Source organism: Vitis riparia, chromosome 8, assembly GCF_004353265.1.
Source record: "Vitis riparia cultivar Riparia Gloire de Montpellier isolate 1030 chromosome 8, EGFV_Vit.rip_1.0, whole genome shotgun sequence".
Classification (NCBI taxonomy): Eukaryota; Viridiplantae; Streptophyta; class Magnoliopsida; order Vitales; family Vitaceae; genus Vitis; species Vitis riparia.
The window spans coordinates 13206917-13268728 of NC_048438.1; the positions used below are offsets into that span (position 1 = coordinate 13206917).

Below are 61812 nucleotides of genomic sequence, written 5' to 3' on the forward strand. Positions count from 1 at the left end.
AAAACGATTTTAATTGAGTATAAATATTGAATTTTGGGAAATATATTCATAATTATGATTGTCTTAGAGCTCTTTTTAAAAACCTATGTGATAGCTAAAAAGAAGCCTTTATGGCAATATCTATTTTGCAACACACATGTTGAATTTCTTTTGATTTTTGGTTTTATTTTTGTTTTCTCTCTTTTTTGGGGATCTTGAGTCAAAAGTTGACTTTGAAGTCAATATTATAGGGAAAACTGTGTTTTGGCCCGCCCATTTGGGCGTAATAGCTTTTTCAGAACCCAAGTTTGCATAACCCAAAATATGTCCACTGTTGCCCAAAAAATTATCTTTTTCATGCACTATCTACTGTTTTATAATTTCATTTCCAAAATTACCCCTCCACATCCATGTCAGCAGCCATCTCCCTCTCCATGTCACCACGGGAAGTTGTGCTTTAAAAAAAAAACACAAAAATCTTAAACAAGTTAGCAAAACCCACGCAACACCCGACTCTGAAATTTGGGGAAACCAGGTTAGGGCAAAAGGAGAGAAAGTCACAGATAGTCCTTAGCTTCTTTCTCTTCTCTCTCTTTTCTCTCTGTTGTGTGAATTTCTCAGTGAAAAATTGAAAGCTTGTAAGTTGTAATCGATTCACGCGTGTCTCCATACTACTGATCCGCAAATTTCTTCAGATAAAGCCCACGCAACACCCGACTCTGAAATTTGGGGAACCCAGGTTAGGGCAAAAGGAGAGAAAGTCACAGAGAGTTCTTAGCTTCGCTCTCTTCTCTCTCTTTTCTCTCTGTTGTGTGAATTTCTCAATGAAAAATCGAAAGCTTGTAAGCTGTAATCGATTCACGCGTGTCGCCGTACTACTGATCTGCAAATTTCTTCAGATAAAGCGATTTCATCTCCAGGTTCTCGCCTTCATTTAGAGATTTCCACTCTGTTATGAGCTCTCTTACACTATTCAAGTTAGATTCGCTTTCTAGTCCTTCTTTTAGCTTCTGTTTGGTTGCTCAGAAAACTGAGGTAAATGAGGAAAATATGAGGCGAAACTTATATGATTTTTTTTTTGTATTGTTGTTGGTTTCTTTGCAATGAAAGAGAGCAAATGTTTAGGCGCAGCTGTAAATCTCGAGCTTTGTTCTTTATTCCCGTTTTTTTTCTTCCGGCGACCACACGAACGAACGATAAATATGTACATTTTTGTGTATTCTTTACTTGGTCTTTCCTGATTACTATTTTTGTTTGGTAATTTTTTTCATTGATTTCATGCATCTGGAACTATTCAGTGCACGTAATTTAGGTTTCTGGCCTAATTTTTGGGATTTAGGTTCTCTTGAGATTGACAATTAATTATTGTTTTTATTTTTAATTGCAATTTAGCACCCGAGGAAAGCTGAATTTCTGAACTTCTGTTGTGTGATTAGATGCTTAGTTTGTGACATGACTGATTTTCTCGAATACCTATGTAATTTCTGCTCTGTGGGATGGTTGATTTTGTTTGACCTTGATTAAATTTTTAAACTCTTTTTTCGCTATTGGATTCGGTTCTTGAGGTAAGATAAAGTTGTGGGTATGTTTTTATTTTATTTGTTTTTGTGTTCTTTTAATAAAAGCTTGCTGTTTTTATGTTGGGTGTTTGTTTATTAATGTTTTTTTAGCACTTTGTGTGGATTGATTGATTGTAATCCTAATTTTCTGTGCTTCTTCTTATTTTTTTTGTTTTTTTTTTTTCTGGGTTTTTTGGTTTAATTCGTTCAAGGGTTTTGTTTAAAGGTGGTGAGGAGCAGATTATATAAGCCTATAAACATGTATTCAAAGCTGGTTGGATTGAGGAAAGCTGAACTTCTGAACTTCTGCTGTGTGATTAGATGCTTAGTTTGTGACATGACTGATTTTCTCGAATATCTGTGTAACTTCTGCTCTGTGGGATGGTTGATTTTGTTTGACCTTGATTGAATTTTTAACCTCTTTTTAGTTAAATGTTAATGGAAACTGATGCAAACCCTAATGAGTAGGTGTGGCAATATGAGCTCTTGGGAATTAGGACATGTTTGGGAGACAAAGTTGGAGAATTCAAGAACAGATGCCAGAGGCAGTATAAGCTATTTGAACCAAAACCCACCTCTCCTGCCACCTAGAGAGCTGTTTTTTATTTTTTATTTTTAAATTAAGTTTATAATTTGTTTTTCCTTTTTTTAATGCATAGAGCTTCACATCAAACAGCAAATAAGGTTTTCTTACTTTGTGCCAAATGGAGGGTCCTTAGCTTCTCTCTCTTCTCTCTCTTTTCTCTCTGTTGTGTGAAGTTCTCAGTGAAAAATCGAAAGCTTGGGTTCTTATCCATCTTAATTTTTATTAAATGAAAACCGTGGGTTGGGTTCAATCACTGCTACCATTGGACTATGATACTCTTCGATAAGATATATTTATTTTAAATTTGTTAAGGTTCATCATTACAAAAATACAATTTTAATTATTTAATTTGAAATTATATGCTGTAATTTTATTCAGATTTGTTTATATTAACTACAAGATTATTTCTTGCTGGTTCTTGCTTCTCAAAAGTTGTCTTAAATGCTTATTATGTTGCCACTTGTCATAACCCTTGATACTTGGTTCAAGTAGCAAAGTGTTGGGGTGGGATGCTGGTAGGTTTCCAATTTCATTTTCAGGGGAGGAAAAAATTGTTACCTATATAAAATGTTTATTTGTTGTGATACTTATTTACAAACTTAAGTGACTTTAACTTCAGTGGTGTTGCAGGGAGTATTCTGGCTATAAGCTGCTGTGGTGGTAGCCTTTTCATTTACCCCAAGTTTTCTTCACGCTCTCTGTATCAACGTTTCATGGAGGTCAGTTATTTAGCCAGGATCGTATGGCTGGAAATAACTGCCACAACTGCAGTCTAATTACATACCATAATCATCAGTTATCCGTGAATAAAAATTTTCAAATCATTTGACATGGATTAGAACTTAAGAAATGTTATAAAACATTTGGTCTTCATCTGGAGAGGTTAAGTCATGTTGATCACCATCCTTAACTTAAATCCTATTAAGCAAGAATACATTTTCTTATAATTCCCGTTTAGAAAGTAGCTTTGCTGACTGATTGAGAGTTTCTACTTTTGATTTCTGAGATAAAGCACCCAAAATTTGTTAAATGATGTGATTATGTGAAGACTTGTGGAGATTTGAGATTCAAAAAGCCGCTTTTGACTGGACATATTATCCTAGTCCAGCCAAATCATGTCTTTTTATTGAGAATTTTGGGATGTTCTAATATCGTACATCATTTTAAGTTTCATATAGTATGATGTGCTATGGTGTTTGCTTGGCTTATAAGCATAATTAATGATGGATGCTGTAAAACATATTAGCACTTTGAAGTTCTTTTTAACCTTCAATTCTGTTTTCTCTTTCAACTTTTGGTTTTTATTTAAATCTAACCTTGAATGAAAGGTCTGTTGCATTTGCTCAATGAATAAGTCTCATGGCCCTTTATTTGTAGGAAATAACAGGAGATGATCTTCAAATAGAAGCATTGCCAGTTGGATCTATTGCTTCCGACTCCGCCGTAACTGCACTGTTATACTGGCAAGGAAAGCTTTTTGTTGGCTGTGCTGATAGAATTATCAAGGTAGGCTATACTTTTTACTCCGGCTTTTTTAATGACAGACTGACTATCCATAGACTTCAATCTAGAAAACATCTTGTTACAATTACAGGTTTGAAGACCCCATTACTTGTTGAAATCTAAAAAATAGTCTACCTGTGCTAAGAATTTGCTTATAGAAAACTAACTTCAAGCATTCTGAGCAGAAATTGGATCATTTTAGTTCTGGAATATACGATGTTCAATGTACCATCTCAAGAAGTCTTTCTATTATTGAATCTTTGTTTAATTTCACCAGGTGTATTCTGGGCAGTGATGGAAGCATCACTTAAGAAGATGTCAACCAAACTTAATACGTTGGCAAAGCTGCCAAGGGTGATGGGTCCATTGCTGAGATGAAAACGGGGGAAGGAAAAACCTTGGTTTCCACATTAGCAGCCTCTCTCAATGCCCTCACTGGTGAGGGTGTTCATGGTATGTGTTCTGTCCTAACTTGTTTGAAACGTGGTTGTTGCTTTTATGTGTGCAAATGAATGAAACGATCATGCATAGTTTTTCTTCAATGGCATCGAAATGGTGCTAGTAGAATGATTCAAATGTAAGCAAGGCAATTGAATTGCTTGTATTGATTTGTGTAAAACATCCATGAGTACAAGAATCATGATAGGCGTCTCAATAATTATATTTTCTGGGATCTCCTGCTGGGCTTCAGTTGGTTAGTTGGAATATGTCTCCTCACAGAAAGTTAATGTTAAAATTTGTCTTATTTAAAGAGTGATAGGACTAGGGGTGGCATTAAAACTGGTTTTGGAGGCTTCTTTGTCACAAATGTGCAATGGGGAATCTCTCTTTGGAAAATAGGCACATGACAACTATGGATTCAAATGTTAGCAACTATAACAATAAACATACTTAACTTTACGAAAAATAAATGGATAGATGTTAGATTAGTGCCCATTGGTCCATCTGTGCACTAGTTAAGTGGCCCATCAATCCATTTTGTATGAACAAATTTCACAGCTTGCAAATCAAAAGGAAAGACAAAGAGCGAATAAAATAAATTTGTATTGATTCAAAATAAATGATTGGTACAAGTCCAATGTATATTCTGTACAAAATGAGGCATGAACCTTGATGGTTCTATTAAACTCAGCTCTATGAAAGTGGGATTAGCATTGATAATCAACAACTTGGAATAAACATCTTGTTCTATCTGCCTGTCTGATAAAAAATGAATTTGTTTGTTTTAGAATTAGCTCTGATCATACTTCAACACTTTCTCCCTAACCTGTGTTCATGGAGTTATGCAAGACTGGCTATGCTCTTGACATTCAATGGGTTTGAAAACTAGGGAAAATAAATTACATTGAGAGTTGAGATTAATTGAATTTTTATTTTTGGATTCATTATATTTGCATATACCTGCAATCTCAAATTTAGGACAGCATAAACCAGCAGATTTGTTGGATGGAAAGAACTTGAAAGCAAATGTCATTTCCCATGTATGATATTAATATGAACAAGTTAGGGAAATGTTTTATGATGTGTGCACTGTCCTAGGATCTAGACCTGTGAGTAATGTAATATTTGCATGTTTGTGAGCTTACTCTACTGGACGTTTGTATTATTTTAGCCTCAAATTTTATTTTCATGAGAGGATTACAAATAGAAACTAACAATGCATACCAACCCTTTGTTTGATGCACGATTGTTTTATAAATTAAATTATGGTATTCTTGTGTAAATGCTTAAACTGGTGTTGGGCAAGGTTGGAAATCAGTGTTGGTGGAACTGTTTTTTTTTTTTTTTTTTTTGATAAGTAAGCACAGAATATATTGATAAGAGTGTTGGTGGAACTATTAGTAAGAGAAGGAAGTGTTTTGTAATACCGTATGAAGTTTGATAAATCAAACACTATGCGTAGACCTTTGTTGTATAAAGAATTGTGAATAGAAAGCTATGCACTGTGCATTGCCTCTTGTGTAACTTTTCTTAATGGAAACCTATGCAAAGAACCACCGATTGTATGTATTTGTTCCCATATACAGTATGTGCCAAGTGGGTAGCGGGTGCTATGATAAACCATATTCCATTCCAGTTTGCATGCTTGTAATATGTTCTATGTGTTTGTCTTAAAGTGTCAAACAGAAATTGGTGATATGTATTTTTTGCAAAGTGTTAAACATAAATTGGTGTCGTTAATGACTATATTTATTTGAAGTGTTTGAGTTTTCTTAGTTTATTTTCTTCTGCATGTACTTGAGTCAATTTCTGTTTTTCTTTTTCAGGATGATATGCCAAAGCCTGGTCAAGCCCCTCGTCCTGCTGGAGGAGCTCCTGTTCGCACCTGATAAAAAGAAGTTGATTTCCTCTGCCATTCTGCTTTCAAACAGTTACCTGAAATTTTCAGAACTTTTGAGGCCATTTGTTTTTGTTTTTCTTGGTTTGGGCGATTTTGATTATGATGGAAGGTTTAACTTTTGCTGTTTAATGCTTTTGAGTATTAATGTAGTATCAGGAAAATGAAAATTGAGACACGAGAATGAATTTCATTTTTTTAACTATCTTTGAATCAAATCCTATAATTTTGCGTTGAAATTTGCTCCCCTATGGGACCTCAGTCATTGGGTTCTGGCAGCTTAGGTGAAACCCTGAATTCAAATACAATGCCTGCATTTCTACTAAAAGGGTATTTATTACCTTAGAGCTTCATTGGATTAGCAGTGTAAACTCTATTATCATTTTCCCCTCATTTCTTTCAATATGGCGTTGATGCCCTTTGAACCTAAAGAGTGGTGATTAACTTCCTCAAAATTCATAGCTCTGTTGGGAAATTTTCTTCTTTTTGCTTAATAGGGTGTAGATTGGAAGATGGAGGATGATTATTTCCCTAGCAGCATTTCAAAGTTAGGTTCAGTGTTTTTTTGGTACTTTGCCGGATGGCCCAAGCAGCCAGTAGCAGATACTCAAATTTTATGCTTGGGTTTTACTTGAATGCTCATACATTAGCTGTCATATTCAAGGTCCATTTGGTTTTAATGCATCTGGATCACGCAGCTGAGCAGAGGAAAGAGGAAATGAATCTGTTACTGGTTTGATATTTTTGGGGCTTAGGTGCTTACGAGCTGTACGGTGTAAGCAAAATCCTCGTTAAAAGTCTAACTTAAGACAACTGGCTCCAAATAGCATATGACCCGGCGTTGCAAGTGGCTGTAGCCTATTTCAACATCATCTGGATCAGGCAACAACAAAAAAAAAATACCTGACTCTGTTTCTTGGCTAATGACAATTGAAAAGCCTCTAAAAGAGAACACTAGGAGGATACCTTGTTCAGGGCCCTCATCATGGTCCTGAGGGGAGGAGAGTTTATTTTTGCACGGCTTGCTACCTAGGAACATAAGAGGAAAATCAATTCACAACCAAATCAATAATCTAAAACACAAAATGATGTTATTTGCAAGTAAACCTCATCCAATTTGATGTATCCAAATGGTAATTTAGGGTCACTCTCATCGATCATCTGCTTCAGAAGTTTTCCCAGATGAGTTTCAGTGTCATTGCCAGTTCATCCCCATTGTTCAGCTAAATTTAGCATTTCTGTAAGGTAGGAAGCACTATGGCAGAGATGATCAAATACAGTGGTTTTGCTTTTAAGTTGCTTAGATTAGTTTTGCATCAAGATTGTCCAAATTAGATTGATTTGAAGTAAATAACAATTGACAGTTGAGACCTAAGTAGAAGTCAACTGATTGATAATGTCAAAATCATATCAAAACCTCCAAAGCAACAAGTTTAAACAGACCTGAGCTGCAAGAGTATGGACAAAAGTCCAAGTAGCCCTTCCAAGCTCTACTTTAGTCACAGGATTAGCTGATTTTCCCTGAACAAAGAATTAATGAAAAAATGTAGCAAGAAAGCCAAGTCTTACATAATACCATATGATAGAATAAATTCACCAAGTAGATGCAAATATGAATAGATATCGGTATTACAACACAAATCAGCCACTAAGAATCCTATATTTGGTATGTGTAGATGGTTTCACTGAATCATCAATTTTTACATGGCAAGTTCAATGTAGCATGATAGAAGTACCAAACCGAGAGAGATGCCATAAAATGGGGAAAACCCACTTGAACCAACAAGCCAGTCACAAAAAACCAAACATTGGACAAGGTAGTAGCTAAGGACCCTTAAGGTAGAACCTAAGGGATATTAAGGTAATACCTAAGGGCTCTTAAGGTAGTACCTAAGCTACAGTCCCAAAAAACCAAAGGTAAACCACTTGAACACATATGAGAACCACATAATGGCATGGTATAAGGGTCACAAATGAAGACCCGAGGCTTGAGAGAGGTTGAGTTGAAGTTTTGGTAAGGTAGTACTTAGGGGCCCTTAAGGTAGTACCTGAAGGCCACTTAGGTAGTACCTAAAGGCCAGTAAGGTAGTACGTAAGGAACAGTAGCAAAAAACAATTGGTGGACGACTTGAGGACTCAAGAGAAGCATATAATGGCATGGTCTAAGGGTGACAAAGGAAGACCCGAGGCTTGGGAGAGGTTGAGTTGAAGTTTAGTTAAGGTAGTACCTAGGGGCCCTTAAGGTAGTACCTAAAGGCCATTAAGGTAGTACCTAAGGAACAGTAGCAAAAAACCATTGGTGGACCACTTGAGGACTCAAGAGATGCATATAAAGGCATGGTCTAAGGGTGACAAAGGAAGACCCGAGGCTTGGGAGAGGTTGAGTTGAAGTTTAGTTAAGGTAGTACCTAGGGGCCCTTAAGGTAGTACCTAAAGGCCATTAAGGTAGTACCTAAGGAACAGTAGCAAAAAACCATTGGTGGACCACTTGAGGACTCAAGAGATGCATATAAAGGCATGGTCTAAGGGTGACAAAGGAAGACCCGAGGCTTGGGAGAGGTTGAGTTGAAGTTTAGCTACGGTAGTACCTAGGGTCCCTTAAGGTAGTACCTGAAGGCCACTAAGGTAGTACCTAAAGGCCATTAAGGTAGTACCTAAGGAACAGTAGCAAAAAACCATTGGTGGACCACTTGAGGACTGAAGAGAAGCATATAATGGCATGGTCTAAGGGTCACAAAGGAAGACCCGAGGCTTGGGAGAGGTTGAGTTGAAGTTTTGGTAAGGTAGTACCTAGGGGCCCTTAAGGTAGTACCTGAAGGCCACTAAGGTAGTACCTAAAGGCCATTAAGGTAGTACCTAAGGAACATTCGCAAAAAACCATTGGTGGACTACTTGAGGAATGAAGAGAAGCATATAATGGCATGGTCTAAGGGTCACAAAGGAAGACCCGAGGCTTGGGAGAGGTTGAGTTGAAGTTTTGGTAAGGTAGTACCTAGGGGCCCTTAAGGTAGTACCTAGGGTCCCTTAAGGTAGTACCTGAAGGCCACTAAGGTAGTACCTAAAGGCCATTAAGGTAGTACCTAAGGAACAGTAGCAAAAAACCATTGGTGGACCACTTGAGGAGTCAAAAGAAGCATATAATAGCATGGTCTAAGGGTGACAAAGGAAGACCCGAAGCTTGGGAGAGGTTGAGTTGAAGTTTAGCTACGGTAGTACCTAGGGTCCCTTAAGGTAGTACCTGAAGGCCACTAAGGTAGTACTTAAAGGCCATTAAGGTAGTACCTAAGCAATAGTAGCAAAAAACCATTGGTGGACCACTTGAGGACTCAAGAGATGCATATAAAGGCATGGTCTAAGGGTGGCAAAGGAAGACCCGAGGATTGGGAGAGGTTGAGTTGAAGTTTAACTAAGGTAGTACCTAGGGTCCCTTAAGGTAGTACCTGAAGGCCACTAAGGTAGTACCTAAAGGCCATTAAGGTAGTACCTAAGGAACAGTAGAAAAAAACCATTGGTGGACCACTTGAGGAGTCAAAAGAAGCATATAATGGCATGGTCTAAGGGTGACAAAGGAAGACCCGAGGCTTGGGAGAGGTTGAGTTGAAGTTTAGCTAAAGTAGTACCTAGGGGCCCTTAAGGTAGTACCTGAAGGCCACTAAGGTAGTACCTAAAGGCCATTAAGGTAGTACCTAAGGAACAGTAGCAAAAAACCATTGGTGGACCACTTGAGGAGTCAAAAGAAGCATATAATGGCATGGTCTAAGGGTGACAAAGGAAGACCCGAGGCTTGGGAGAGGTTGAGTTGAAGTTTAGCTAAGGTAGTACTTAGGGGCCCTTAAGGTAGTACCTGAAGGCCATTAAGGTAATACCTAAGGAATAGTAGCAAAAAACCATTGGTGGACCACTTGAGGAGTCAAAAGAAGCATATAATGGCATGGTCCAAGGGTGACAAAGGAAGACCCGAGGCTTGGGAAAGGTTGAGTTTAAGTTTAGCTAAGGTAGTACCTAAGGTCCCTTAAGGTAGTACCTGAAAGCCACTAAGGTAGTACCTAAAGGCCATTAAGGTAGTACCTAAGGAACAATAGCAAAAAACCATTGGCGGACCACTTGAGGAGTCAAAAGAAGCATATAATGACATGGTCTAAGGGTGACAAAGGAAGACTCGAAGCTTGGGAGAGGTTGAGTTGAAGTTTAGCTACGGTAGTACCTAGGGTGCCTTAAGGTAGTACCTGAAGGCCACTAAGGTAGTACCTAAAGGCCATTACGGTAGTACGTAAGGAACAGTAGCAAAAAACAATTGGTGGACCATTTGAGGACTCAAGAGAAGCATATAATGGCATGGTCTAAGGGTGACAAAGGAAGACCCGAGGCTTGGGAGAGGTTGAGTTGAAGTTTAGCTAAGGTAGTACCTAGGGTCCCTTAAGGTAGTACCTGAAGGCCACTAAGGTAGTACTTGAAGGCCATTAAGGTAGTACCTAGGCAACAGTAGCAAAAAACCATTGGTGGACCACTTGAGAACTCAAGAGAAGCATATAATGGCATGGTATAAGGGTCACAAATGAAGACCCGAGGCTTGGGAGAGGTTGAGTTGAAGTTTAGCTAAGGTGGTACCAAGGGTCCTTGAAGGTAGTACCTAAAGGCCACTAAGGTAGTACCTAAAGGCCACTAAGGTAGTACCTTAAGGCCACTAAGGTAGTACCTAAGGTACAGTCCATAAAAAGCACTTGTGGACCACTTGAGCACTGGAGAGAAGCACATAAAGGGATGGTGTAAGGATAGGAGAGGAAGATCCGAGGCTTTGGAGAGGTTGAGTTGAGGTTTAGCTAAGGTAGTACCTAGGGACCCTTAAGGTAGTACCTAAAGGCCACTAAGGTAGTACCTGAAGGCCACTAAGGTAGTACCTAAGGTACAGTCCCTAAAAAACGAGACTACTTCCCAAAATTACCTTCTAAAATATTATTATTGAGCCTTAACTTGAGGTGGGTCATTGGATGAATGGTTCTATAAGTGAGAAGTGCTGACTAAAATCATCAAATCAATATCGACCCCATATGTAAAAGAGAGCTTTTTTTTTTATCTACTTTCCCAAAAATACACTGAAATGTGTAATTTCAATGGTTTTCTGTTGGTTTGATTTGGGGATGAAGTGTTGAATGTAAATGGTTTTCTGCTGGTACCATTATTATTAATTTTTCCTCAGAAAAGGTGAAGAAGAAGAAAGGATTACTCCTTGAAGGTGGAAATTCGTACCAGCAGAAATGGTCTTCTTCTTCACCTTTTTTGAGGAAAAATTATAGGATTACTCCTTGAAGGTGGAAACCCACTGAACGGAGACCTTTTCTGAGGAAAAATTACAGGATTACTCCTTGAAGGTGGAAACCCACTGAACGGAGACCCACATAGCTCATATTGTGTTTCCTCTGATCGGCTTCTTCTCGGTTCAGATTTGAGTGCTTATTACATGGAATATTTTGGAGACCAGTGGCTGCTTACATGGAACCGTGGTGGCTGCTGACAAGGAAAACAAAAGGGCTATTTTGGAATAGCTTTTTGAAACAGTATTTAGTGCATAAAGCCCATATTCCACTTTCCATGGGTTTCATTCCCATATAACCTTCAAATGGGCCTCCCGAAACACAATTCACCCAATATTATATACTTATATCTATCATAAGCCAGCTACTTACCGACCCAATAGTTGATATTTTTAAAAGTCTTTAATAATCTAAATTTAAAGACTGAATTATAGAAATATTTTTAATTTAAAATATTTCTTGTTCAATTATAAATCGCCATGTTTTGATTTGCAGTAGCGTGACAGAACTGCCAAATGAACCAAGTTTGCAGAAACAACCACTTTCCTTGACCTTTTGTAGAGTGGAACTGTGGAACATCTTTTAATGGCACATTTTTATTAGTTTTTTTCTTGACTTTGTTGGTGTACTAAGGATGAAAACTCGGAAATATTTATAATTAAAAAAAAAGAGAAGAAAAATCATCTTGGGGGTTATCAAAATGAATTGTAAAAACCATGAATTCAAAGGACCTAAGTGATTTTAAAATACATTTATATAATTAAAAGATTTTCCTATTTATATAATATCATAAGTTTTTTCCTTTTATCCCATGTGGGATATTAGAGGGATTTTTTTAATGATATTTTTATTTTTATTTTCTAAAAACCACATTTATATAGTCATAATTTCTTAACAATTATGATTTTTTTTTTTTCAAATCTTAAGTATTATACATAAAAATGTTTTAACCAAAATCATGACTTTGACTTGAACATTTTCTTTCTATTTTATCCAGGCTGTGTATGAAATTTTATTGAACAACTAGTGCTTATTTTGTAAAGACTTTTTCTTTTTTTTTAATGCTAATTTGGTTTTAGAAAAGTATGTATAAGGAAAGGATAAATAAATACCCCCCCCCCCCCCCCCCCCCCCAAAAAAAAAAAAAATCATCTTTTCATATTTAAGTTAATAATAAAAAATGGAAACAAATAAAATATAATTAAAATTTTATATATTTTAAAATTATTTAAAAAAATGAAATAGAGATATAAAGAATAATGTAAAAATAATTTATTAATTTTAAATCTATTTAAAAAAAAAATTCATTTTAACTTTTATTTTCTTTTCATTATATTTTTCCTTAGATATTCTAAGAACTAGAGTTAAAATTATTATTATTATTTTCTATCTTCTTGATATACAGCTGTAAATTTCATTTAGTTAAATTATCATACTTTCTAATGTCAAATATTAAAAAGAGAAAAAAGGAAAATAATTTAACAAGATTTGGTAAAGAAACAAAGGAAATGCGATAGCCTTTTTGTGAATATATCATGATTTAGGATTTTCAATATCGTTGTATAAGTCGGTGCAAATGCAATTAAATGCTATGTTTATGGAATCTTTTCTCTTCAAGTAAGTCGGTGCTAACAAGTGTGGAAGGTCACTCTCAATGTCATTGTCTCGTACAGTTGAATAACATATCCTTCTGTTTTTCCTGCTCTACTAAGCAAACTCGTGGATATTTTAACCACATGAACACCCCGCCTGTGTCTTTCCCTACCTTACAAAGAGAGATGGGATATATATTGAGGTACGTTCTCTTGCCAACTTTAAATGCAGCCTGTCACCAAACTTCATGCTCACTTCCCATCTCACCCCTCTCAATAAAACCCCCACTCCCCTCCATACTCATCCAAGCCAACTCTTCTCCACTCCTTTCTCAGAGCAACAAGTTTGGCCACTCGATAGGAAAAGAGCCTAGAAAAATATGATGAAGCAGCTTCTCTCCCCATTTCTGCTTCTGCTATTTTTGTTCCATCTCTGCGCCAAAACTTCCGGTCAGTCAAGCCCTTCAGGTCCCGCCGACATTGCTGCAGTTCTCGGACAGGCTGGTAAGTTTACTACCTTCATTGGGCTACTAAAGAGCACCCAGATGGATGCCCAAATCAATGACGAGCTCAAGAAAAAATCTACCCCCGGAATCACCGTATTTGCACCAACAGATAGTGCCTTTTCAGACCTCAAACCAGGTACACTGAACTCATTCAGTGATCAACAGAAGGCCGCACTGACGCAATTCCATGTGGTACCTATTTTCCTTACTGTCTCCACAGTTCCAGACAGTGAGCAACCCACTGCACACAGAGGCTGGTGAAAATACTGTGGAGTTCCCACTGAATGTCGTAGGCAACGGAACTCAGGTGAACATGACAACAGGGCTTGTGAACACAACAGTGGACAGCACAGTATATACTGACGGTCAGCTTTCTGTGTATGAGATCCCCCAGGTTCTCCTTTCACAAGGTATCCTCGGCCCTCAAGCACCAGCACCAGCTCCTCTACCTCCAAAGCCTAAGAAGGCTACTCCTCTCAATTCAGCGGCTCCTTCAAAGTCAACCACCGTTTCTGTTGATTCTTCTGGTGCCGGGGGTCTGCCCCACTCTGCACCAACTGCGGTATCCATTGGAGTGGCTGTTCTTGCGGCATTGTCCTTATCCCTATGAACTGAGTGTCAGATTGATGGATGATGATGGTGTGATTTTTAGTGCAATGTGCTTATTGTGCTGTAAAGATCATTTTCGCTTAATCAAACTGCTACATTATGCTTGTGCCTAAATTAGGAAAAATGACTGAATTGGGAAACTTGCTCCCTTTTCACAAATACACTTGAAACTGACTACAGTGCCTAACTTTGCACATGTTAACTAAACCACCAGAAAGGAACTTTCCATCGGGTCAGTTGCTTCATAGCGACATGTGATAAATCTAAAACAGATACTTTGCTGTCACAACTCCAGTAACCATCGGAACTTCTCCTTGGTCCTAAGGCTAATTTTTGTGCGGAAGGCCATAATCAGCGAGACAGCTGAGGAATGCACAATTCAGTCCTAGAGCTCCAATAGTCTTTAGAAGACTCCCTGCAGCGCTGATTTTCCATATGGTTTTTTTCCTATATTATTTGGCCCAAATAAAATTTTTCTGTGATATTAAATTGAAATTTTTGCAACTTCCTTAGAGTATTAAAGTTATATTTGGTTGACTAAAAATTTAAGGGAAAATAAAAAGGAAAGAAAATAGGAAAAAAAAAAAATTAAGTTGGATAAATTATTATTTTTATGTTATTTCAAATTCATTTAATTTATTTTAATTTTTTAATATAAAGATAAAATAATTAAAAAATTTGTAAGTTTTAAATTAATTTTATTTATATTTGATTTTTTTTTTTTTTAGGAAAACCAAATATAAGAAAACAATTTTGCTCAACATAGAAAATGTTAGGTTGATGCTTGGAGGAAGTTTTTAGTTGAAAATCAACTTCCTAGCTACGTATGACAGTGTCTCTAACCATCCATTTGCTAAAATAGTTTACTTAATGTGTAGGGAGCCCTGCATGAATAATGTTTGATGAGCGTAAAAGTAGCCTAATATGAATGCCTTAATGTATAAATTATTTTTATATAGTGCTCTAAACTCATTTTAATTATTTTATTTTTTCCATATAAAATTAAATATATAAATTTTTAATTAATTTTAATTATATATATATATATTTAAATTTTTTATAATTCAACAAGAAAAAATCATTTTTTATTAATTTTTTTCTTTAATATTTTTTGATAACTAAACATAACCTTGCTCAATTCCCATTTAACTTCAAACATATCGCCCATTGCCAGTTTACGTATGGTTTTGGTTTAGCATATATTTTTTGGGTGCTAGCTCTATGGTGTACGATTTAAATTTTGTTAAGTTAGGTCGTTAGAAAACTATTTTTTCACCTATGTTACAAAGTTACATTTCCCTTTTATACTTTTAGGTGGTATATGCTTATAATTTGCCTCTAATGGTTGTGATTTGACATGGAAGTTTGGGGTCCATTCCGAGTCCTCTTAGTGAGGGTCACCACGCTACCATGAGGCTAGTTTGTAACTTTCCGTGTGGAGGTTTTCAATCACATTGGATGAATCCTTCTCTACCCAAAGAAAGAAAGTTTCTTTTTAACTAATCTTAAAAATATATATATTTTTTATTTTTTTAATTAATTTTTTATGAAGTATTCTAATTAATAATAAAAAATATAAAAAAATGATTTAAAAAACGAAATTTCATATTTAATGACTCTCCTAAGAGGGTCATTAAATGATATCTTTTTTTTAGTGAAGCTAGAACAACTTAGCCATGCCTTTACAAATAATTCATTAAATCCTATAAATCATTAAAACTCTTTATGGATGTCTTTAGGTGGCATGTTAATATCATCATTATAATAAACTCTATCCTTTAGATGAATGCCCATCATCAAACCCCTGATTTCTTGTACTGAGAAAAGGATATGAGCCGGCAAAATGATAAAAATTAATTATGATAAATGTGTTAATATCATCATTATTTTTTATATCATAAAGTCTACTCCATGATGAGAAAATTCAATTGAAAAAAAAAAAAAAACACGCAAGAAAAAGAAAAAAAAAAAAAAAAAAAAACAGCACACGCAAGGTGGGAGAGACCCAGCCTCACCATGCTATTACTTTGATGGCTGCTTTTAGTACAATTAATTAAAGGGATGTGTGTCCATTGTCCCTAACTGTTGAATAACACAACCTGCTGCTTTTCCTGCTTTTCGAAGCAAACTAGTAGATATATCAGCACCCCACCCGTGTCTTCCTCGACCTTTTACAACGAGAGATGGGATACTGAGGTTCTCTTGCCAACTTCAAATGCATCCTTTCACCAAACTTCGTGCCCACTTCCCATCTCACCCCCCTCAATAAAGCCCCCACTCCCCTTCATACTCATCCAAACCAACTCTTCTCCTCTACTTTCTAAGAGCAACAAGATAGCCTTGAGAAAATGATGAAGCAGCTCTCTTCTTTTCTGCTTCTGCTGGCTTTGTTGCATCTCTGCACCAGAACTTCTGGCCAGTCAAGCCCTTCAGGTGCCTCTGACGTCACTTCAGTTCTCCGAAAGTCTGGTAAGTTTACTACCTTCATAGGGCTACTAAAGAGCACCCAGATGGATGAACCAATCAATAGCCAACTCCAGAAAACATCAAGCCAGGGCTTCACCGTATTTGCGCCAACCGATAGTGCCTTTTCAGACCTCCAAACAGGTACCCTGAACTCATTCACTGATGAGCAGAAGGTCAAACTGGCGCAATTTCATATCATACCTACTTTCCTTGCCATCTCACAGTTCCAAACTGTGAGCAACCCAGTGCGCACAGAAGCGGGTAATGATGCCGTGGATTTTCCACTGAATGTCGTAAGCAACGGAACTCAGGTGAACATAACTACAGGGCTTGTGAATACAACAGTGGACAGCACAGTATACAGTGATGGTCAGCTTGCTGTGTATGAGATCGGCGATGTACTCCTTTCACCAGGTATCCTCGGGACTGGAGCACCAGCACCAGCTCCTCTACCCCCTAAGGCTAAGAAGGCTTCTCCCCCTAATTCACAGGCTCCTTCAAGGTCAACCACCGCTTCTGTTGATTCTTCTGGTGCCACGGGTCTGCCCCATTATGCACCAATGGTGGCGTCCACTGGAGTGGCTGTTCTTGCAGCATTGTCCTTATGCTTATGAACCGAGTGTTGAATCTGTTGATTGAGGAACGATGATGATGTGATCTTGTGTGCATGAGTGTGACTAATCAAATCTTTGCCTTATGTTTTTACTCAAATTAGAGAAAAAAAAAAAAAAAGAAACTGAAATAATTCATGAGACATTGTCCCACGGGTGAGACTAATTAAGGTGGCAAACTTGCTGTCGTCGTGTTTCATAAATACATTCGAAATCGACTCATGGAAAAACAGGAGAAATATCCATGGAGATGAATAATGCAATTGAACATATAATGCCTAATTTTACAGATGGATTTGATTTTATTGTGCAAAGTCAACCACTAGAAAGCAACTGCCAGTCGGATCAGTTGGCTCCAAAGCAACATTTGATAAATCAATAGCAGAAATATGCAGAAGGTCACAATAAGCTAGACAGCTGAAGAACGCAAAATTAGATCCTAGAACTCAACAGATTCCTTAACAGACTTCACCAGTTGGCCTGATTTTCAATATAATGTTCAAATATGTTTGAATACATTTTTTATTTTTTTGTTTTTAAAAATAAAAATTCTTAAATATAGTACACTCCAAAATATTTTTAAAATTTAAGGAAGAAAAAAATTTTAGTTTTACTTTTTTAAAAAGTTTTTAAGAATATACAGTAAATTTCTATTTTTTTAATAACAGTTTTTATATATTTTGTATAAAAGTTTCTATTTTTAAAAATAAAAATAAAAATAAAAATAAAAACCTATGCAACTGGAACCTATGGTATTTAATTATTAATTTATGATTCAGCATGAGCTTCCCATATTTTTTAAGTTGTATTTTAGCCCTTAGACTTGTGTAGTTGTAGTGTACAGCTGCACTATTTTTACAATTGGTTGTGCTATTTTGTCACACCAGCTCTTCGTTTTTCAGCTGACTTGGGTGGTTTTGTGCTTTGATATATACTTTATTTTTGTGGCTGTGATTTGAGATCGTGTTTGGGCTCCTCCAGCGGTCCAGACAGCCCTGTGGATCATTAGGCTAGTTTGCAACTTCATGCAAGGTTTTCAATAAATGAATCTTCAATTCCCCACCTACAAAGCAAGTTGGTTACCTACTACCCTTTTTCTGTTTATTTTTTTTTTTAAATTAGCAAAACTGGAAATTACCTCAGCTGGATGGTTCTGGGGTTTCTTTGCCAATCCAATTGAAAAAACAAATTTTAAAAAAAAAATAATCAGAGATCATGAAACGTCCATAAATCATCTGACAAAAATTAACTTCAATAATGGCATTTAGTACTTGTCACAAACCAAAGCAACAACAAATTGTTCTTAATTTCTTTATTGGCGACTTAGGTTCATATCATAATAAAAAAAGGTATTTTTAGAAAGAGGATTTCATGTAATCTAGATATACTGGTATTTGGTAAAATTTAATATTTTTATTTAATGATTTAAATTGATTTTAAGTTAAATTGTTCTAGTTTATTAACTTAAAATTTATTATTTATTTTTTTATTTTAAGTATTAAATTTGTTTGATAAAATTAATTTAAAATTTATTTCACATGTTTATCCTCATTAATTATAATTAATATATATCATCATTAATTTTAGTGAATATTTATTTTATTAATATTAAATAATAATTTTATTTATTAAACATTCATATTAAAATATTATAAATATATTAGATAATCTTAAAATATATATATATATATATATATATATATATATATATATATATATATATATATATATATATATAAGAATCATTAATGTGAAGTGATGACGGCTAAATATAGATGCGGATAAATAAAATAAAAAAGATTTATGATTAAAAATTAATTAATTATTTTGACTTAATACTCAAAGTCATATTTAATTTTAAGTTTTAATATTAAGTTATTTTACCAATATGTTTAATCTACTTAATAACTTAAATTAAATTATTAAGTCATTAAATTAATTTGCCAAACACCCTTTATGTTGAGTAAAAATCATTGCCAAAAGAATTACAAATAAAAACTATATTGTAACCTACTGCTACATTGATTTAGCATTTTGCCATGTCATACATTCTTTTCTACCTTGAATTGAAATAGAATTACCATCAACTAGAAGGAATAGAGTGGCGTAGTTCGAAACAAATGAGGGAATATTCCAAGTACAACAAACTCAGGGCTTTCTCTAATTAATTAACTTTCCAAGTATAATTCTACATGGGAAAAGTGTATTTCTATATATTCATATGAAAAAAAACCATAAAATAAAATTTTAAGTTTATAAAATATAATTTTTAAGTACATATCTAAAAATATTAATATTTTATATATATATTTTTATCAAATATATTATCTTTGACCATTCAAGTACTACATTTTAATGATATAAGTATTATCTTTAATCATATTAAGCACACTAATAACCATATGAAATTTGAATTATTTTTAAAGGATTTTTATTTTATAATTATGTTTTCATTATTACGTGTCAAATCACTTTTTCCACTCGGGATCAAAACTCACTTATTGATTTTCATTTAGGCTATGTTTGGTTCCGGAAAATTTGAGGGAAAATGCGAGGGAAAGAAAATATAAAGGAAAAGTAGAAGGAAAGAAAAAGTGAAAAAAAATAAAAAAATAGACTAAAAGTTGATAAATTATTTTTTTTGTTACTTCAAACTCATTTTATTTATTTTAACTCATCAATATAAAAATTAAATAATTTAAAAATACATAAGTTTTTAATTAGTTTTAATTATATTTGATTTTCTTTGATATTTTTCATAGGACAACCAAACATGAGAAAATAATTTTCCTTAATATTTTTTTTCTTTCCTATGTACTTTCCGGGAACCAAACATAGCCTTAGTCTATCTCTTTCAAAACCTTTAACCACTAGAAGAGATTACTTTGCCTTGGAAACACATCACATGAAATAATTCCATACTTCATGTCATCAATTAAAAAATTGTTGGAACCATATCTCTATCTCTAGGAAGGCTTCTTGTAACGTGAGATATCATCAATTGCGGCCTCCCACTGCCAAAAGGATTGGAATCACTGTCGCCACCCATGCATATCTTCAGTGTCGTCCCCTGTGTCATTTGTTATACGCTTTTATTCATCACTGCCAGATTTAGCATGCAGTAACGTGAGACAACTTAAGGTAACTAATTTTGACATGCATTTATCGATCTATTTCATGTATGGTGAAGACTCAACCCCTCTATGTTACACCCTCCATGGCTGCTTTTAGGAACAAGCTAAAAGGGATATGCATCGTTTTCTCACACCCTTGAATCACGTACTTTCCTGCCTTGCTAAGCAAACTGTACTAGATGTTTTAACAATATAATTCCCCATCTCTCTCTTCCTCCACCTTACAAAGAGAGATGGGATAATATATTGAGGTTCTCTTGCCAACTTCAAAATGCAGCCTTTCACCAAACTTCATGCTCACTTCCCATCTCACCGCCTCAATAAAAGCCCCATTCCCCTCCATACTCATCCAAAGCAACTCTTCTCCACTAATTTCTTGGAGCAACAAGTTTTGCCACTCAATACCAAATCTAGAAAGATATGATGAAGCAGCTTCTCTCCCCAGCTCTTCTTCTTTTGATCTTCTTCCTCCTCTGTGCCACAACTTCTGGTCAGTCTTCTGCACCGGCTACAGCACCTTCAGGTCCCACCACAGTTTCTGGTCAGTCTTCACCACCAGCTCCAGCAACTTCAGGTCCTTCTGGTCCCCCGGACATCATTTCAGTTCTCCAAAAGGCTAGTAAGTTTACTACGTTCATTGGGCTACTAAAGAGCAGCCAAGTGGATGTCCTAATCAATACCCAACTCAAGAAATCAAACCAGGGCTTCACCGTATTTGCACCAACTGATAGCGCCTTTTCAGACCTCAAAACAGGGACTCTGAACTCATTCACTGATCAGCAGAAGGCCGCACTGACAAAATTCCACGTAATACCTTCTTTCCTTACTATCTCACAATTCCAAACTGTGAGCAACCCAATTCACACACAGGCAGGTGAAAACACTGTGGAGTTCCCACTGAATGTCATAGGCAACGGAACTCATGTGAACATGACAACAGGGCTTGTGAATACAACAGTGGACAGCACAGTATACAGTGATGGTCAGCTTGCTGTGTATGAGATTCCCCAGGTTCTCCTTTCACAAGGTATCCTCAGCCCTCAAGCACCTGCACCAGCTCCTCTAGCACCGAAGCCTAAGAAGGCTGCTCCTCTTAATGCACTTGCTCCCACAAGGTCGACCACTGTTTCTGTTGATTCTTCTGATGCGACATGTCTGCCACACTATGCACCAACTGTGGTATCCATTGGGGTGGCTGTTCTTGCGGCAATGTCCTTATCCCTATGAACTGAGTGTCAGATTGATGGATGATGATGTGTTGATCTTGCGTGCATAAGTGTAACAGTGTTGTCATGATTTTTTACTTAATCAAATCTTTACCTTATCTTTGCAAGCAAATTTGAAAAACTGTCATAATAAGAGGGTATCTTTTCTTTCATGAGAAAACAAAATACAACGAAGGTCCCATTGCCATTACATTCTGCAAACAAATAAAAGTAGTTAGACAACAAAATGAAAATAACAAAGTGAAGAAATTCAGAACTCACGTAGATAGCATATACGCAGCACTAAAGAAAAGTCGTGAATCCTCATATGCATACCAAGGGTTTACATTACTAGGTGGAAGCTAGCATACAAACAACATAGCCTCGCTTAGGCTTACTTCGGTAATCAGTAGCTGAGTTACCTACCTTGATTGCACTGGTAGACAGCAATAATCAAGAAATCCAAGGGAACAGTACATCACCGTCAGGAGCACTCATCCCTGCCATCAAGTCAGGGGCTGCTGAGTTAGATGCTAGCCACAAAACTGGGGCCAATCTCTTGCATACTACTGTCCGAGGCAGGGGAGTCCCTTGACGAGGATGTTGAAAATAATATGATGCTATGATTATGATTCAAAGCAGGATTATTTGTTAATATATAGTTTGTTTGTTTGTTTAATTAATTAATTACTTAATTTTTTTAATAGAGAAATTGCATATCAACTTGGAGCATAATATGTGGATAAGGTGGTTATGTATATATGCATGCAGATTCAAAAGGATGAAAAGAGGGCAGATACAAGAAAGGAGATGATTGAAATGCCCTGTTGTTTACCATGTTTTCTTTTTCGAATTTCCTCCTCTTTCCAATCTCTATCACTAGAGTCTCCTAGCTGCATAAATATAGCCGTTGGTATCAGTGGTAGTGTTTGGGTGGCAGAAAATTTGTATTGGTAAAAGCTGTGCAGAAGAAGAAGAAAAGGGTGAGGACAACATGTTTCATGAATTATGCTTGCCAAACTCAACTTTCAACTCAGTTTCTTCTCTCCTTAAGTTTCCTAGATCTCCAAGCGCCTCACGCTAAGCACACACGCTTGGGACAAGGGATACTGTTTTATAAAAAAATAGTTTATCTAGAGTACTAAGAAAAGATGTTATGAATATCATTATAATTATTAAGCTAAATGTAAAGGAAATTGGCAATTTTAGGTAAAATGATAAATATAATATTGCGCAAATAGTGCAGGACCACGCATACATAGCTATGATATAATTTAAAAGAGACACCAAGCAACTTATATCCAATTGTTGCTGCCCCCAGGGCATCATAAAACTAAGTCGAATTCTGCCGTAATTTTAGGATAAATAATTTACCTATATGTCAGGGAATATTAGATATTATCTCCTCTCATTTGTTTAGATGGGGCTTGATTGAGACGGTGAAAGGTCCCCAGTGTAACGTAAGGATTTTTTGCACAGTATAATGATGCAGATATGTACCAGGCGAGTGTCAATTTCCACCAGATTAGTGTTTCTGTCTGATAGGTGGGCTTTAGCAAGTGGAAACTTCAGCAGTGGTGTTGAAATTAATTGATGTATATGGCTATGCTTAAAAGCAACAATGTGGAAATTCTGAAAATATCATACCGGATCATTTGAAGTGGGCTAAAACAGGCACAGTAACGTGTCTGGAATTCGGAGAACCAGAAGTAGAAAATATGACACAGTTTATGGTCCCAGATGGTGCTGAATGATAACCTCAAATAGTTCATATATACAAAAGCTCAGCTGAATTGAGCTGTAACTCTGTATCATTTTTTCACACACTCGAATCCCATGTCCTGCTGTGTTTCCTTCCTTGCTAAGAAATTAAACTAGTGGATGTTTTATCAAGATCGAACACACCATCTCTGTCTCCCTCTACCTTGCCAAGAGAGCTGATGGGATATTGAAGTTCTCTAGCCAACTTCAAATGCAGCCTTTCACCAAATTCATGCTCACTTCCCATCTCATCCCCTTTATAAAAGCCCCGTCCATTCCCCTCCACACTCATCCAAAACAACTCTTCTTCACTACTTTCTCAGGACAACAAGTTTTGTAATTTTAATACCAGAAGAGCCTAGAAAAATATGATGAAGCAGTTTCTCTCCCCAACTCTTCTTCTGCTGATCTTCTTCCTCCTCTTCACTACAACTTCTGGTCAGTCTTCATCACCTGCTGCAGCACCTTCAGGTCCCACTACACCTTCTGGTCAGTCTTCACCGCCTGCTGCAGCACCTTCAGGTCCCACCACAACCTCTGGTCAGTCTTCACCCCCAGCGCTAGCGCCTTCAGTTCCTTTAGTTCCTTCAGGTCCTTCCGGCACTCCTTCCGGTTCCCTCGACATCACTGCAATTCTAAAAAAAGCTGGTAAGTTTACTACCTTCATTGGGCTACTAAAGAGCACCCAAATGGATGCTGAAATCAACAACCGACTCAAGAAATCAGATGGCACCACCGTATTTGCACCAACCGATAGTGCCTTTTCAAACCTCAAAACAGGTACTCTGAACTCATTCACTGATCAACAGAAGACTGCGCTTACACGATTCCATATACTACTTTCTTTCCTTACTATCCCACAGTTCCAAACTGTGAGCAACCCGGTGCACACAGCCGCCGATGGTGATACTGTGGCGTTCCCATTGAATGTGATAAGCGATGGAAAGCAGGTGAACATGACAACAGGACTTGTTAATACAACAGTAGACAGCACTGTATACAGTGATGCTCAGCTTGCTGTGTACGAAATCGGTCAGGTGCTCCTTTCAGAGGGTGTCCTTGGAGGCCAAGCACCAGCACCAGCTCCTCTACCTCCAAAGCCTAAAAAGGATTCTCCTCCTACTTCACAAGCTCCTTCAAGGTCGACCACCGTTTCTGTTGATTCTTCTGGTGCGACGGGTCCGCCCCAGTGTGCAACAATTGTGGTATCCATTGGAGTGGCCGTTCTTGCGGCATTGCCCTTATGCATATGAGCTGAGTGGTGATCGATGAAAGATGATGGTGTGATCTTGCGTGCAGTGTGCTTGTGTTTTCACGATTTTCTTAGTCAAATCACTACTTTACGTTTGTATTTGAATTAGAAAAAATCAAGTAATAATTTCCCTTTTTTTCATGTGAAAAATATGTGCAAAATATTCTTCGATTCAGATGAGGTAATTACACACGGGATGTTTAAGCAGAGCTAAAGTGCAACTTACGCCTTCATGTTTCATGGACAAAAACACTCAGAATCTGATTATTCACTGAGAAAGAAAAACAGAAACAAAATCTTCCGCTCAATTTTTATGCATACAACGTCCAATTTGAAATATGGTTAATTTGGTTGCTATTTGTTAAAACCAAAGCACCTGAAAGCAACTTTCAGTCGGTAGTTGGATCCCAGGAGCAGCAACAGGTAATGAACAAAAGCAGATAGTTCAGAGTGTGGCCTTGATAATCCAAGGGGTTGTTTTTGTATAAAAATCCACGGTAACCATATGATACAACTGAACAATGCAAATTAGCTCAATCCTAGAGCTCTAACAGGCTCTTTTGAAAAATTATTCAGACAATGATGTTGACTAATTTTGATATAATTTAATTTTTTTCATATTATTTTAGGGTTAGATAAATTTAATCTCAGTATGATGAGGACCTTGAAAGATTTATGTCTTCCCTCAATTGTGTGCATTTGTCTCCAATCATCCTAGATGCGTAATCTTAATTTTTATCATAACCTATTGGTTTTTATCCTCATGTTTTTCCTTAGTAAAATCCTTATATGTGGCTTTGTCCAATCTATCAGATTTATGTCCCTTTTCTATGGCCAAATTCGTATAGAAGTTTAAAGTCCCATCTAAGGTCAAAGCCTTTGCTTGGTTAGTGACATATAAAAAGGTAAATACCAATGACATGCTATGCTATAGTTGAGAAGACCTTACAAAGCCCTTAGCCTTAATTTGTGCATTCTATGTTCGAGGAATACATAAATAGTTTATCATCTTTTTTTACATGCTAGTGACTATGTGGCTATGGCACCATCTATTGAAACAAGCTAAGTTGGACTTGGTTCCACTCAGGAACATATGTGGCATGATGACCATCTCATATATGGGTTTCAAGAGCTCCCTAAAAGGTAAGATCTTGTGGTAGATCGCTTGTCTCACATTAATGTGGATTGTTGGTGGGAGAGAAATGCTAGGGTCCTTAAGGATAAGTGGAGGATGCATAGATATTGTGGGATCTAATCCACTTCTATTCCTTTTTCTAGGCCTCTTGTACACTTGCTTTTAAAACATTCCTCTCAATGTTGTTCAACTTGATTGATCCTTGGAGTGTAGAACAAAAGTGGCTGAATNACCTGAAAGCAACTTTCAGTCGGTAGTTGGATCCCAGGAGCAGCAACAGGTAATGAACAAAAGCAGATAGTTCAGAGTGTGGCCTTGATAATCCAAGGGGTTGTTTTTGTATAAAAATCCACGGTAACCATATGATACAACTGAACAATGCAAATTAGCTCAATCCTAGAGCTCTAACAGGCTCTTTTGAAAAATTATTCAGACAATGATGTTGACTAATTTTGATATAATTTAATTTTTTTCATATTATTTTAGGGTTAGATAAATTTAATCTCAGTATGTTGGTTAGAGTTTAAATTGGGCACTGTTCATATCACAAAAAAAAAAATTCTAATTATTTAACAAATTAAGAGATAATAATTAATTGGTAATATTTTTTAAAATTATTTGATAGGTATCGCTTATGATATTAGTGTAAGTAGGAAAATTGGAACTCTGGTGTGTGCTTGAAATATTAAAATCATTAGAAATATATAACTAATATAAAAATATTGTCACATAATATTTAATTTTTCTGCTACTCCTAGGTCATTTCATAAGATACCCAATTTGAGGATTTTTAGTTTTATTATTCGGTCTTGTGACCCTTGAGCATTCAAAATTCAGTGATTCATCCTTTAAATTGGTTTACTGTTTAGATAGTAGCATCATTGCTCCAAATCACCAGTAGCTGTGGAATTTTGCTTGGATAATGGCTCATATTGAAGAACTAACTAGTACGAGTGTCATGAAACGATGCATTCATTTTCATCAATCATTGTTGCATTTTCAGACAAGTTACAGGGTCTTTGTAGCCTGGAAAGTTGGAAAACCAATCCCAAGCATGAGAGTTGTTCAGAGAAAGCTTAGGGACGTCGTCTACAAGAACTTACGAGAGATATAATGGAAGTTTAAGTTTGGCTGATTAAATCTTGGGGTTTATGCGGCTAATCACTCAAGGATGTGGTCAATCTTATATATTTTGTGGGAGATCATTCAATGCAAGAGTACCTTGAAGGGTTTGGAGATCAGTTTCAGCCCCTTGGGCCTGCAGTTGACAGTACAAATTATATACAGTAACAGGAGGATGATTTACAGCTGTTTTCAACGTTTATTAGAATTAATGTTCATCAACTAATGCAATTAAATTGAAACTGCTGCTATGGAAATGAGAATGAATGTATATAAAACCTGATTTATCGGATCATGAACTTGAAATGCTTTTAAATATGGATATCTAAGAAATGTTTGGAAACTGCTATAATCAGTAGTCAATTTAGCATTTTTCAGGTGAGGAGGTTATTGTATTTTGGCCATATTAGTTGGGTGGATTATCTGATTAGACAGCTATTCATTTTCATTTATGTTCAAATTTCCTTTAAATCTTTTGATACATTGTGCTAATTTCTGTTGGATGTGATTTCACACCAGGTTTAGCCTTTTCGGCCACTTTAATGTGCTTCTTGGGTCCGATGGTCGCCACCCTACCAATGGGCTCATTTGCAACTTTTTGCCTCTTTTTTCAATCAGTGTAATAAATCTATCCTTCTCCACCCACAAAGCTAGTTACCTACTTGCACTTCCTTTTTTTTTTTTGGTGGTGGTGTGGGGAGGGGGGGGGGGGGGGGGAGGGTGGGGAGGGGGGTGGAGGGTATATTAAGAATTTTCTTAGCATGCATCATAATTCTGAGTGTTTCTTGTTGATAAAAAAGGTCGACCAAATTAATAAGCCAATTCGAAAGAAAAGAGAATAGTATTGGAGACCATGAAGTGAATATACTCCATAATGGCATTAGCATGCAGTTTAGGTCAAAAACCAAAGCAACCATGAATTGTTCATAATTTCTTAATATGTTACTTGGGTTTAAGTCTGAATCATGAAGGGAATTTCTACAGAAAGAATTTCAACTAAAAGCTACATTGTGTGCCAAAAAAGAAAATGCTGCCAAAATAATCATAAAGAAAAAGCATATTATAACTGTTGTGAAAAACTATGAGGAAAAAAAATTAAAGAAAATAAAATAAGAAAGTGAAAATAAAAAACACATAAAACACACAGATGATTTACTCGGTTCAATCTAAAGTCTATATTTATGGATGAATATCAAGAAGAACCTCACTAATATGCAAGAAGATTATAATATTATGACTTTTAAATCCCAAAATCTTAATTATATAAAATAAATAATTAAAGATATTTATTCCTACAAAAGAACCTCACAACGGGATGTTTGTAAGCTTATAAGCTATCTAACCTTAACCTCTAGTAGCATAATACTCAGCATTTTGCTGTCTTCTTTTGTTTTGTTGAATGAAAATGGAATTAGCTACAATCATCTAGAAGGAATGGTGTAAAAGGTCCAAAAAAAAAAAAAAAAGAGAAAGCACATATGATATAACCAGCATGGGGCTCATCTATTTTCTTCAATCAACTCATTGCTATTTCCTAAACAAATCTCAAAACCTTGCTCAAGGGAAATCTTTAATTAGTGTAATAAGCATCCAATCAATGAACCAGCTAGCAGTTGGGTAATAGGAGTTGGGTGTAGCTTGAGTAAACTATCACAAGAAATTGCTTTTCCTCCCAAAAGCATGGGATGCAATAATCCCAATACTTTAAAAAGGAAGGGAAAAAAAAGGTGTTTGGAATCACCCAAATTTGAAGGAAAGCCTCCTTCAAATTTAAAAGTGAATTGCTTCCACCCACCGCCGAAAGGATTGGAATCATAAGGTCACCCAAACCCTTCTTTTTAATATCGTCCCTTCTGTCATATGTTGTACGGTTTTCTTCATCGCCAATAACCCGTGAATTTCATTGCAAGTGTGTAACATGCAATATTGTACTTGTTAGGCATATTAACGTTAGTTTCCGCATATATATAAAAGTCACGTAGTTTGAAACAAACACTGTGCTAACCTATTCCCGCATATTGCTTTTCTCGGGTACATCATAAAATTATACAACATACGTGGTAGCTAATGATCCAACACACTTCCTACCAGATTCAGCTAGCACACGCAGTAATCTGAGAAGGTTTAGGATGGCTGATTTAATTGATATGCATTTATCCACTTTCATATACGCTGGGAGATTAGATTATAATCTCCTTTTATTTGTTCATGTTTTACATATGGCTTCCACTGAGAAAGACACAGATCCCCTAATGTCTAGTTGTTGTATTGTGAAGAGCCAGCCCTTCTATACTACAGTACCCTCTATGGCAGCTTTTAGGAGCAAACGAAAAGGGATCTGTATCATTTTCTCACACCAGCTTGAATCACATACCCTGTGGTTTTTCCTGCCTTGCTAAGCAAACTACACTAGATATTTTAACAACATAACATCCCATCTCTGTCTTCCTCTACCTTACAAAGATGGATGGGATATTGAGGTTCTCTTGCCAACTTCAAATGCAGCCTTGCACCAACTTCGTGCTCGCTTCCCATCTCACCCCCTCAATAAAACCCCCGCTCCCCTCCATGCATGCTCATCCAAAACCACTCCTCTCCACTACTTTTTGGAAGCAACAAATTTTGCCACTCTACACCAAAGAGCCTTGAAAAAAATGATGCAGCGGCTTCTTTCCCCAACTCTTCTTCTGTTGATCCTTTTCCTCCTTTGCACTACAACTTATGGTCAGTCTTTGGCACCGGCTGCAGGACCTTCAGGTGCCACCACAACTTCCGGTCAGTCTTCACCACCAACTTCATCACCTTCAGGTCCCACCGATATCAATGCAATTCTCGGAAAGACCGGTAAGTTTACCACCTTCATTGGGCTACTAAAGAGCACCCAGATGGATTCCCAAATCAACAGTGAACTTCAGAAAAAATCGAACCCGGGCTTCACCATATTTGCACCAACCGATAGTGCCTTTTCAGATCTCAAAACAGGTACACTGAACTCATACACTGACGAACAGAAGGCAGCACTGACAAAATTCCACGTACTACATTCTTTTCTTACTATCTCACAGTTCCAAACCGTGAGCAACCCGCTGCACACAGAGGCAGCTGCTAATACTGAGGAGTTTCTGTTAGGAATTTGGGACACTTCCTAACAATCTCCACCTTGGACCAAATTCCATGAAGTTAATCTTCAATCTCTCCATGACACAAACCTTTTTGTATCATATCACCACGAGAGAGCAGTCGACTCCACCTTCAGTGAAAATTCCTTTTGTTTTCATCTTGTGTGCTTTGTAATCTTTTGCTCTTCCAGAAATCTTCAACCTGGCTCTGATACCAGTTGTAGTGCCAACGAAAGCTTTGATGCCAACAATGTTAGTTCAAGAACACAAAGATAAAACAATCACACATACGGTACACAAGGTTTTAACGTGGTTCGGCCAACCATGCCTACGTCCACGGATGAGAGATAATGATTCCACTATACAATAGAGAATATTACAGAGGACAGAACCAGATACAACTATTGGGTTCCCGAAACATCCCATGTTTCCCCACTCCTTGTATCCATACCTTGCTACGAGCCATCTCGCTCCACCGGGTACCTCCCGTTCTTCCTCACATCTCTATCCACCTTGTATAGTCTCTACAGGCCCATCTCTATCTCATGACTTTTTCCCCTCATGACCTAGAATATTTATAGAGATATTTCCAACAACCTTCCTTATTCTATAAGGAAGTCTAATATTACAATAATATATCAACCTAGAAATATTCTATATAATATTCTTTACAAAAAAGGAATCTATACTAATTAGGAATTTGGGACACTTCCTAACAATCTCCACCTTGGACCAAATTCCATGAAGTTAATCTTCAATCTCTCCATGACACAAACCTTTTTGTATCATATCACCACGAGAGAGCAGTCGACTCCACCTTCAGTGAAAATTCCTTTTGTTTTCATCTTGTGTGCTTTGTAATCTTTTGCTCTTCCAGAAATCTTCAACCTGGCTCTGATACCAGTTGTAGTGCCAACGAAAGCTTTGATGCCAACAATGTTAGTTCAAGAACACAAAGATAAAACAATCACACATACGGTACACGAGGTTTTAACGTGGTTCGACCAATCATGCCTACGTCCACGGATGAGAGATAATGATTCCACTATACAATAGAGAATATTACAGAGGACAAAACCAGATACAATTATTGGGTTCCCAAAACATCCCATGTTTCTCCACTCCTTGTATCCATACCTTACTACGAGCCATCTCGCTCCACCGGGTACCTCCCGTTCTTCCTCACATCTCTATCCACCTTGTATAGTCTCTACAGGCCCATCTCCATCTCATAACTTTTTCCCCTCATGACCTAGAATATTTATAGAGATATTTCCAACAACCTTCCTTATTCTATAAGGAATGGCTCCCCAAGGGTGTGCTCACTGGTTTAGCTTCATTCATGTTGAACCTGCTGAGAACTTTCTTCACATACTCTGATTGTGAAAGCTTCAATGTACCATTAGCCTTATCTCTAATGATTCTCATACCAAGGATTTGCTTTGCAGCTCCCAAATCCTTCATTGCAAATTGTTTGGACAATTGCTTCTTCAGATTATTAATCTTTTCAATGTCAGACCCTACAATAAGCATATCATCCACATACAACAGTAATATGATGTAAGAATTGTCAAAAGACTTAACATAGCAACAGTGATCAGCTTCACATCTCTTGAACCCAATTCTATGCATAAAACTGTCAAACTTCTTGTACCACTGTCTAGGAGCTTGTTTAAGGCCATACAAGCTCTTTCTTAGTTTGCAGACTAAACTCTCTTGTCCCTGAACAATGAACCATTTTGGCTGAATCATGTAAAGGTCTTCTTCCAAGTCACCATGAAGGAATGCTGTCTTCACATCTAACTGTTCAAGATGTAAGTTTTCTGCAGCCACCATTCCAAGTACAAGTCTAATTGTTGACATCTTCACAACTGGAGAAAATATCTCTGTGTAGTCAATGCCCTCCTTCTGTTGGAACCCTTTAACAACTAATCTGGCCTTGTAACGTTTGCTACCATCATGCTCATTCTTTATTCTGTATACCCACTTGTTGTGCAAAGCCTTCTTTCCTACTGGCAATTCAGTTAGTTCCCATGTCTGATTCCCCAACAGGGAATCCATCTCATCCTTCATGGCTAACTCCCACTTGCTTGAATTCTCATCTTGCAAGGCTTCATCATAACACTCTGGCTCACCACCATCAGTCAACAGGAGATAATTTAAAACAGGTGAATAACGTTGCGGAGGTCTAATGTTCCTGGAAGATCTGCGAACTTCAGCTACAGGTGTACTCAAATCTACCTGTGAATTTACATTCTCCTTATCTTCTTCACCCCCTTTTTGGACAGTACTTTCAGTCAATTCATCTAAGTTGACAAACTTAGATTTCTTTTTATCTATCTCTGTAACATCTGACACTACAGTTGACCTGTCCTTGTACATAACCTGTTCATTAAATATCACATTTCTACTTCTGATGATTTTCCTGTTTTGTTCATCCCAAAACCTATAGCCAAATTTCTCATCACCATAGCCAATGAAAAAACATATTTTTGACTTTGCATCAAGTTTGCTACGAGCATCAGAATCAATATGAACATAAGAAACACAACCAAAAACTTTTAAATGTGAAAACTTCACCTCTTTACCGCTCCAAACCTCCTCAGGAAGTCTGAACTCCATGGGAACTGATGGTCCTCGGTTTATCAGGTAAGCTGCAGTGCTAACAGCATCAGCCCAAAAAGTTTTTGGTAGTCCAGCATGCAACCTCATACTTCTAGCACGCTCATTGAGAGTTCTGTTCATGCGCTCAGCCACACCATTCTGCTGTGGTGTCCCAGGAATGGTCTTCTCCATCCTAATTCCCTGTGCAGCACAATACTCATTGAACCCTCCATCTATGTACTCTCCTCCATTATCTGACCTCAAACATTTTACTTTCAAACATGTTTCTGTCTCAACCATGGCCTTCCACTTCTTAAAAGTTTCAAATACATCAGATTTATTTTTCAGAAAATAAACCCATGTTGGGCTTTGTGGAGCCTAGTTTTGTTTGATCCAATTTGACGACCCGACCCGAATAATATTGCATGGCTTTTTAATGGGAGATTTATTGAGGCCTGTTGGGCCGTTTAGCCCATTGTGGAACCACCCTTTATGATTAGGGTTTTTTAGTGTGGTGGGGTTGTCGTGTTATATATATAGAGAGAATATTGTAGCCGCCATGTTGTACTCTGAATTCTTCCCTGATAATAGTGATATCCCTGCAACTCCGTGGACGTAGGCAAATTGCCGAACCACGTAAATACTGTCTTGTGCGTGTGATTATCTTTTCTTTGGCGTGTGTTTTCTTTAATTTTGTTTCTCACGGGTTGGGAATTCGGTTTAATTCCCTACAACTGGTATCAGAGCCTAGGGTTAGGTTTGAGTGGGAGCAATGGCAGAGGAAGCAGGAAAGGCGTCTGGAATAGAAAAGTTTGATGGCACAGACTTTGCGTATTGGAGGATGCAGATTGAAGATTATCTCTATGAGAGGAAATTGCATCTGCCTCTTTTGGGGACAAAACCTGAGAGTATGAAGGCTGAGGAATGGGCGCTTCGTAGGGAATTAAACCGAATTCCCAACCCGTGAGAAACAAAATTAAAGAAAACACACGCCAAAGAAAAGATAATCACACGCACAAGACAGTATTTACGTGGTTCGGCAATTTGCCTACGTCCACGGAGTTACAGGGATATCACTATTATCAGGGAAGAATTCAGAGTACAACCATAGCGGCTACAATATTCTCTCTCTATATATAACATGGCAACCCCACCATACTAAAAAACCCTAATTACAAAAGGTGGTTCCACAATGGGCTAAACGGGCCCAACAGGCCTCAATAAATCTCCCATTAAAAAGCCATGCAATATTATTTGGGTCGGGTCGTCAAACGGGATCAAACGAAACTAGGCTCCACAAAGCCCAACAAATCTCCCACTTGGAGACTAGTCCAATCACCAACATCAAACCGCTATCCTTCAAGAAACAATCCCTCATCCCTACAACTCATCCTCCTGTCCTCAAGCTAGAAGACCAATTGAAGCTGCGCACAGCTTCAACTTCTCAATAGTGACACCCTTAGTCAACATGTCTGCAGGGTTCTTAGATCCACAAATCTTCTCAAGTATTACCAGTTTATCTTCAACAAGATAACGGATAAAGTGGTATTTTGTTTGTATATGTTTCGACTTTGAATGAAAAGCCGAATTTTTGGCAAGAAAAATTGCACTCTGACTGTCACTGTGTAGAATGCCCATCTCCTGCTTCTTACCCAATTCATCTAAGAAACCATGTAGCCAAATCATCTCCTTTCCAGCTTCAGTTGCTGCAACATACTCAGCTTCTGTAGTAGACAAAGTAACAATCTTTTGTAGATTTGAAGTCCATGATATAGCTGTACCACCTAGAGTAAAAACAAACCCAGTAGTACTCTTTCTACTATCAATATCACCAGCAAAATCAGCATCTACATAACCCTGCAATTTCAAACTTGCACCTGTGAAGCAAAGACATGTATCTAATGAACCCTTCAGATATCTTAGAATCCACTTGACTGCCTCCCAATGCTGCTTTCCAGGCCTACTCATGAATCTGCTCACAACTCCCACTGCATGTGCAATGTCTGGCCTTGTACACACCATAGCATACATCAAGCTACCAATAGCTGAGGCATAGGGCACCTTGCTCATATGGTCCCTTTCTTCTTCTGTCTTCGGTGACTGTTCTTTGCTTAGTTTGAAATGGCTCCCCAAGGGTGTGCTCACTGGTTTAGCTTCATTCATGTTGAACCTGCTGAGAACTTTCTTCACATACTCTGATTGTGAAAGCTTCAATGTACCATTAGCCTTATCTCTAATGATTCTCATACCAAGGATTTGCTTTGCAGCTCCCAAATCCTTCATTGCAAATTGTTTGGACAATTGCTTCTTCAGATTATTAATCTTCTCAATGTCAGACCCTGCAATAAGCATATCATCCACATATAACAGTAATATGATGTAAGAATTGTCAAAAGACTTAACATAGCAACAGTGATCAGCTTCACATCTCTTGAACCCAATTCTATGCATAAAACTGTCAAACTTCTTGTACCACTGTCTAGGAGCTTGTTTAAGGCCATACAAGCTTTTTCTCAGTTTGCAGACTAGATTCTCTTGTCCCTGAACAATGAACCCTTTTGGCTGAATCATGTAAAGGTCTTCCTCCAAGTCACCATGAAGGAATGCTGTCTTCACATCTAACTGCTCAAGATGTAAGTTTTCTGCAGCCACCATTCCTAGTACAAGTCTGATTGTTGACATTTTCACAACTGGAGAAAATATCTCTGTGTAGTCAATGCCCTCCTTCTGCTGGAACCCTTTAACAACTAATCTGGCCTTGTAACGTTTACTACCATCATGCTCATTCTTTATTCTGTATACCCACTTGTTGTGCAAAGCCTTCTTTCCTACTGGCAATTCAGTCAATTCCCATGTCTGATTCCCTAACAAGGAATCCATCTCATCCTTCATGGCTAGCTCCCACTTGCTTGAATTCTCATCTTGCAAGGCTTCATCATAACACTCTGGCTCACCGCCATCAGTCAACAGGAGATAATTTAAAACAGGTGAATAACGCTGCGGAGGTCTAATGTTCCTGGAAGATCTGCGAACTTCAACTACAGGTGTACTCAGATCTGCCTGTGAATTTACATTCTCCTTATCTTCTTCACCTCCCTTCTGGACAGTACTTTCAGTCAATTCATCTAAGTTGACAAACTTAGATTTCTTTTGATCTATCTCTGTAACATCTGACACTACAGTTGACCTGTCCTTGTACATAACCTGTTCATTAAATATCACATTTCTACTTCTGATGATTTTCTTGTTTTGTTCATCCCAAAACCTATAGCCAAATTTCTCATCACCATAGCCAATGAAAAAACATATTTTTGACTTTGCATCAAGTTTACTACGAGCATTAGAATCAATATGAACATAAGAAACACAACCAAAAACTTTTAAATGTGGAAACTTCACCTCTTTACCGCTCCAAACCTCCTCAGGAAGTCTGAACTCCATGGGAACTGATGGTCCTCGGTTTATCAGGTAAGCTGCAGTGCTAACAGCATCAGCCCAGAAAGTTTTTGGTAGTCCAGCATGCAACCTCATACTTCTAGCACGCTCATTGAGAGTTCTGTTCATGCGCTCAGCCACACCATTCTGCTGTGGTGTCCCAGGAATGGTTTTCTCCATCCTAATTCCCTGTGCAGCACAATACTCACTGAACCCTCCATCTATGTACTCTCCTCCATTATCTGACCTCAAACATTTTACTTTCAAACTTGTTTCTGTCTCAACCATAACCTTCCACTTCTTAAAAGTTTCAAATACATCAGATTTATTTTTCAGAAAATAAACCCATACCTTTCTACTTGAGTCATCAATAAAAGTGATGTAGTACCTTGAACCTCCTAGGGATGCAACCGGAGAAGGCCCCCACAAATCAGTGTGTACTAGTTCCAATTTTTCAGCCTTCGGTGTCCTGCCAGTTTTCAAGAAGCTCACCTTTTTTTGCTTTCCTAAGATGCAACTTTCACACATGTCAAAATCAATGGACTTCAATTCTGGTAATTTTCCTTTTGACAGCAACATCTTCATCCCTTTCTCACTCATGTGACCAAGTCTGCGATGCCATAGGCTTGTATCAGTGCTTGCATCAGCAACTGCAATTGTGTCTCTTGGACATGATGTCATATACAGAGTACCAGTCTTCTTTCCGCGAGCCAATACCCTAGCTCCCTTTGTAACCTTCCAAGTACCACCAACAAATAGTATTGCATGTCCTTCATCATCAAGTTGTCCAACAGAAATCAGATTCCTCCTCAGGTCAGGAATATGTCGAACCTTCTCCAGTAACCAAACAGACCCATTGGACAAAGATATCCGAACGTCTCCTAGACCCACAACATCCAAGGCTGAACCATCAGCCAAATACACCTTACCAAAATCACCTGCAACATAATTCTGTATGATTTCTCGGTGTGGAGTGGTATGAAACGAAGCTCCTGAATCCAAAACCCAATCATCAAGTGGACTGTCTACTGCAAGAAGTAATGCATCTTGTATCTCTTCTGTTACAGCATTAGCAGAATCATCTTCATTCTTCTTCTTAGGGCTTTTGCATTGCCTTTTAAAGTGACCTGTTTTCCCACAATTCCAGCATTGTACTTGTTGGCCTGATCTAGATTTGCTTCTGTTCCGATTAGAATTTCTGGAATTTGATCTATCCTGATTTGAATTTCTGTTATTACCTCTACCTCTTGTCTCAAGGTTTAGGGCAGAACCAGATCCTGAGGTTTCACCTGCATCTCTTCGGCGAATCTCCTCAGCCAGAATTAAATCTCGTATATCATTGTACTTGAGTTTTTCCTTTCCCGTAGAATTGCTTACTGCCATCCTCATTGCCTCCCAACTGTTTGGCAAAGAAGCCAAGACGATCAGAGCACGAATCTCATCATCAAAATCAATTTCTACAGACGACAATTGATTTGTGATTGTATTAAATTCATTCAGATGTTGTGCTACTGATGCATTCTCTGTCATCTTCAAATTAAACAATTTCTTCATCAGATGCACCTTATTGTTTGCGGACGGCTTTTCATACATACCGGACAAAGCCTTCATCAAATCTGCTGTGGTCTTCTCCTTTACAACATTATGTGCAACAGACCTAGATAGAGTTAACCTAATAACTCCTAGAACCTGTCTGTCAAGAAGCGCCCATTCCTCAGCCTTCATACTCTCAGGTTTTGTCCCCAAAAGAGGTAGATGCAATTTCCTCCCATAGAGATAATCTTCAATCTGCATCCTCCAATACGCAAAGTCTGTGCCATCAAACTTTTCTATTCCAGACGCCTTTCCTGCTTCCTCTGCCATTGCTCCCACTCAAACCTAACCCTAGGCTCTGATACCAGTTGTAGGGAATTAAACCGAATTCCCAACCCGTGAGAAACAAAATTAAAGAAAACACACGTCAAAGAAAAGATAATCACACGCACAAGACAGTATTTACGTGGTTCGGCAATTTGCCTACGTCCACGGAGTTACAGGGATATCACTATTATCAGGGAAGAATTCAGAGTACAACCATAGCGGCTACAATATTCTCTCTCTATATATAACATGGCAACCCCACCATACTAAAAAACCCTAATTACAAAAGGTGGTTCCACAATGGGCTAAACGGGCCCAACAGGCCTCAATAAATCTCCCATTAAAAAGCCATGCAATATTATTTGGGTCGGGTCGTCAAACGGGATCAAACGAAACTAGGCTCCACAAAGCCCAACAGTTTCCACTGAATGTGATAGGCAACGGAACTCAGGTGAACATCACAACAGGGCTTGTGAATACGACAGTAGACAGCACAGTATACAGTGATGGTCAGCTCGCTGTGTATGAGACCCCCCAGGTACTCCTTGCGCAAGGTATCCTCAGACCTCAGGCACCAGCACCAGCTCCTCTACCTCCAAAGCCTAAGAAGGCTACTCCTCTTAATTCACAAGCTCCTTCAACATCCACCACCGTTTCTGTTGATTCTTCTGGTGCGACAGGCACCCTCCACTATGCACCACTTGTTGTATCGATCGGAGTGGCTGTTGTTGCGGCATTACCCTTATGCATCTGAACTGAGGGGTTGATTGATGAATGAGGATATGGTGTGATGTTGCATGCAGTGTGCCTGTGTTGTCATGATTTTCGTTTAATCAAGTGATTACCTTATGCTTGTACTCAAACTCAAGAAACTGACATAAAAAATAATAAGGGTATATTTTTTTTTGTTTCCAGTGAAAATTATTGCAAAAATATCCTCCTATATAGTTGAGGTGTTCGCAAGGGGATGGTCACGGCTTAGAAAATAAAATGGCCAACTTGCTCCCATCATTATTCACAAAAACACTGGAAAAAAACTCATTCATGGAAAAACAAATTAAAAATTCCACAATGATAGAAGGGCAATTCCACAAATAATGTTGTCCAATTTATTGATGGTTTGGCTTTGTTGTGCAAACTATACCATCTGAAAGCAGCTGCTACTGAGAAGCCCACAATCAATCCTAGGGCCCAGGAGTGGTGCACAATTCAATCCTAGGGCTAGCTCCACTATACTTCTTAGAAAATCCTATCTGTGGTGACCCTCATTATCATGTCACCTTTTTGTATGTCATTGTGGCTTTAAATCAAAATTTTCTGTTTCATTAAATTGAAAATTTTGTAGCATGTTTAGAATCATTAATATTAATTGAATAAAATTTTATAAGGGATTTAGTTCTATTAATATAACCAACAATAGAAAATATTAGTAATTCTTTTTCAAATAATCTCACATGTGGTAATTAATTCTATAGGATTGAGTAGGAAATTTGGAGAACTAGGACAATGCCTAAATATTAAAAACCATTACAATACCATCTTAACCATTTTTCATGTATATAAATACTCTCACCCTCTTAAAGCTTTATTTCTACTCTACCCTAATTGAGTAAAATTAACAATGCTTAGAAGCCTAGAAAATGATCAGAGGAAAAATGGAAGGTGCTAGTTGAGTCTTGGAAGGAGGAGGTTCTTAGTTGGAACTCAAATCTCTAAATATTACACCATTTCTACTCATCATTTATTAAATTAGTTTACCCTTCAGCAAGTAGAAGTGTTACTACGATGCACTCAGACATTTCAGCTAGGGAGCTTGATGCCGGGAATAGGATGGAATATATCCCACCATATCTGCTCTTTCAGTGGGCAAGGACAGATCCTCAACCGGAGTCATTTCCATCGGGGCTTGATGCAGGTACTGAAGGAGTCACAAAGAAGCGTCCTATCTATTTTTAGAGTGCTTCATGATCACATCAACCAGTTTGCCCCTATATTTGTCAACTTTATGGGTGTGTCTTTCGGTGGGCAAGGACAGATCCCCAACCGGAGTCATTTCCATCGGGGCTTGATGCAGGTACTGAAGAGTCATCAAAAAAGAGTCCTATCTATTTTTAGAGTGCTTCATGAGCACATCAACCAGTTTGCCCCTATATTTGTCAACTTAATGGGTGTGTCAGAAGGATTCATCTTCTTCTACCCTCAATTCCTCAGTATGTACCCTCTTGTCTTTGCTTTTCTTGCTCTTCTTTCTTTCTCCAATTGCTCTTCTACCTCCCAGGCCTTGAAGACATTAACAAACAAGTAAAATGATAGTTTCTTTTTATTCTCCGCTTGATAAAGAGTACTGAGGCCGCTATCAACTTGCCTACAACGCATCCCATTGGAAATCCGACAAAAATTTTGACGGACATGCAGAACGGATTTTGATGTGATATAAGAATTGCTACAATGAAGAGAAAAATAGACACACTGAACCCAATATTTCCAATATTATCAAGTACATTTCGTTCCCCGGAAAGACCAGTGTTTTGTGTCTAAGGAAAAACCAAACTCCAAACTCATTCCTAACAAAGGAGCACCAGAAATTCTTTATCTTAATTCTGAGTTGCCATTGAGTCATTCTCTTGATCCAACAGCGAGTTACTGATTATGATCTCGAGGATTTACTCAAACTTTCTGCCACCACTCTCAAACTAGGTCATATGCACAGCCTAGCTCCTTCCAAACAAAAAAAAAGACTGAATGCCTAAGTAACCAGTTAAGACGCTTGACCATTTAATTTCCCTGAGGGAAGAGATGCCCAAAAAACGGATGACAGTCACCGGAAACCCCATGCTAACGCTGCTAACACCTAAAAACTTTAAGGATAACGTAGCAAAAAGGTCCAAAAATTGTTTTCTCAAGCTGCACCTACAGTTGAACCTTTTATTTGTCATTTATATTTTAGGATATCCCTTTTTTAAGGTGAAGTTGAGAAAATGGGTAGTGGTACCTACAGGATACAAAGATCTAAACCATTGAATATGTATTAAGAGATTTAAACAGTCGAATAAAGATAGTAATGAATGATACTGAAGTAGAAAGACAGACAAATGCTAATAGGATTTAAAAATACATCGGTGACACCATTTGCCTTTTAAAATAAGTACCAAAAAAAAAAAAAAAAAGTTGTAGAGCCTTCAAACAGAAACTCTGATCACCTACTATTTTATGCTATCTTTAAGCTAGTTACTTCTATCCTCACTTGAACTAGTATTTAGGCGCTAGCAAGATATATGACTTCTCATTGCTCTGTATAATAGGAATTATAGATCAGGTCATTCCTTGTACCCTTTCTGGGAGCTCCCCGATGTCATACACCTACATCTCTATCATCACATTCTTTTCCATTAATAGGTTTTTTCTATATTGTTCTCAACATTCAAAGAATCATTATGCACAATGCATGTAGCAGCGTAATTTCTCCTCCACTACTGACATTTATTTCCTTTCTACAACATTATAAGAGATTACCTAAAATTAGAAAAATTAAGGACACATGAAAGAGATTCAGTGCCTAGCTAATTAACCAAGTACGAGGATCCCATGCTGACTGCTAACACAACTAATTAAACTTGGAGGATAACGTACGTAGCAAAAAGGTCCAAGTATTGTACCTGAGAAACCTCTTGAAGGAGGAGATGACTTCTATATAGCTAATAGCAGTGGAGTACCAGCTGCAATTGGTTGTAGGGGAAAAGCTCTAACAGGTTTGAACATAATCCTCAATTTGCCGATCGACCACCAGCATGACGTGTATCTGTAACAAATAAAATTGTCAATTGGCCAACCCAGATAGAATATCTAAGAATGTACTGATGTTCGAAATTCTGAAAGTATAAATAGATGGGGAAAAAAAAGAACAGAAATAGCAACAAGTGGAACTCGTGGGAACAGAAGAACAATAACGGAAAGAGAAAAACAAAAACAAAGGGACTTATATACCGCCAAGGTGGAGCATAATGGTCTATTTGAATTTGTGTGGTTCGATCCATATCAAATAGTTGATAAAATCTTAGCTGAGTTGAATAATTTTGAAAAGCATGGTTTGATAGGGCATGTGGTAATTGAAGTCAGTATTTCTAATTGTAATCAAATAGGTTCAAATGTGATCTTTATTAATTAAAATACAAAAATGTAATGGCATTCGGTCACTGTTTATTTCTACGAGACAGTAAAATAAAAGGACACCATCTCATCCAAAAGCTAGGGGCCTCTACTTAATTCATCTAAATTATCAAAATCATATTCAACATTCTAAGAATGATAATGCATGATGCATTATGCATTACATCACCCCATTTCTTCTGCGTTATCAACGTTTTTTGTTTTTCTATTATTACCCCATATGGTGTCATCGTCACATTCTAATTATGAGAGCATGAATCATAACGCTACGATGCTTCACTGCACCTCATTTCTTCTCTGCTAGTATCAATGTATCATATGGCACAATATGTTGCAACACCCCTTCATCAACATTCTTATCTATTAATAAACTTTTTCCTTTCTATCGAATTATTATCTCATTACAAAATCTTTTTTTTTCTTTTTTGGTTTTTTTTTCCCTTTTTTCCTCTTGAAAATCAAATAATCTATAGAACTTTTCTGATCCTTACCCTAACCCCTTATGGATTAAGCCATACCTTAAGAGCATACAAATCTGAATTCAAACTGATGCAATAATTGAAGCATTAATTTGATTTTCAAATATTTTGAAATTCCGTTACCTATGAAAGAGGTGTGTATTATGAATTTATAAATTCCTAAATTTTTGTAAGTCTTCCATAATTCAAGGAAAGAATTTATCTTCGAAATTAATATCTCTTAAAAGTCCACTCCATCCAATTAATTAGAGGAAATTTGGGCTGGATTTATCTAAAAAAAATCTATCTTATCTTAGCTTAACCCATGATTAATTAGGACTACAAATGACTCCAAGTTTTCCACTCAACATCAATTCAATGCCCAGTATGGACCCAGGAAGTACCTTTCCTTAGGGCAATTCAAACTATCCCTGCATCACACAGAAGGACCAAATTTGTTATATAAATGATAAAACAAAAACAAAAACAAAAACAAAAACAAAAAACAATATTATCTTAACAAAATATTAGGCATAATAGAAAATAACCTGTCCAAATAATTCTTAATTAAAAATGATACTACCTTAAACTCCCTTGTATGCAAAACAAAAACCAGAAATTCCCCAAACTAAACCACATCCAAGCATTTGACTGAAAAACACAGAAAAATACTGAGATTAATTAAAATTATAATTGAAATGAATTGAGAGTTAACGAGAAGGAGAAGTGCCAAGAGCAGAGACAAGGTGCGGGAGGATGAGTTAAAAGAGAAATTAATGAAGGGCCAATTGAGGATGAATATGGTGAAGACCCAGCCCCTCAATGCATGCTACACCTTCTATGGCCGCTTTTAGGAACAAACAAAAAGGGTATCATTGTCCCAGACTCCCCTACAGATGAAATGACATATCCTCCTGTTTTTCCTGCTTTACTAAGCAATCTAGTAGATATATGAACACCCCATCTCTCTTCCTCTACCTTACCAAGAGAGATGGGATATTGAGGTTCTCTTGCCAACTTCAAATGCAGCCTCTCACCAAACTTCATGCTCACTACCCATCTCACCCCCCTCCATACTTACCGAAAATAACTTTTCTCCTCTAATTTCTCGTAGCAACAAGTTTAGCCATTCAATACCAGAGAAAACCAGAAAATATATATATATATGATGAAACAGCGTCTCTCTCCTTTTCTGCTTCTGCTGATCTTAATGCTTCCGTCTGTGCACCAAAACATCTGGTCATGATTCACCATTGGCTCCAGCACCTTCAGGTCCACCTCACATCACTGCATTTCTCCGAAAGGCAGATAAGCTGTATACCACCTTCATTGGGCTACTAAAGAGCTCCCAGCAGATGGATGTCCAAATTAATACGAAACTCCAGAAAAAATCTGACCCGGGCTTCACCATATTTGCACCAACCGATAGTGCCTTTTCAAACCTGAAACAAGGTACACTGAACTCATTTACTGATCGGCAGAAGGCCGCACAAACACAATTCCATGTAGTACCTTCTTACTTTGCTATCTCACAATCCCAAACTGTGAGCAGCCGCTTCGCACAGAGGGGGTGGTGATAAAACAGGGCTTGTGAATACAACAGTGGATGGCACAGTATACAGTGATGGTCAGCTTATTGTGTATGAGGTCGGTCAAGTGCTCCTTGGACAAGGACTCCTCCAGCACCACCACCTTTACCTCCAGAGTTTAAGAATGTTTCTCCTCCGTCAAATGACCCTCCCGGGTCGATTAGCTCTTCTGTTGATTCTTCTGATGCAACATGTCTGCGCTATGCACCAACTGCAATATCCTTTGGAGTGGCGCCATTACCCTTATGGCTGTTGATCGAGTGTTGGTTGATCATGGTGTGACCTTGGGTGCGCTGTGTGTTTGTGCTGTCACAATTTTTACTCAATCAAATGTACCAAAATCAGGAAAGCCATATTTTTGTCTCATGAGAAAAATATTTTGAGGTTATTTCACAAAACCAACCAGAAGGGGTGTTCAACAGCTATTTCAATTTTCATGGTCCAAGTCTAATCTCTGGACTCTCTTTTTTAATTAATTTAATTTGAGTGGAATTTAGGAATATGAAATTTTGATGAATACCAAATTTAAGTTTATGAATTTCTGTCTAAGGTAATTGAAGATGAATCGAGCTCAAATTGTGAAGGATTAATTAAAGCAATTAGGATTCTTAATTAAAGTAAATTCTGAGAGGTTTTTCATTTTGGGAATTAAATTTTATTTTAATATTTACAAATTGTATTTCTTCATTTGCATCAATTTGTGATAAATTTCATCTATTATTTTTCAATTAACATCTCACTGTTTGACCATTTTCATTTCAAATTAGACCAATCTCTTTTGATTAACGAACGTGTTTACCAACTCAGTGGAGGTACAAAGACTGATATTGAATATTCAGCCATAATAATAATAATAAAAATTAAAAATTATTATTATTATTATTAGGATTGGATCTAAAGTTATATTTAGGATTAATAAAAATTTCATATTCCTAAATTTGAATGAAATTTAATTATCTAAAAAATTAATTGTAAAATTAAAGAATCAAAATATTGGATTTGGTGAATCATGAATGTAATTTCAAAAATATTTTTCCCACGAAAAATAAAAAAGGCCTTATTTTTATGCTATTTTTCCTGATTTCGGTAGAGAGACAAGTTAATAATTTGATTGAGTGAAAATTATGACAGTACAAGCACACACCGAACACAAGATCATGCCATGATCAACCAACACTGTGTCTATAGCCATAAGGTTAATGCCACAAGAATTGCCACTCCATAGGATATTGCAGTTGGTGCATAGCGCAGACATGTTGCATCAGAAAAATCACCAGAAGAGCTAATCGACCCTGAAGGGGCATTTGAAGAAGGAGAAGCATTCTTTGGAGGTAGTGGTGGTGGTGCTGGAGGCCTGAGGATACCTTGTGCAAGGAGTACCTCGCCGATCTCATACACAGCAAGCTGACCATCAATGTATACCGTGTCGTCCACTGTTGTGTTCACAAGCCCTGTTGTCATACTCACCTGAGTTCCGTTGGTTGTTATATTCAGTGGAAACTCCACAGTATCACCACCTGCCTCTGTGCGCAGCGGGTTGCTCACAGTTTGGAACTGTGAGTTTGAAAGGTAAGAAGGTACCACATGGAATTGCGTCAGTGCCGCCTTCTGCTGATCAGTGAATGAGTTCAGTGTGCCTGGTTTGAGGTTTGAAAAGGCAGTATCGGTGGGTGCAAATATGGTGAAGCCCGGGTCAGATTTTTTCTGAAGTTCGCTGTTAATTTGGACATCCATCTGGGTGCTCTTTAGTAGCCCAATGAAGGTGGTATACTTACCTGCCTTTCGGAGAACTGCAGTGATGTCAGGTGGACCTGAAGGTGCTGGAGCCGATGCTGGCGACTGACCAGAAGTTTTGGTGCAGAGATGGAAGAAGATCAGCAGGATTAGAAAAGGGGAGAGAAGCTGTTTCATCATTCTTTTCTTCTCTAGGCTTTTTTGGTATTGAATGGCTAAACTTATTGCTATGAGAAAGTAGTGAAGAAGTTGTTTCGGATGAGAATGGATTGGGGTGAGATGGGAAGTGAGCATGAAGTTTGGTGAAAGGGTGCATTTAAAGTTGGCAAGAGAACCTCAATATCCCATCTCTCTTGGTAAGGTTAGGAAGACAGATGGGGTGTTCATTTATTTATTAGTTTGCTTAGTAAAGCAGGAAAAACAGCAGGATATGTTATTCAACTGTGTGCGAATCTGGGACAATGCTACAGGTCCCTTTTTGTTTGTTTCTAAAAGCGGCCATGGAAGGTATAGCATGGAGGGGCTGGGTCTTCACCATGAATTCATCCTCGATTGGCACTTAGTTCTCTTTTAACTCATCCTCTCACAGCTTGTCTCTCTCTTGGCACTAGTCCTCTTTATAAACTCTCAAATTCACATCAATTACAATTCTAATTGACCTCTTAGTTTGTTCTTTGTTTTTTCAGTTGAATTCTTGGATGTGCTTTAGTTTTGGGGGATTTCTGGTTTATGTTTTGCATACAAGCTAGGCAGTTTTAGGTAGTATCATGCATCTTTAATTAAGATTTATTTTTTTGACAGGGTTATGTTATCTTATGCCTAATATTTTGTTAAGATAATTTTGTATTTTTTTCCTTTATATACCAATTTTGATCCTTTGGTGCAATGCAGGGATATCTCCTACTATACATAGTTTGAGTTGCCCAAGAAAAGGTATTTCCTGGGGTTATCACACATAATAGGCATTGTATTGATGTTAATTTAGAGACAATAATAATAATAATAATAATAAATGGAGTCATTTGTAGTCTAATAATAGATTAATTAAGCAAAGTCTAGATAGATTTTTTGAGATAAATCCAGCCCAAATTTCCTCTTAATTGGACGGAATGGACTTTTATGATATCTTTAAGATAAATTCTTTCCTTGAATTATGGAAAAGCTATAAAAATTTAGGAATTTATAAATTCATAATAGACACTTTCTTAAAGGCAATAAAATTTCAAAATATTTGAAAATCAAATTAATACTTCAATTATTGCATCAATGTGAATTCATATTTGTGTGCTTTTAAGGTCGGTTTAAAGCAATTAATAAGTGGTTAGGGCAAGGATTTGAGAAGTATATATATTTGATTCTGAGGAGAAAAAAAAACCCTACAAAAATAGATTTTGTAATGCAAGAATAATTCCGTAGTGGGAAAATTTTGTTAATAGAGAGGTTGATAAACGATAAGGGGCATTGTGACATGTGATAATCCATTGATGTGTAATAGAAAAGAAATAGGGTGTATTAATGCATAATGCATTATCCATTATGATTATTTGAAAACGGAATATGATTTTGATAATTCATACAAAGTAGTGGAATACGATTTTATAGAAAGGAAAAATTACAATAATTTTTATTGCATTTTTTAAGCGACAAATGATGATGGGATATCAATAAATTTGACATTTAATAATTAAAGATCATATCATATTTAATCACAATAGAATGATTGTATACCAATAAATATTTTTATGTACATAATAAATAATGATCACATCTTAGCATATTTGATCACAACTAAATGATAGTGAGGCCATCAATGCTAGGATTTGGATACGTTGGTGCATCTCTCTTTTTTTATTTTCAATTTTCCAATTCAATCTTGAAGTTAAACATCTCAAAACATTGTAAGATATTTTAAGAAGGTTGGCAATATTTTTATGTGTCACAGGATACCCTTCACGATTATGTTTAAACCTGTTAGAGCTTTCGCCTGAGAACCAACTGCGTGCAGCTGGTAATCCACTGCTATTGCTTTGCAGATTTTAGCTCTGTAGAAACCATCTCCTCCTTCAAGCAGTTTCTCAGGTACAATACTTAGATTTTTGCTACTTTATCCTCCAAGTTTAATTAGGTGTGTTAGCATTAATTCAGCTTGGGATCCTCTTACTTGGTTAATTAGCTAGGCACTGAATATGGCTATTTCATGTGTGTACATGTCCTTAATTTTTCTAATTTCAGGTAATCTCTTATTATGTTGTAGAGGGAAAAACCTAGTTCTAATTGATAAAAATGTTGATAGTAGAAAGGAAATAAATGTTAATAATTAGGAAGAAATTGGGCTGTTAAATGCATTGTGCTTTGAATGTTGAGAACAATATCATGGAAAGAAAAACCTATTAGTTAATAGATGGGATGTGATTACAGAAATGTAGCTGTAAAAATATGACCCCCGGGAACTCCAATAAAGGATACAAGGAATGAATCCGCGAGGTCATAATCAGTAGCTCGCAGTTGGATCAAGAGAATGACCTAATGGCAGCCTAGAAGATACAGAATTTGCAGTCCACCTTTGTCAGGAATGAGTTTGGAGTTGGGTTTCTGGGCATGTTTGCTTTTTGGATGAGCAGGGAAAATAAAATAATTTGTTTTTTTACTTAATTAAAAGTAACCTGTATATTAATTAATATAATTAAAATAAATTTATTATCAATAAATTTAATTTAATTACTTGAATTAATATTAACAAGCTCTGTCAAATAAAAAATATTTAAATATTTTATGTTATATGTTTCTTATTTAGTGAAAATACGTACACCACCTAGATACCTAGGTCTCTTTAGGAACAAGATGTACTTTATAATATTGGAACAGTTCCATATTGGGTTCGGTGGATCTGTTCTTCAGTGAAGCTGTACTTATATCACATCAAAATCCGTTCTGCCTGCCCATCCAAAATTTTTGTTGAATTTCTCATGGATGCGTACGTTGTATGCAAATTGATAATAGCCTCAGTCTTCACACTTTATCAAGTGAAGAAGATAAAAAAAAAAAAAAAAAAAAAAAAGGTACATGCTGAGGAAGTGAGGGTAGAAGACGATGAATCCTCCCGGCACACCCATAAAGTTGAAAAATATGGGCCAAACTGGTTGATGTACCCATGAAGCTCTAAAAATAGTAATCTTTTTGAGGATGACTCTCTCAGTTCCAGCATCAAGCCCTGATAGAGATTACTTCGGTTGAGTATCTGTCCTTGCCCGCCGAAGGAGCAGATCATATGGTGGGATATATCCCATCCTATTGCCCGCATCGAGCTCCTCAGCTGAAATGTCTCAGTGCATCGATCTAGTAACACTACTTGCTGTAGGGTAAACTAATTTAACAAATGATGAGTAGAGATGGTGTTATATATATTTAGAGATTTGAGTTCCAACTAGGAACGACCTCATCCTTCCCAGACTCAACTAGCACATTCCATTTTTCCTCTCATTTTCTAGGCCTCTAAGCATTGTTAATTGTACTCAATTAGGGTAGAGTAGAAATAAAGCTTTAAGAGGATGAGAGTATTCATAGACTTGAAAATGGTTAAGATATTTTTCTAATGATTTAAATATTTAGGCATTGCCCTACTTTTCAAAATTTCCTACTCAATCCTATAGAGAATACCACCTGTGAGATTATTTGTAAAACAAAATTATTACCAATCTCTATCACTATAGTTATATTAATAGAAATTTGGGTTCACTGGTTAAATCCCTTACCAAATTTTATTCAATTAATATTAAATATTCTAAACATGCCACAAAATTTTCAATTTACTCAAACACAGAGTTTTATTTGAAGCCATCATATTGATATACAAAAAGGTCACATAAAAATTTAGTCACTAGAGCTAGGGTTTCTAAGAAGCCTAATGTAGCTAGCCCTAGGATTGAATTGTGCACTACTCCCCGGCTGTCCATCGTATTGGTGGGCTTCTCACAGCAACCTCTCTGCTTTTGATTCATCACATGTCAGTGGAAGTTGCTTTCAGATGGTCTAGTTTGCACAATAAAACCAAACCATCAATAAATTGGAAATTATTCATTTTTGTAATTGCCCTTCTATATATCTTTGTAGACTTTTTTGTTTTTCCGCATGAGAGTCTTTTAAGTGTTTTTGTGAATAATGAAGGGAGCAAGTTTAAGCCATTTTACTTTCTCAGCCGTGACCATCCCCTTGCTAACACCTCAACTATATAGGAGAATATTTTGGCAATAGTTTTCACTGGAAATTATAAACCAAAAAAAATGGCCTTATTCTTACATGTCAGTTTCTTGAGTTGAGTACAAACGTAAGGTAATCACTTGATTAAACGAAAATCATGACAACACAGGCACACTGCATGCAACATCACACCATATCCTCATTCATCAATCAACCCCTCAGTTCAGATGCATAAGGGTAATAACAGCCACTCCGATCGATACAACAAGTGGTGCATAGTGGAGGGTGCCCGTCGCACCAGAAGAATCAACAGAAACGGTGGTGGACGTTGAAGGAGCATGTGAATTAAGAGGAGTAGCCTTCTTAGGCTTTGCAGGTAGAGGAGCTGGTGCTGGTGCTTGAGGTCTGAGGATACCTTGCGCAAGGAGCACCTGGCTGATCTCATATACAGCAAGCTGACCATCACTGTATACTGTGCTGTCCACTGTTGTATTCACAAGCCCTGTTGTGATGTTCACCTGAGTTCCGTTGCCTATCACATTCAGTGGAAACTCCTCAGTATTAGCAGCTGCCTCTGTGTGCAGCGGGTTGCTCACGGTTTGGAACTGTGAGATAGTAAGGAAAGAATGTAGCACGTGGAATTTTGTCAGTGCGGCCTTCTGCTCGTCAGTGTATGAGTTCAGAGTACCTGTTTTGAGGTCTGCAAAGGCACTATCGGTTGGCGCAAATATGGTAAAGCCAGGGTTGGATTTTTTCTGAAGTTCACTGTTGATTTGGGAATCCATCTGGGTGCTCTTTAGTAGCCCAATGAAGGTGGTAAATTTACCGGCCTTTCCGAGAATTACATCGATATCGGTGGGACCTGAAGGTGACGAAGCTGGTGGTGAAGACTGACCAGAAGTTGTGGTGGCACCTGAAGGTGCTGCAGCCGGTGCCAAAGACTGACCATAAGTTGTAGTGCAGAGGAGGAAGAGGATCAACAGAAGAAGAGTTGGGGAGAGAAGCTGCTTCATCCTTTTTTTCAAGGCTCTTTTGGTGTAGAGTGGCAAAATTTGTTGCTTCCAGAAATTAGTGGAGACGAGTGATTTTGGATGAGTATGCATGGAGGGGAACGGGGTTTTATTTAGGGGGTGAGATGGGAAGTGAGCATGAAGTTGGTGCAAGGCTGCATTTGAAGTTGGCAAGAGAACCTCAATATCCCATCTATCTTTGTAAGGTAGAGGAAGAGAGAGATGGGATGTTGTTTTGTTAAAACATCCAGTATAGTTTGCTTAGCAAGGCAGGAAAAACAGCAGGGTATGCAATTCAAGTGTGCGAGGGTCTAGTGTAGCATAGAGATACTGGGTCTTCACCATATAATAACTAGACACTGGGGATTTGTCTTCTCAGTGAATGCCATATGTAAAATATATGACCATATAAAAGGAGATTACAATCAAATCGATCTACCGGGCATATCAAGTAAATTAGTCATCCTAAACAGTCTCAAATTTCTGCGTGCTGAATCTGGTAGGAAGTGTGTTGGATCATTAGACACCACATATGTGGTATATTTTTGTATGATGTGCCGGAGAAAACATCATGTGGGAATTGGTTAGTACAGTACTGTTTGTTTGACATTATCTAACTTGTATATGCGTATCCTTTGTCATTTGCACATTTTGCTGGAAGCCTAGAAATATATTGTCCATTTCAGTGTTCACGAGATGAAACTAATTAATGATAATGTGCCTAACATGTACAATATTGTTACACATTGGTTCATTGATTGTTTACTGAAGGGACACCCAAGGCCTATTGCCTACCTGCAGATAGGTTCATTGATAGGAGACTTTTTACACGAAAATTTTCCCTCGAGCGAAGTTTGATATTTATTTAGGAAATAGATCTAGACTTTAGGTTGACGTTGAACTAGGTAAAATCATGGTGTGTTTTTGTATCTTGTTTGCTTTCATTCTCTTATTTTATTCTCCTTATTTTTGTTTTTTTGGCAGCATTTTCTTCTTGGCACAAAATATGGTTTTTAGTTGAAATTCTCTCTGCAGAAATTCCCTTTCATGATTGAGACTTAAACCCAAGTAACATATTAAGAAATTAAGAACAATTCCTGGTTGCTTTGGTTTTTCACCTAAACTACATGTGAATACCACTATGGAAGTTAATTTGTCATTAATTTGATGATATTTTATGGATAATATATAACGATCTGCATCTAACCGTATAAATATTGTATATTATGAACCTAAAAAGGTTCTCATGGTTTTAAAACGCGTTTACAAAGTTAAGAAAAACTTATACATGTATAGCGTCAAGAACTTTCTCCCTTATCTGATATAGAATACTATAGAACACTCTCTCATATAGACACAACATTTTCATTGTGTCTCATGGAATTATGGGGTCAAACAGATAAACATCCCTTATAAGGCCAAACAAACCTCCACGCTATAGTCAATGACTAACTCTGATACCATTAGTAAAGAATTTGCATTCAACCATGTAGATATTGTTCACTCTTAACTTAAAAAGGATCTCACAGCTTTAAAACATGTTTACAAATTTAAGAAGAATGCATACATATATAGCGTCAAAAACTTTTTTCCCTATTCGATATCAAATATCACAAAACACTCCCCTATGTAGACACAACATCCTCATTGTTATTTCATAAGATTACGGGATCAAACAAATAAATACCCCTTATGGAACCAAACAAACTTCCACACTATAGTCGGGAATTGATTCTAATACCATTAGTAACGACCTGCACCTAATCGTGTAGATATTGTTCGCTCTAAACCTAAAGAGATCCTTACGATTTTAAATCTCATGTATAATATTAAAAGGAATTCATACATATATAGCATAAAAAACTTTCTCTTGAATCCGATGTAGAATATCGCACAATATATATTTCATGGTTTGTTAGATTTTGTTTTCTTTCCGGCCAATCACATATTAATTTGATCGACTCTTTTATGGAGAAGGATAGTTGCGTTTACGCTTATTGAAAACGAAGGCAAAAAGTTCCAAACGAGCCCATTGGTAGCATGGCGACCATCGGACCCAAGGAGCACATTAAAGTGGCCCAGAAGGCAAAACCTGGTGTGAAATCACATCCAACAGAAATTAGTATCAAGCAAGATCTATCAAAAGATTTAAAAGGAAATTTAAACATAACTGAAAATGAATAGCTGTCTAATCAGACTTATCCCCCCAACTAATATGGCCAAAATACAACCTCCTCACCAGAAAAATGTTAAATTGACTGCTGATTGTAGCAGTTTCCAAACATCTCTTAGATGCGCATGTTAAAACTTTTGGATAGATATCCATATTCAAAAGCATTTGAAGTTCATGGTCTGATAAATCAGGTATAATGTACATTGATTTTTCATTTCCGTAGCAGCATGCAGTTTCAATTAAATTGCATTAGTTGATGAACATTAATTCTCATAAACGTTGAAAAGAGCAGTAAATCGTCATCTTATTAATGCATTTAATTTGTATTGTCAAATGTATGCCTAAGGGGCTGAAACTTATCTCCAAACACTTCAAGGAACTCTTACATGGCATGATCTCCCACAACATAAGGTAGACCACATCCTTGAGTGATTGACCGCATAAACCCCAAGATTTAATCAGCCAAACTTAAACTTTCATTGTATCTCTCGTAAGTTCTTGTAGACGAGCCTAAGCTTTCACTGAACAACTCTCATGCTTGGGATTGGTTTTCCCCCTTTCGAGGTTACAAAAAGCACCCTGTAACTTGTAGGAAAATGCAACAATGATTGATGAAAATGAATGTATCATTTCATGACACTCGCACTAGGCTAGTTCTTCAATATGAGTCATTATCCAAGCAAAATTCCACAGCTAGCGCTACTGATGATTTGGAGCAATGATGCTACTCTCTAAACAGTAAACCAATTGAATGAAGGGTGAATTCTGTTTGCTCAAGGGTCACAATACCGAATGATAAAACTAGAAATCGTCAAATTGGGTATCTTATTCCAAGACCTAGGAGTAGCAGAAAATTTAAATGTTTTGTCACGATACTTTTCTATGGGTCGTTAATTTTTAAATGGGGTGGAAGTGTTAATAATATTCCTTTATGGTATTCCATGCCGTCAGTTTATTCACCCTTTGACGAAATGGATGAGTATCACATACCCAAAGAATCGATCGTCAACTGAGAGTTTCCTGCTTCTAGCCTCAACCTTCAGATTCCTCTTTTTTTTAAAAAAAAAAATCATTTTCCGAGTCTTTAAAACACCATCATGTTAAGTTAGAATAGAGTTCAGAGAATTATAAGGAATTGGGAATATTTGTATTACTTTGGGACATTAAAATAATTAACTTATATTCCTAATGATTTTAATATTTCAAACACACCACAGAGTTCAAATTTTCCTACTCAACGCTACAGTAGTATCATAAATGATACCTATCAAATAATTTTTTTTAAATATTACCAATTATATATTATCATTTAATTTGTTAAATAATTAGAATTTTTAGGGTTATGACCAGCACCCAATTGATAATTAATACTCTAAGCAAGGTACTGAGGTTTCAATTTAATCTCATAAATATATATATCTAATCCAAAAATATTATCATACAAAAAAAAAAAATTATATCAAAAGAATTTATTAGTCAACATCATTGCCTGAATAATCTTTTAAAAGAGTCTATTAGAGCTCTAGAATTGAGCTAATTTGTATTCTTTAGTTGTGACTTTTATACAAAAACAACATCGTGGATCAATTAAGGGGATGTTCAAATGGTTATCAAGGTCATACTATGAAGTATCTGCTTTTATTAATCACTTGTTGCTTTAGCTTGAGGTTGGGTGTTTGATAAATTTTAATATTTATTATTTAACAATTTAAATTGATTTTAAATTAAATCATTCATAAATTTTAATTTAAAATTGATTATTTAATTATTACTTCAAATATTAAAACTATGGATAAAATTAATTTTAAGTTTATTCTAAATTATCAAATTAACATATATATTTTTATTAATTTTAACTCATATTTATCATAATTTATTTTAACTCATTTATTTTCATTAATTTTAAATAATAAACTTATTTATAAAATATTCATGTTTAAAGTATCTTGGATATATAAACCATAAAATATTTATTATAAAAAATAAGTTATAAATGTGAAATCATCATCTAAATTGTACTGTCACCTGTATGAGCATACGGGTCAAAATGATTTGACATTAAAAATAAGTTAATTATTTTAATTTAATACTTAAAATTAAAAATAACTTTAAAATATAATATTAAGTTATTTAATGAAATATATTTAATATTATACTTAATGATTTAAATTAAATTATTAACTCGTCAAATTGATTTATCAACACCCTCCTAACGGAAGTTGCTTTGAGGTGGTTCAATTTTAACAAATAACAAGCAAACCAAATTAACTATATATATGTCAAATTGGATGTTATATGTATATATAATTGCATCGAAATTTTTTTTTCTGTTTTCTTTCTCAATGATTAATGTGAATCGAGTGCTTTTGTGCATGAAACAGGAAGGAGTAAGTTGGCACTTTATTTAGTTTCTCCTTAAACATCCCCGTGTTAACACCTCAACTGAATTTCAGAATATTTTGCACATATTTTTCGAATTAAAAAAATAAATTATTATGTCATTTTTTTCTAATTCGAATACATAGATAATACGGTAATGATTTGGCTAAGAAATTCATGAAAACACAGGTACGCTGCACGCAATATCACACCATCATCTTTCATCAATAACCACTCAGTTCATATGCATAAGGGCAATGCCGCAAGAACGGCCACTCCAATGGATACCACAATTGTTGCACCGTGGGGCGGACCCGTGGCACCAGAAGAATCAACAGAAACAGTGGTCGACCTTGTAGGAGCATGTGAAGTAGGAGGAGAAGCCTTTTTAGGCTTTGGAGGTAGAGGAGCTGGTGCTGGCGCTTGGCCCCCGAGGACACCCTCTGAAAGGAGCACCTGGCCGATTTCGTACCCAGCAAGCTGACCATCGCTGTATACTGTGCTGTCTACTGTTGTATTAACAAGTCCTGTTGTCATGTTCACCTGCTTTCCATCGCCTATCACATTCAATGGGAACGCCACAGTATCACCATCGGCGGCTGTGTGTACTGGGTTGCTCACAGTTTGGAACTGTGGAATAGTAAGGAAAGAAAGTACTATATGGAATCGTGCAAGCGCAGTCTTTTGTCGATCCGTGAATGAGTTCAGGGTACCTGTTTTGAGGTTTGAAAAGGCACTATCGGCTGGTGCAAATACGGTGATGCCATCTGATTTCTTGAGTCTGGTGTTGATTTCAGCATCCATTTGGGTGCTCTTTAGGAGCCCAATGAAGGTAGTAAACTTACGGGCCTTTCTCAGAATTGCAGTGATGTCGAGGGAACCGGAAGGAGTGCCGGAAGGACCTGAAGAAACTAAAGGAACTGAAGGTGCTAGCGCTGGGGGTGAAGACTGACCAGAAGTTGTGGTGGGACCTGAAGGTGCTGCAGCAGGCGGTGAAGACTGACCAGAAGGTGTGGTGGGACCTGAAGGTGCTGCAGCAGGTGATGAAGACTGACCAGAAGTTGTAGTGCAGAGGAGGAAGAAGATCAGCAGAAGAAGAGTTGGGGAGAGAAGCTGCTTCATCATATTTTTCTTGGCTCTTCTGGTGTTGAGTCGCAAAACTTGTCCTACGAAAGTAGTGAAGAAGAGTTGTTTTGGATGAGTGTGGAGGGGAATGGCCGGCGCTTTTATAAAGGGGGTGAGATGGGAAGTGAGCATGAAGTTTGGTGAAAGGCTGCATTTGAAGTTGGCTAGAGAACTTCAATATCCCATCAGCTCTCTTGGCAAGGTAGAGGGAGACAGAGATGGTGTGTTCGATATTGTTAAAACATCCACTATTTTTTTTTTTCTTAGCAAGGAAGGAAACACACCAGTATATAGGATTCGAGTGTGAGAAAATGATACAGATCCCTTTTCGATTGTTCCTAAAAGCAGCCATGTTAAAGTGTAGCACGGAACGGGTTGGATCTTAATCATATTTGTCCACAATTTCGTCTTCGCCTGCCAATTCTAACGTACCACCCCTTATCTGTGCTCTTGGCACTTTTTTAACTCTCAATTTGTACAACTGCTGGGTGTTTAAACTTATGATGAGTAGTTAGAGTTTCCCAAAGTGCACATTTGTGCCTTAAAAAAGGTGAATCTCAGCGATGAGCTACACGAAGGTGAATAAGTGTTGTGGACCAATGTCAAAAAAGCTTCCAACAAAAATTACTTAAGGTTAGAATTTCTCAATTTCTCAATGTCTATAAACTCCTCTTCCAACATAAAATTTACAAACAAGTATGAATGCAATAACACTTTTCCAATAATTTATAAATGCAATTCATATACAAATGTTTCAACACTCTTCAAATTAATTCATAAGAACAATTCTCTCTTTAACTCATTTCCAATTATTAATTTACAAGATATCATTAACCAAAATAAACAAAAAAATTATTCAAGATATCCAATGGATAATCACACCTATTTCAACTCATTTTTCTTATATTCAACATATATGTCTAAGCAACTAATGATATCAAAAACTAAAAATAAATCAAAGAATAGAATAAGAGAAAGAGACAATGACACCAAATTTTAACATGGAAAACCTCCGAAAAAATAAAAAAACTACAGGTCTACAACCGATCAAAAATGTATCCACTATGAAGAACAAAAACTGAATACAAGGTTTTACCTAACTTAAGCCTATCAATTCTTCTCAAACCATTTGACTAGTACCTTTAACTTTCAATTTCTCACCTTCTTCTTTTGAAGCACATTTGGAGTTCACACTAATTTCGATCTTGACCTCTTCTTAAATGTACACAAGAAGAAAATGAGTTTTTACTCAAACCCAAATAGACTAGAAATTGAGAGACAAATGAATGAAGAATCAACCCATCATTTTCTCAAGAAAATTCATTGAAAACAGTTTGAAAAAGAATATGAAAATTGGATTTTCTTAGCAACCAAATACCCCAAAATAAAAAAAGAAGATAACCAAAGAGGATGACTGCTACTATGTCTCTCTCTACCTACACCACAGGAAGCAAGTTTCGAGTCTTTAAATGAAAGAAGCCCTTGATCCAACAGATGAGATTTCATCCAAAAAAAAGTGTAAATTGGATCGATCCTAGAATAGGGCATTTTGAACACTTAGTTAAAAAAAACAAAAAAAAAAAAACATTTCATAAACCTTCTTGACTCCTTAAAAAATTTCAAGAAATTAAAAACAACATTTAAATACAATGGTTGATTCAAATCCATCCAACTCTAACCTCAACTACAAACCTTAGTCTCTTAACAGATTCAACAAATTGATCTCCATTAGCCAAGTTGTCCATAGAAAGATTGAAAAAATCGAATTATGAGACACTTAGAAATTTTGTACGGAATTGTCAACCTAACTAAACACTCATAGGTCTTTCATGGGAAGCCCTCCCTTATTGTTTGGAACTTTATATGTAGAAATTAATTTTCTGTAATCTGATTGAATCTTGTATGGATGTTTAATGTTTGTGCTGGTAAAGATAATATGGTTTTATTTGTTTTGCTCCTTCTAGAAATGTTGGTGCTAAGTTGCTAATTAGCCACCGTGCATGTCTGCCTTAGCTATATCATAACTTGCTCTTCAAAATTAAGCTGAGCTTTATATTTATCAACGATTTCAGGTTATCATTCAGCACCATCTGGCAGACTGGGACCATAAACTCTTTTAGTCATATATATAGGGAGACTAGGACCATAAACTCTTCTTAAGTCATAATTTTTTTTCTTTTGGTTCTCTGAATTCCAGACGTGTTACTGTGCCTGTTTTAGCCAACTTTAAATGATCGGATATAATATTTTCAGAATTTCCACATTGTTACTTCTAAGCATAGCCATATACATCAATTAATTTGAACATCACTGCAGAAGCGTCCACTCGCTAATGCCCACCTATCAGACACAAACACTAACCTGGTGGGCGAATAGACACTCAACCGGTGCATATTTGCACGATTTTACAAAAACCCCGAACGTTAACAGGAGCTAATCTAATGGTCCCTGACATATGATACTGGAACGTGTATATGCATATCAAGTTACAAATTATTCATTCTAAAGTTGCCCCAGAATTCCACTTAATTTTATGATGCCCCGGGGGAGAGCAATAATTGGGCAAGGGTCACTTAGTATTTGTTTAAAATTATCTTATAGCCATGCATGCGTGGTCCTGCACTATTTTTGCAGTAGTATTTTTTATCATTTTTGCTTAAAATTGTCAATTTCTTCACCTTCCATGGTGTGATAATAAAAGCTTTGAAATTCATGAGTTATAGAGCAATAATGCCAATATAAAAATAAATTCACCTTTCATCGATTGATGAGAGAGAAACATGTTCTCCTCCTTTAGGTTGAGCGATTACTCGTATAGTTGAAAAGTTAACATGAATTTACTAAAAGAAGAATAAGATGGTTTAATTATAAGTATAGCAAGTCAAATTTTGTATACGTGCCTTTATCCCAAGTTATAAGCAAATTAAAATTTTTTGTCTTAATCTAAAATTGATTTTTAATTATAATGATATTACTATATAAATTTTTTAAGTTTCTTAAATATATCATCCACAAGACTATGATCCTTTTTCTAGAGTCATTATTATATCCATATATTCTCACCAAATCTAACATTAAGCATTCAATGAATTGATTAAGATAACATTATATATGTTCCTTATTAAAGACAATTACAAGAAAATATTTTCTTATATGGTTAATTATCAACTAATCAATTCAATTTAGTTAAGGTTACTTTCTCAATCTTTTTAGCTTCAATTATCTAATTTGTCATAATCTTAATTCTAGATCTTTATTCATTGAAAAAACTAGAAATTAGAATCAATATTTTTAAAATTAAATGGATCATTGAACCGAAAATATTAACAACTTATAATTCAATAATGAAACCAGTAAATTGGGTCAAATGAAATGATATCATAAACATATAATTTATATATTATATAAAATTAAAAATAATTATAAAAAATTAAGAATATATAAATAAATTTTTTAATAATATTTTACTTTTTAAATTTGATTTGTCAAACTAAACTATAAAGATAAATGTAAATGTATTAATAATTTAAATTTTATTTAAATAAAACATATATAACATTTAAATGTAAAGATATATTTAAGTTGAAAGGAAAATTTTATCTACATGTCCATATCTTATTATTTTAAAATTTTAAAAATTATTATATTAATTAATTTATATTATTTTCATATTTATTATTATATAATTATTATAAAAATAATGTGGATGTAAATATTTGTATTTATTTAATAGTTTTATATGATAAAATTTTGAAAAAAAAAAATCAATATGGCTATATTGTACTTCACTTATTTTACAACAATAGTAGCAAATTGGTTGTGTGGCTCAATGATTTTTAAAATCTTGATTAGAATCACTCTTATCTAGAGATTTAAAAATGCTACAAAAATTAATATAAATAATCTGATTTGAAAATGCTAAAATATTACATATTTTTACTACATTTAGATGATTCTTACCACAAGTCTTACCAACATCTGTAATGAAAGAACAAACCTGAGGTGACTGTAGGGATGCTGGATTTTGATCTTCCAGAGCTCCCTCCCAATCTTCATTCAAAAGCTTTGGCATCATCCCTCTGAAAGCATGGTTCTGGATCAAGTCAAACGAAAACCAGATTGGATATATTATTTTTATAGGATACACTTTCAGATTTTTTTTACCATCCTGCTAGATTCTGTTTATAATTGACGCATTCATGCCCAAAAATTTATGTACATTTACAATGATTGTGGACATTAGCATCAATCAGTAAATTGTTAGCAGCAAGGCCGAAAACCCATTGGGTACCCACGCAGCAAATTGAGGGCAAAGCCAGAACATGATACCAGTGTCGAAGCTAATTAATTATAACCCAAACCTGATGAGCTTATAAGCCCTTGGTATATTTTTGCCACAGGGATTAATGATAAACCTTAAGCGTACCAGCCTTAAATAATTGAACACATCTCTAACTAAGCTATAACAGCATTCAAAAACTTGAGACATCTCCAACTGGTTTATAGAAAACTAGAGCCCCAGATTCACTTCCTAAACATTGAGAACGTTTCCAGACCCCCTAAAATTCGAAACCATCATAATGCTAGAGATCTGCCAAATTAGTGCACAGTCCACCAATTTAGGAAAATCTAGTTATGAAGGTCGTTATGGAGTGCCAGTGAATTTTCCACTAGCATGCCGATATGGCTCTTAGCATCTTGATGGAGACCCACTCTCTGACATGATTGTTAAAAATTGAACAAAATGCAGCAATAACTGAAGGGTTTCTGTGAAACCAAAATGTTGATCCTCACTTCAAAATGGCACAGAAAAATAAACGATGAATCTTAAAAATAGAAGAATAAGCAGATCAGTGGACAAATACTGGATGCGCAATGCCAATATGATTCTGGAAGTGTCGGGTGATCTGCCTCTCTAGCAGCATCAAGATCATCAAGTGCCCAATACCATAACGTTTCACTTTTAAACTTTGTGAAACTCTCTCAAACAACTCATTAGTTATCACGTCTCGGGTTTTTCTTCTTCGTGCACAAGATATGATATTCATCAACGTGTAGTAGTTAATGACAAGTTTATTCATAATAAGCTTCCAGTCCCCACAGCTTCATTGTCTCAAATTGTAGAAGTGCCAATCTACAAGTTTCTTCATACTTCATCATCTTGGTTCCTTTATGACGTGTAAGAATGATGTTCAAACTTCCACTCTATACCTTCCAATCAGACTCATTTATACTCTCAATGGGTTAATTAACTAATATTAATCTATGTAACCTTATCATCCTCCCTCACTC

At 36.5% G+C, this 61812-nt stretch overlaps 8 protein-coding genes and 1 pseudogene across 21 annotated transcripts; 6 read left to right on the forward strand and 3 right to left on the reverse strand.

Moving 5' to 3' along the window:
• Positions 1–476: 476 nt before the first annotated feature.
• LOC117921066 lies at positions 477–6170 on the forward strand. Of its 14 annotated transcripts, none has more exons than XM_034838837.1 (7): positions 477–956; positions 1090–1183; positions 2007–2083; positions 2744–2843; positions 3502–3630; positions 3905–4080; positions 5895–6170. In XM_034838837.1, the coding sequence occupies exons 1-6, from the start codon at positions 934–936 to the stop codon at positions 3920–3922; spliced, it is 441 nt and encodes a 146-aa protein (XP_034694728.1). In that variant the 5' UTR covers positions 477–933; the 3' UTR covers positions 3923–4080; positions 5895–6170. The 14 variants fall into 14 exon arrangements, 10 of the variants coding, with proteins under 10 accessions (XP_034694728.1, XP_034694731.1, XP_034694729.1 ...); XM_034838840.1 differs by having other exon boundaries at positions 479–899; XM_034838838.1 differs by lacking the exon at positions 1090–1183 and having other exon boundaries at positions 482–899.
• Positions 6171–13210: 7040 nt separating this feature from the next.
• Positions 13211–14027, forward strand: LOC117921339 (annotated as a pseudogene).
• Positions 14028–16298: 2271 nt separating this feature from the next.
• On the forward strand, positions 16299–17146 carry LOC117921260 (fasciclin-like arabinogalactan protein 11). The gene has a single exon (XM_034839104.1). It carries the CDS (start codon positions 16333–16335, stop codon positions 17062–17064), a length of 732 nt encoding a protein of 243 aa, XP_034694995.1. The 5' UTR covers positions 16299–16332; the 3' UTR covers positions 17065–17146.
• Positions 17147–20567: 3421 nt separating this feature from the next.
• Positions 20568–21526, forward strand: LOC117921294 (fasciclin-like arabinogalactan protein 11). Its single transcript, XM_034839151.1, has one exon. It carries the CDS (start codon positions 20616–20618, stop codon positions 21420–21422), a length of 807 nt encoding a protein of 268 aa, XP_034695042.1. The 5' UTR covers positions 20568–20615; the 3' UTR covers positions 21423–21526.
• A 1944-nt stretch (positions 21527–23470) lies between these two features.
• On the forward strand, positions 23471–24514 carry LOC117921282 (fasciclin-like arabinogalactan protein 11). Its single transcript, XM_034839133.1, has one exon. The coding sequence runs from the start codon at positions 23530–23532 to the stop codon at positions 24412–24414; it is 885 nt and encodes a 294-aa protein (XP_034695024.1). The 5' UTR covers positions 23471–23529; the 3' UTR covers positions 24415–24514.
• A 4751-nt stretch (positions 24515–29265) lies between these two features.
• On the forward strand, positions 29266–38573 carry LOC117921262 (fasciclin-like arabinogalactan protein 11). The gene is made up of 2 exons (XM_034839106.1): positions 29266–29789; positions 38107–38573. The coding sequence occupies exons 1-2, from the start codon at positions 29325–29327 to the stop codon at positions 38440–38442; spliced, it is 801 nt and encodes a 266-aa protein (XP_034694997.1). The 5' UTR covers positions 29266–29324; the 3' UTR covers positions 38443–38573.
• Positions 38574–44984: 6411 nt separating this feature from the next.
• Positions 44985–45900, reverse strand: LOC117921114 (fasciclin-like arabinogalactan protein 11). Its single transcript, XM_034838908.1, has one exon. The coding sequence runs from the start codon at positions 45814–45816 to the stop codon at positions 45085–45087; it is 732 nt and encodes a 243-aa protein (XP_034694799.1). The 5' UTR covers positions 45817–45900; the 3' UTR covers positions 44985–45084.
• Positions 45901–50051: 4151 nt separating this feature from the next.
• On the reverse strand, positions 50052–50899 carry LOC117920635 (fasciclin-like arabinogalactan protein 11). The gene has a single exon (XM_034838237.1). It carries the CDS (start codon positions 50844–50846, stop codon positions 50052–50054), a length of 795 nt encoding a protein of 264 aa, XP_034694128.1. The 5' UTR covers positions 50847–50899.
• A 4658-nt stretch (positions 50900–55557) lies between these two features.
• Positions 55558–56553, reverse strand: LOC117921291 (fasciclin-like arabinogalactan protein 11). The gene has a single exon (XM_034839149.1). The coding sequence runs from the start codon at positions 56518–56520 to the stop codon at positions 55636–55638; it is 885 nt and encodes a 294-aa protein (XP_034695040.1). The 5' UTR covers positions 56521–56553; the 3' UTR covers positions 55558–55635.
• Positions 56554–61812: the final 5259 nt, after the last annotated feature.

What these genes read in the sequence shown, in the direction of transcription:
- LOC117921066 (XM_034838836.1), top strand. Translation starts at nt 1,046, where the DNA reads ATGATTTTTTTTTTGTATTGTTGTTGGTTTCTTTGCAATGAAAGAGAG. An exon ending in CACGAACGAACGATAAATAT is followed by an intron (nt 1,184 to 2,006) that starts GTACATTTTTGT and finishes CCTAATGAGTAG; the next exon opens with GTGTGGCAATATGAGCTCTT. An exon ending in TGTATCAACGTTTCATGGAG is followed by an intron (nt 2,844 to 3,501) that starts GTCAGTTATTTA and finishes CTTTATTTGTAG; the next exon opens with GAAATAACAGGAGATGATCT.
- LOC117921260 (XM_034839104.1), top strand. Translation starts at nt 16,333, where the DNA reads ATGATGAAGCAGCTCTCTTCTTTTCTGCTTCTGCTGGCTTTGTTGCAT.
- LOC117921294 (XM_034839151.1), top strand. Translation starts at nt 20,616, where the DNA reads ATGATGAAGCAGCTTCTCTCCCCAGCTCTTCTTCTTTTGATCTTCTTC.
- LOC117921282 (XM_034839133.1), top strand. Translation starts at nt 23,530, where the DNA reads ATGATGAAGCAGTTTCTCTCCCCAACTCTTCTTCTGCTGATCTTCTTC.
- LOC117921262 (XM_034839106.1), top strand. Translation starts at nt 29,325, where the DNA reads ATGATGCAGCGGCTTCTTTCCCCAACTCTTCTTCTGTTGATCCTTTTC. An exon ending in CAGCTGCTAATACTGAGGAG is followed by an intron (nt 29,790 to 38,106) that starts TTTCTGTTAGGA and finishes AAAGCCCAACAG; the next exon opens with TTTCCACTGAATGTGATAGG.
- LOC117921114 (XM_034838908.1), bottom strand. Translation starts at nt 45,816, where the DNA reads ATGATGAAACAGCTTCTCTCCCCTTTTCTAATCCTGCTGATCTTCTTC.
- LOC117920635 (XM_034838237.1), bottom strand. Translation starts at nt 50,846, where the DNA reads ATGAAGCAGCTTCTCTCCCCAACTCTTCTTCTGTTGATCCTCTTCCTC.
- LOC117921291 (XM_034839149.1), bottom strand. Translation starts at nt 56,520, where the DNA reads ATGATGAAGCAGCTTCTCTCCCCAACTCTTCTTCTGCTGATCTTCTTC.